This window comes from Grammomys surdaster, unplaced genomic scaffold, assembly GCF_004785775.1.
Source record: "Grammomys surdaster isolate TR1022 unplaced genomic scaffold, NIH_TR_1.0 364, whole genome shotgun sequence".
Classification (NCBI taxonomy): domain Eukaryota; kingdom Metazoa; phylum Chordata; class Mammalia; order Rodentia; family Muridae; genus Grammomys; species Grammomys surdaster.
In genome coordinates this window covers 2,488,039-2,558,148 of record NW_021604783.1, presented here as the reverse complement: position 1 = coordinate 2,558,148, position 70,110 = coordinate 2,488,039, and the positions used below count along the sequence as shown (strand labels likewise).

General features: G+C 45.8%; 4 protein-coding genes and 1 long non-coding RNA gene across 5 annotated transcripts in view; 2 read left to right on the top strand and 3 right to left on the bottom strand.

Moving 5' to 3' along the window:
- Positions 1-674, top strand: part of Arhgef15 (Rho guanine nucleotide exchange factor 15) — a 12,300-nt gene extending 11,626 nt beyond the window's left edge. The window contains exon 6 of the mRNA XM_028780084.1: positions 1-674. This exon is cut by the window's left edge and continues 1,046 nt beyond it. The gene's annotated coding sequence lies outside the window, so the exon portion shown is untranslated.
- Positions 675-17,369: 16,695 nt separating this feature from the next.
- Odf4 (outer dense fiber of sperm tails 4) lies at positions 17,370-22,789 on the top strand. The gene is made up of 5 exons (XM_028780151.1): positions 17,370-17,482; positions 17,587-17,885; positions 21,201-21,374; positions 21,646-21,780; positions 21,992-22,789. Exons 1-5 carry the CDS (start codon positions 17,436-17,438, stop codon positions 22,207-22,209), a joined length of 873 nt encoding a protein of 290 aa, XP_028635984.1. The 5' UTR covers positions 17,370-17,435; the 3' UTR covers positions 22,210-22,789.
- On the bottom strand, positions 20,553-22,551 carry LOC114631756. The gene is made up of 2 exons (XR_003712999.1): positions 21,665-22,551; positions 20,553-21,534 (listed from the first exon to the last, which is right to left on the bottom strand). It is a non-coding gene; the product is annotated as an uncharacterized LOC114631756 (long non-coding RNA).
- Positions 22,790-34,983: 12,194 nt separating the features above from the next.
- Positions 34,984-37,957, bottom strand: Rpl26 (ribosomal protein L26). The gene is made up of 4 exons (XM_028780131.1): positions 37,900-37,957; positions 37,111-37,283; positions 36,122-36,262; positions 34,984-35,140 (listed from the first exon to the last, which is right to left on the bottom strand). The coding sequence occupies exons 2-4, from the start codon at positions 37,276-37,278 to the stop codon at positions 35,012-35,014; spliced, it is 438 nt and encodes a 145-aa protein (XP_028635964.1). The 5' UTR covers positions 37,279-37,283; positions 37,900-37,957; the 3' UTR covers positions 34,984-35,011.
- Positions 37,958-42,067: 4,110 nt separating this feature from the next.
- Positions 42,068-48,434, bottom strand: Rnf222 (ring finger protein 222). The gene is made up of 3 exons (XM_028780197.1): positions 48,323-48,434; positions 45,013-45,160; positions 42,068-44,430 (listed from the first exon to the last, which is right to left on the bottom strand). Exon 3 carries the CDS (start codon positions 44,402-44,404, stop codon positions 43,769-43,771), a length of 636 nt encoding a protein of 211 aa, XP_028636030.1. The 5' UTR covers positions 44,405-44,430; positions 45,013-45,160; positions 48,323-48,434; the 3' UTR covers positions 42,068-43,768.
- Between the last annotated feature and the right edge of the window lie 21,676 nt (positions 48,435-70,110).

Sequence of the window (70,110 nt, the reverse complement as noted above, 5' to 3'; positions counted from 1 at the left end):
AATGCAAGCCATGGATTCTGGGTCTCTTGGGTCTCTCTGGGTTCTATGACAGTTGAAGGGTGGTATTATGAAGCACTTGGTGGCCTGCCAAGGAGGACACTGAGGACTAAGCAGCTGGGATTCGAGATCCTCTGCAGTCTGTGGACCTCTTCCTGTCCCAGGCAATTGACCTGTTTGATCCATGTCTGTTCTGCATCTTCTCCCAACTTGAATTGTCATCATGGTGTCAGCCAGCTCAGCCTCAGGCTGCAGAACAAGTTGGGTCCTGGGCCAGCCAACAACCATCCTCAGCTTCTTCTCTCCTGATCCTCTCAGAAGCAGAAGGCCGGACTCGGGAGGGAGTAGAGAGCTGGTGGTGGTGCTCAGACTCAGCCACGGTTTCTGCTTGAGAATCTGTCCCGTGTGATGCTGGAGAGGTGAAGGCAAAGACAGTAGAACAGACAATTCCTGGGTTGGGGTCCAGACCTGGGCAAAGGCTTTCTAAATCTTCATGACTGTGCAACACTGTTCCTTCATGTATGACAACCTGCGCAGGTGGAGAGTGCCTAGATGACTATGGGAGGGGGATGACTCTGGGGACTTGAAGGCAGAAGGGCACTTTGCGTGTCCACAGCTTTCATCCAACAAAGTGCCAGCCACATGGGAAACCCTCAATAAATGTCAGTGGCATCATACCGAGGCTCCTCAAAGCCGGGAAGAGCAGTGGTCTACACACACACAGCTTTATGTGGGGGCAGAGTGCTGGATGCACCAATGCCAAGATCAGGCGTCGGCTCCACTGGAACCAGAGCTTACAGAGCAGGTACGAGGCCTGCCTGCTGTGTGTTGGCTCCTACACAGCCTCTTAGGGGAGCCATGCTTGCAGTGGACTATAGCAGCTGTAGCTGGGGTTGTTGGAGGCTAGGGAAGAGGGCAGGGTGGGGTCGCCGTGGTTGGAACTTGGTTAGAGGGTACAGTACAAGGTCAAAGGAACAGAGAGTCAAAAACAAAGGCCTTTTACTGACCAGTCAAGTGTCTGATTCCGTTCTGTGCCTGCTCATTGACTGCCTCTTATGTGCCAGGCACAGCTCTGAGAGATGAAAAGACAGTGTAAGAAGCACCCTTCACCTTAGGGCACCTAAGGTGGTTTGAGTAGATTCTGAAATCAACACATTAGTAGGTAGGATGAAGTTAGGACAAAGTGTTACAAAGGCTATGACAGAATGGTGTGGGATGAGGGAGACAGGGAGACCCTGGAGGAGATGACATCTGACCCAGGTGACAAGAAAGAAGAAGCTGTAGGGGACAAGGGGACTGTGGGCCCAGGAGTTGTAGGTAGAAGCGGTGGAGACAGACCTGATGTATCTGCCATCTGCTTCTCAATGGGCATTCCTCTCCACCAAGCTCTCCCTTGTCTCTAAAAACATTGTTTTTGAGACATAGTCTTACTTCACAGCCCAGATTGGCCTCAGACTCTTTTTTTTGTTTTGTTTTGTTTTGGAGACAAGGTTTCTCTGTATAGCCCTGGCTGTCCTGGAACTCACTCTGTAGACCAGGCTGGCCTCGAACTCAGAAGTCCACCTGCCTCTGCCTCCCAAGTGCTGGGATTAAAGGCGTGTGCCACCACCGCCCGGTGGCCTCAGACTCTTTCAGTCCTCTTGTCTCAAACTCCCAACTGCTGAGGTTATAGGCATGAACAGCCATATCAGAAAGAACCCTTTCCCTCTTTAACATGAGAAACAAACTCAGGGCTGGCAAAATGACTCAGCAGGTAAAGATGCTTGCTACCAAGCTTGACAACCTTAGTTCAACCCCCAGGACCCACATGGCTTCCCACAGCTTAAGCTTCAGGCCTCCTGACTTGCACTGGAGGACCCTAATAGTGGATTCACATGGGCATATGTTTCTGCAAGATTTATAAAAGTCAGGCCAGGTTTGGTAGCTCATGCCTGTAATCTTAGGATGTGGGCGTGTGAGGCAGGAGGATTGCCATGAGTTTGAGATCAGGTTTAGATGCAGAGGGAGACCCTGTCTCAAAAACAAACGAACCACAACTACAAAACCCCCCAAAGCTGGGTATGGTTGTGTGTGCCTTTAATCCCAGCACTAGGGAGGCAGAGACAGGAGGATCTCTGTGAGTTTGAGGCCACCTTGGTTTATGTATAGAGAATATCAGGCCAGCCCACGGACATAGTGAGAGTTTGTCCCCCCTACCCCCAAAAAACCAAACCAAACAAAAAACAATTAGTTATTAAGGTCCAACTAAGGCCGGGCGGCGGTGGTGGCGCACGCCTTTAATCCCAGCACTTGGGAGGCAGAGGCAGGCGGATTTCTGAGTTCGAGGCCAGCCTGGTCTACAGAGTGAGTTCCAGGACAGCCAGGACTATACAGAGAAACCCTGTCTCAAAAAACCAAAAAAAAAAAAAAGAAAAAAAGAAAAAAAGGTCCAACTAAAGGAAGACAAGTTGAGGAAACTTAGTTTTTTAGTGAGTGTAAGTAGACTTCAGTGATTCCCAGCTCTTGCTATCCATGCCTTTATATAGCCATATTGCCTTTTGAATAGGCATTTGGTGATGGAAGTCTGTGTGGGCTTGTGTGTGTGCACTCAGCCCAGCTGGCCTCAAACTTTCTGTGAGGTTGGGCTTGACCTCTGGATCTTTTTGCTTCTCTCTCACAAGTGCTGGGTTCTGGACACACGCCACCACACCCAGCTTAGTGATTAGGTTCTCGTGAATGGCTAACGTGATAAGCAGCATGGCTGTTTCCGGTTAGCTGGAGAACAAATGGAAGTGGGAGCAGACTTCTCCTGTTGAGTCTTCACAGGAGAACCCAGATCCTGCTCTGTCTGCTTGACTCTGCTTGATATAACTATGGTGATTTAAAGCCGTGTAATGGTTCAGATCATATTTGTTTTGTGTATTTGAATCTTACCAGGAGCTCAGGATGGCACTGATCCCCCACTTTAGCCTTCAGAATACGGGATTCCATACCTGTGCTGCCGTATCCTACAGGTTTGGTTCTTAAATGTCCCCTGAATGGCATCTATTGACGGCTTAGTCAAGATTAGTTGGTGAGAGAAACCTTTAGAAAGTGGGACCTGGGCTGGAGAGATGGCTCAGCGGTTAAGAGCACGGACTGCTCTTCCAGAGGTCCTGAGTTCAATTCCCAGCAACCACATGGTGGCTCACAACCATCTGTAATGGGATCTGATGCCCTGACAGCTACGGTGTACTCATATACATTAAATAAATAAATAAATCTTAAAAAAAAAAAAGAAAGAAAGTGGGACCTAATAGAAGTTAGGGCACTGACAGCCTTTGAAGGGAAGAGTGGAACCTCCACCATTTTCTCTTTTGGTTCCTATCCAACGTGAGGTGAGCAGATTCCCTTTGTCATGCACCCCCTGCTCTGCCACAGCCCTAGAGCACCAGGGCAAGCAAGCATAGCCAGTGAGTTAAAATAAAGCTTCCCTTGCCAGGCATGGTGGTGCACACCTTTAATCCCAGCACTCAAGAGGCAGAAGCAGGTGGATCTTTGTGAATATGAGGTCAGCCTGGTCTACAGAATGAGTTCTAGGACAGCCAAGGCTACACAGAGAAACCTTGTCAAAAAAAAAAAAAAAAAAAAAAGCCGGGCAGTGGTGGCACATGCCTTTAATTTCTGAGTTTGAGGCCAGCCTGGTCTACAGAGTGAGTTCCAGGACAGCCAGGGATATATAGAGAAACCCTGTCTCGAAACAAACAAACAAACAAAACAAAACAAAAAAAAACCCCACCTAAGTAGCCAAGTAAGTAAGTAAGTAAGTAAATAAATAAATAAATAAGTAAAACTTTCCTTAGAAGTTGGTTTATAGCCGGGCAGTGGTGGCGCATGCCTTTAATCCCAGCACTTGGGAGGCAGAGGCAGGCGGATTTCTGAGTTCGAGGCCAGCCTGGTCTACAGAGTGAGTTCCAGGACTACATAAAGAAACCCTGTCTCGAAAAACCAAAAAAAAAAAAAAAAGAAGTTGGTTTATTTGGATGCTATGGTCACACCATGGGAAGCCAAGCAAAGCAAGTCAATCACAGAATTGCTCTAACGTAACCAAGTCTGCTTTCTTAGTAAACTATAAACAGTTATGTGCACACACACAAGCCCACACACACTTCAATGCCTATTCAAAAGTCTGTGGAGTTGTAATGACCTGCACCAGGTATGTGCTTAACTCTTCCTTTGGTTTAAGGTAAACCAAGTCCCTTTGATCTTGGATAAAAACACTTTGTCCTAATCAAAATACACACCCTTCCTTCCTCACAGTGATCAGCTTATCTTAGCTACTACTCAGAATCTGATTCTGTCAGCAAATCTTCCCTACCTCTCAATAAATTTCATTTCGTACAGACTTAAATCTGTTGAATTAAATATTATATAAATCCTGGCAGTGGGTTCGCTACCCCCCTTAATGCTTTATGTTCCTGAATGAAACACACAGCCTTTATATTTTGACATGCCTTAATCAGCTCCATTGCTGGGCCACTGCCTCACCTCCATGAGGTTAATACACCTCCTGTCAATAATCCCGATTTATTACTTACTAAACTCTCTCTCTTTTTTTTGGTTTTTCGAGACAGGGTTTCTCTGTATAGCCCGGGCTGTCTTGGAACTCACTCTATGGACCAGGCCAGTCTAGAACTCAGAAATCCGCCTGCCTCTGCCTCCCAAGTGCTGGGATTAAAGGCGTGCGCCACCACCGCCCAGCTAAACACTCTCTCTTGGCTGCTCTGGACCTAAAGGTATCTCCCGGCTCCTTTACAAGGCGGCCAAGCCTGTTTCCTGCACACTCTCAGGCCTGATGTCTCTCCTCTCTTCCACACTCTCCTGCTGTGGCAGATCTCCCCTTTTCTCTCTTCCGGATCCGAAGCCCGGGAATCCTAAAGTCCTGCCTCTGTCTGCCCTGCCCAGCCATTGGCTGCCGGCATCTTTATTTACCAATCAGAACGAACTGGGGGCAGGTTCCCAGACGATAAGTGCAGACCCCTGTGTAGCCAGTTTTTTTGTTGTTGTTGTTGTTTGTTTTGTTTTGGGGGGGCGGGGAGGGAATATAATTAACGTTAGAATACAAGCAGCAGTAGGGCAACTCTACTACGTAGGTCTGTCCTTTATTCGTTGGCCTCTTGCTACTTCTGTGGCTAGCCTGGATTATACACTATGAGAATGTGTCCGCAAACAAAACCAGTAAAATCACTTGATCCTGCCTCTCCTTCAGTCTGGTCCCATGATTCACTGAACCAAACTCAGATGTTATTCTGTTAATTTACCATCTACTTAAGTTGAGAACGTAGGGATTCTCTGAGCAGTTTTGTGGGTAGTTAGTCTGTTGCAGGGATGAATCTCTGAAGATACATATAAAGAATACCAAGTGGGAGAACTTAGCAAAGGTGGTTTAGGGCCATGCTAAGGCAGTAATGAGCCGACCTGTGCCCCAGAGCTGGCCGACCTGTGTTCCAGCACCCACTCTACAGTGTGTAAACTGTATCCCTTGACTTCTCAACTCAGTGCCTCAGTTCCTTTATTCACATAATAATGACGACAATATGTATATGTGACTTACAGGATTATTGAGAGGCTTAAAAAGAATATGCATAAAGTTCTGAGAGCAATGCTCAAACATAGTTGATGTTTAATAAATAGCCAAATATTAGTTATTTTTATTTGTTTCTTTGAAACAGAGTCTCACTATGTAGTCCTGGCTGGCCTGGAACTTGATATGTAGAACAAGCTGGCCTCAAACTCATAGAGATCACCTGTCCCTGTTTCCCTAGTGCTGGGATTAAAGGCATGCACCACCACACCAAGCCTTGTGTTTTGAAACAGTCTCAACCTTGTCTGAGGCTGGACTGGAACCCAGTATATGTAGTCTAGGCTTGCCTCAAACCTACAATCTTCCTGCCTTCGTTTCTGCCCCCGTGCTGGGGTTGCCTATGTCTACCATCATGCTCTGTTTACCTGCGATTCTTTTCTTCAGTTACCTTGGAAGTTATTCAAACTATGAAAAAATCGTGTTTCCATGTAATACATACTCTATTCTTTAAATAGCAATTATGACAAACACCAGATAGAACCAAAGAATGCTACATTTGCAATCTGTATAAAGCATCAACATCCTGTGTTGTACATAATTAAGGAAACATGCCATTTTAAAAAATACTATACTAGCCAATACATAGAGACATGGCTTCATGTGGGCATGGGAATGCAATTTACTTATTTATTTTAACATTTTATTATTTAAAAAATTGAAAATTAAATGCAATTTAGAAAAGAAACACACACACTCGAAAACTTAAATTTAAAATTTAAAGAAATTTTAAATTTCTTTAAAATCATTGAGCAAAAAAAGTAACATTGAACTCCCACACAGATTTTATGCAGCTTCTACTAAGACTTAAGACCAAGAGCAAAGTTAAGACTTTTCTCTGTGTTAGGTAAACTTAGATGACTTCTCCCTGGATTGTTCCCTGGAGTAACCTAACAGAGGGCAGGTTTGGCACTTTTATACCTATGTCATTAATGTTACTATTGCTTGGGATCTGGGGAAGATTTATATTATTCATATTCCTTACAGCTGGACCAGCATGGGCTGTAACTTCCACTAAGCTCGCCTCAGATGTCTCCACTTTGTTTTATGTACGCACCAATTTGTATAGAAGTCTCATTTGTGTTTGTCCCCAATGCCACTCTCCCATCACCATTTCTAAAAAAAGTATTGTGAACCTTGTCTACATGAAATGCTAAGTCCATTTTAAAAACACTTGCCTAATACTTCCACAACTTACTTGAATTGGATCTAAAACTGCCAAGTTCACTTTCTGAGGAGGCCACACAGAAGACAAATTACAGCATAATATAACGACTATAAGTCAGCTTATGGTCAGACCCTCCAATTACTAAGATTTAGCTCTGTGGGGATAGATACACAACTGAAGCCAGAACACTGGGATCCTCTTTCTAGGAAGTTATATTACCATCTTGTTTAAATAGCAGATGGACAATCTTCCTGAAGACTTGCTGCTGGCTGACGATGAGGATGGCCTTGATCATGGCTGGGCTGACCAACGAGGTGCTGGAGCCAGGGTGGAGAGGGCTCATAGACTTTGCCCCTGAAGCTTGCAAATGCTGCTTCCCCTGTCCGTGAATCCTTAAGCAAATAAGAACTGAAGGATAAATTGTATAGTACTCCACGTACAATGAGCCCATCCCCCAACTCGGGGGATCTAACTAAGGGTGGGGCATGCTGGGCGTGTTCCCTGCCACTGAGCTGCATCTGTAGTCCAGTCAGCTCCTTTGTGAAGAGTTTGAAGTCTTCAGATGGGAACCTGAATGTAATCTTAGTGTTGTGTAAGGTCATGGAAGAAGCTTCTGTCACTTGCTTGGCTCTCTTCCTACTCTGGGTGAGACTTTACCATTTCCTGGATCACCCTTAAATTATAAGCCACATCCCTCTATATCCAAAAGGTCCCAAGCCAGGAGTTCTACATTTGTGGGTTCAACCGATTGCAGGTGGAAAAGATTAAGGGAGGAAATTTTCCAACTATCCTAAACATATTGAAGCCTGTCATTACTCTCTAAGCAACAGAGTGTCACAACTATGTGCATAATGTTTCCTTTGTGCTAGGTTCCATAAGTAATCTAGATGTGGTATAGGTGTATGGGAAGAAGTGTGTAGGTTCTATGAAAACACTCTGCTGTGAAATTTTATAAAAGACTTGAGAACTTGGGAAGTTGTGGTATCTTAAGGGATTCTGGAAACCTTTGTAGATACCAAGGAATCACTATATTCAAAATCTGCAAGGTCGACTATTGATGTTGGGGCTCCTGTCTGATTGGCCATGTGAGGCTGATCTGGGGTTGCTGGGGAGGTCCCTGTGTGGAGGCAGAAGAGGTAAAATAAACCCACAGGGAAACCAGATCTTATTATCTTCTTTTGGGTTACAGGATCAGATCTCATGGGAAGCTTGAATCTCATGTGCTCAGTACTATAGACTACTAAATTGCTGGCTGGAATCGCCTGGCCTGGTGTTAGCCACGGAGTCCTGATTCACTCACTCCTCAATAAAGTTGCACCTCCCTCAGACATTAAGAATGCCATTTACCTCACTGGAAGCTCTTCCTCCCCTCATCCCTTCCTGTTCAGAATCTATGGTTCATTTGATGAACTTTTATATTGTAGAGAACCAATCTGGGACAGGCATATACACTAAAGTATGCTTGCTTCTTGCAACAGCTGTTGTTCAATTTGATCATGATTATGGCTTGTCCTTTTTTGGGGTGTATGTGTGTGTGTGTGTGTGTGTGTGGTTGTTGTTGTTGCTGCTGCTGCTGCTATTTTTAGACAAAATCTTACTATATGTATGTAGCTCAGGCTAGCCTGTAACTTGCTATGTAGTCAAGACTGGCTTCAAATCTCTTGCTTCATCCTTCCAAGTGCAGGGACGAGGTTTGTATCTCTGTGCTTGATGGCTTCTCTTTTTATTTAAGACTAGACTACACAGTTAGAATGCAAGGCACAAATGCACTGGTGTGCATTGGCTTCGTTCTCTCATCTCTGTAGTGATAGACAAAGGCTCATAGATTTTACTACCTACATTGTATTTGCCTTCAGTAAAACTTATGGCTGTGCCTCAGTTGGGGACAGCTTGGCTGTGACTCGTGAAGCCCTGGGTTGATCGTCCATATAACCCTGGGATCCAGCACAAGTGTCCTTTTGACTTGGGTGACAGGATTACTTGCTTAGCTCCCCACAACTAACACAGCTTGTAGGAGTCAGTGCATAGGACTCAAGCAGATACAAACATAACTAAAATGTTTGTTATTGATTTGTTTAAGGTGCTGAGCATTGAATTTATGCCCTTCATATGCTAGGCAAGCACCCTGCCACTGCACTATTCCCCTCTTCTGAAGATGTTTGTCATATGTGGCTCCTTTAAAAACATATATCTATCAAATGGGCTATTTTACTAAAAATATTATTTTATATGTATGTATATTTTGCCTGCATGTATGTCTGTATACTACAATCATGCCTGGTATCCACTGAGGCCAAAAGAGGACATCAGATTCCCTGGTACTAGAGTTACAGATGGTGTGACCCACCATGTGAGTGCTTAGAATTGAACGCTGATCCTCTGGAAGGATAGCCAGTGTTCCTAACTGATGAGCCAGCTCTCTAGCCCCTAAATGGTTTTTAATTAATTAATTAATTAGTTAATTTACATACTTACTTATGTACTTATGGTTTCTTGAGACAGAGTTTCTCTGTGTACCCCTGACTGTCCTGGAATGCACTCTGTAGACCAGGCTGGCCTCAAACTCACAGAAATCTGTCTGCTTCTATCTCCCTGGCACTAGTATTAAAGGTGTACACCACCACCTGGCCCTAAATGAGGCTTTTAAATAACTCATTCTGAAAGGCTAGAGAGATAGCTCAATGGTTCAGAGTACTGGCTGCTTTTCCAAAGAACCCAGGTTTGATTGATTCCCAGGACGCACATGATGGTTTCAGTTGTAGGGAATCCAGCACCCTCTTCTGGCCTCTGTAGGCATCAGGTACACATGTGGTACACAGACACACATGTGGGTAAAACACATACACATAAAATAAAACAAAAACAAAACAGTAAACAACTCGCATGACTTCTCCTGTCATGAGAGACTTCACTGTGTGGCACAGGACAGCAGTAACATGGACATTTTAACATCAGGTGAGCAAGCCATCAAAATGGGACCCAGAGCACTCTGAGCTACTATGTGTTCCTTCTCCCAAACCTACTATGCTAAGTATGCCACGGATGGTGTAGTTCCGGTTCCTCTTCTAGGAACATGGTGGATGCTCTCTTGGAGTCAAGAGCAGATACATGGTGTTGGATTCTAAGATCCAAACCAGGGGCCGCGCTCCCACAGAAACAACATGGACAGGACTCGCTGCAATTAACATGAGGTTTAATGAAACTAGTGCACTAGGGCTCTCTCGCATGCAGGCAAGAGAGCCCCGAACAAGAGCTGGGTACAGTACTTATACAGAGTTCACGAGGGCAAATCACAAAGTCTGACCTTTCTGGGTTTGGTCTCTAGGTCTCTCTTGCTCTCTTGCCTCTAGCTTCTCTCTGTCCCCTCACCCCTCGCCCCTTCCCCCCTCTCCACATGGTCATGGCCCGCCCAAACCCTACTGACTCTCTCTCTCTCACTCTCTCTCTCTCTCTCTCTCTCTCTCTCTCTCCTCCTCCTCCCTCCCTCCCTCCCTCCCTCCCTCCTTCCCTCCTAGCTCTATGCTATACCGGTGTGTGACTGGTCCCTCAGAGGAAAGAGATGCCTCGGCATGGGCCCGCTGAGACATCCCCTTCCCCCATACCTTTCCACACACCCACAGAACATACTCTTTATCTTTTTATAAACATATCACTAAGTACAACACTCAGGTCCTTTGCAAAAGCAGCACATCTCTTAACCACTGAGTTCTCTCTCGAGCCCTCATCATTAACATTCATAATTACTATGTGTGTGAGTGTGGGTGTGCACACACATGAGTGTGCCACATCATTTATGTGGAGGTTAGAGGACAACTTTTGGGATTTGCTTTTTTCTTCTACAATATCAGTCTCAGGTATTGAACTCGGTTTGTCAACTTCCTCAGGTTCCCTTTACCCACTGAGCCATCTCATTGGCCTGGCCTGAAATAGGGGTTTTCTTCCATGCCCCCAGAAGCATAAAGGAGGAGTAAGCGTTCCTTCTAAGCATACATTATTAGAATAGGGGGTGGGTGGGTGTATAATCCAGAAAGGAAGACTCAGTGCTATAGTTTGGATATGGAGTGTGTCCCATAGGTCTTCGTAGTTTGCTTCTCAGGGTAGCTCTGCTGGGCAGTGAGTGGTGGAACTTTAAAAGGTAGGGCCTGGTGGGAGATCTCCAGGCTATCATGGGCATGGGACCATGGTCTCTTATGTACTGACCCTGAGGTAGGTAGTATTAGGTGTTAGCTTGTCTTTATTTTTGTGTTTAGAATCTTGTTTCTTGACTAGAACTCTTAATAAGACATCTGTTGGGGCTGGAGAGATGGCTCAGTGGTTAAGAGCACTGATTGCTCTTCAAGAGGTTCTGAGTTCAATTCCCAGCAATAACATGGTGGCTCACAACCATCTGTAATGGGATCTGATGCCTTCTTCTGGTGTGTCTGAAGACAGCTACAGTGCACTCACATATATAAACTAAATAAATAATTCTTAAAAAGAAAAAAAGACATCTGTTAACAGGTTAGGTTGTCTAGATGTGCAAGAAGCCTTTAAAAAGGACAGACCTGCTTCTTAGAAGAGAAAGCAAACATCCGTAATAAAGTCACTTGACAGAACATGGGTCTGGATGTTTTGGAAATCATGGGACAATTGTAGGGACAGGACAACTCAGTGTCTGGGGTTAGGGACTTCTCATCCAGAATTTGTTAAACTCTTCTTGAATGCTGACTGTTCCTTCCACCCAAGGATGAGTCTCCAGAGGCCACATTTTGCTGCATGAGCCATATTCTTGCTCATGACAAATAGGCCTTGAAACGAACAACTGCTCCAAGCTGGGGTAATAATCAGTCTATCTTTCTCTGGAAATTTGGTATTGAACCTTGAAATGTTACCAGATGAGATGGTTCACTACAAGAAAGTGCTTGCTGCTGTGGATCAGGCCCGCAGACCTTAGCACTACTGACTCCATGATAAAAGTACCATTCAGGCCATGAAACTCAGCACATAGCCAGTATCCATCACCTGCCAAAACAAAAACAAAACCTTAATCTATCAAAGTCCATAGTTCTGGGAAAGTTTCTGTCTCTCTCTGTCTCTGCCCCCCTCTCCCCCTTTATGAGATAAAGTTTCTCCGTGTATCCTTGATGTCCTGGAATTTGCTCTGTAAACCTGGCTGGAATGTTTTATGTATGGAAACAGAAATCTGGCTTAGCGGCATGTACCTGTAGTCCCAACTTCCTAGGAGGCTGAGGTAGGAGGATCAGTTAAGCTTAGGTGTTTGAAGGAGGCAAAATGCCTCTTCTGGAACAGTCTAGATCTGTCTTTGTGCTATATAAGAGAAATTTCTTTATGTTTGCAAAAATTTTTAAAAATCTTTTCTTTTTAGAGTTACTTCTTTTATGTGTATTCTTCATGTATTTTGCCTGCATGTTTGTATGCACACCTCATGTGTGCATAGTGCTCATTCTCACAGCCCACCGCCCCACATCAGATCCTCTGAACTGAAGTTATGGGTGGGTATGAACCATGTGGGTGCTGGGATCTGAACCTGGGTCCTCTGCAAGAGCAACAAGTACTTTAAACAATGGAACTATCACTCCTGCCCATTTTGCAGATGAGCCTCAAATAACAAATTTACTTGTGTGAAAAATTACACAAGCCTCATTTCTTATAATTCATTGTTTGTTTGTTTGTTTGTTTTTCAAGGCAGGGTTTCTCTAACCCTGGTTGTCCTGGAACTCATTTTGTAAACCAGGTTGGCCTTGAACTCAGATATCCACCTGCCACTGCCTCACAAGGGCTGTGCCACCACTACCTGGCGTAATTCTTCCTTAAAAGTTGAATTTTGCTGCGCGGTGGTGGCACACGCCTTTAATCCCAGCACTTGGGAGGCAGAGGCAGACAGAGTTCTGAGTTCGAGGCCAGCCTGGTCTACAGAGTGAGTTCCAGGACAGCCAGGGCTACACAGAGAAACCTTGTCTCGAAAAAAAAAAAAAGTTGAATTTTATGTACTTATTATTGGAGGGGCACTGAGTGGAAGCTGTGGGTCAACTTTGTGGCGTCAGGTTCTCTGCCCTCACCTTTAAGTAGGTTCTGGGGTCAAACTCAGGCTGCCAGGCTTGCACCCCTAACGCCGTTCTCAACTTAACTGTCTTCCCAGCTTGGTTTTCATCTTAACTTTTGAATTAGAACCTTCATTCCACTATGATTACTGTGTAGAGCACAAAATAGCTTCCTATTCCCACTGGAACTCGGCTCCTCCCCAGGTGTCTTCTAAGTTAGACCGGCACATCCTCAGGTCCTTTAGGATCTGGCGGGCTTACACTGTGTCTCTGCTATGTTCAGGTCATGAGACTATTCTAGAAAACTGCCTCACTTCCTATCCACCTTCCTGTGCTGTAATCATTCTCACCAAGGCTGTCCAGTGGGCTACCCAACTTGGCTGGTTAGTAGTAGCCAGGACTATACTCCAGGATTTCTCTCATCCTTGGATGGAAGATCCTTACTCCTCTGACCTCTGTCTCCACTCCCACCACCCCACCACCATCTGTTGGTCATGCACTATGGCACTTTTGAATATAAATAGAGCTTTTAAATGGAATCTTCTGGATTCAAATATGGACTCCACCACTTGTGCCCTGAGTAAATTCCTCACCTCTTTATGTCTCTGTGTTTCTGCTTAAAACAAAACAAAACAAAACAAAACAACAAAACCAGTGCTAACAATAACAGTTCCCATCGATTATTATTTGGGTTCCCCCAGAAGAAGACCAGAAGTACTGGGAAGGTAAACCATGACAAACTTAGAAAGATGTAAGGAAGTGGGACAGGAAAGGGCTATCAAACCTGAGACAAGCAAGACAACTGGAGCCTAATCCCACTGGGTAGAACAAGAGACTGGGGAAGGACAAGGTATAGCTCCAGGCTATAAAACAAAGTTTTATGTATTGGAACAGCTGTGAGGACCTCCGGACTACACTAGCCAAGTTGAGAAGTTGTAGAGGCTGACATGAAAAAACCTAAGTGTGTGTGTGTGTGTAATATATAATCTTATAATATATACATGTATATATAATTATGTGTATGTCCCTGCCTGAGCCCATAGCTGTACATAGTCTGTGCACCAGCTGCAGATAGTAGCTGTGGACGGCAGAAGTCGGCATTTCCTGACAGACAATTGTGAGTCATTGTATGGGTGCTGGGAACTGAACCTGGATCCTCTACAACAGTAGTAAGAGCTGTAACCACGGAGCCATTTCTCCAGCCCATAAAAGGCCTGTGTATTTATTATCTGGACTTTTACAGAAAACGTTTCCAGGTCCTGTTATAGACTATGTTACTTATTCCAGTCAGGGGTTGAGAAATTTAGGGAGTTTATTTGCCAATCCTGAATGTGCCACCCTTCCTTTATGATCTCCTTGTTCACTCTTTCAGACGTTTTCCTTGGGTAAAGTGGAGGCTGCTGTGTTTCCTGCTACTGTGACGTCTTTAATTTGTCTTCCGAGTTTTGTCTGTCTGTTGATGATAAGAGTGGAAATCCATAGCCCAGTGTTTACCTTACGCATTGTGACAACATAAATTTTCCACTGTTGAGCTAGAAGCCACTAAGATTACACTTCCTTTCTTGAACTGTCCTCTTTCTTTCTCTCCCACCTTTCCCCACTACTTCACTATGTAGACCAGGCTGGCCTCCAATTCACAGAGGTCCACCCTCCTCTTCCTCCTGAGTGCTGGGATGAAAGATGTGTAGAAACACACCTGGGTTTTTCTTGGTGTTTGAGACAAGGTCTCCTGTAATTTTGGAAAGCTGAAAACTCGTTACATACTCTGGATCATCTTGAACTCTTGGTCACCTGGCTTTATCTCCCAAGTGTTGGGATGACAGGTGTATTCTTGGCTTAAACTAGTTTCAGTTATCTTCTGAAAAGCAATTCTAAAAAATTCCTCTCTCTCTCTCTCTCTCTCTCTCTCTCTCTCTCTCTCTCTCTCTCTGTGTGTGTGTGTGTGTGTGTGTGTGTGTGTGTTACACTAATTATTTTTCCAGCCTTCTTTATTTTTTAAAGATGGGCCATGCAGATCAAAGTCAGGTCTCTAGGCTTGACAGCAGATGCCTTTGCACACTGAGCTGTCTTGCTGGCCCACTGAACATCAATTAATTAAAAACATTTTTTTTAAATTATGGGCTGGAGAGATGGCTCAGCAGTTAAGACCAGCTGCTCTTCAGGATGACCTGGGCTCTATTCTCAACATACTTGTAGTGGCTCGCCATCTGTAATTCTAGTCCCAGGGGATCTGATGCCTTCTTCTGGCCTCTGAGAACACCAGGCAAGCACATGGCTTTATCATGAGCATGCAGAAGGGTGTCATTTGAAGCTCAAGGAGCCACATGTGGGTACCAGAGTCAATGGCAGGAACAGAAAAAGAAGAAAGAAGTCCAAGAGTGTAACTGCACACAGACAGGGAAAAAAATAACCACAGAAGCAAACACAGATACCTCTAATCTTTTTTGTTGTTGTTGTTGCTTTTCGAGACAGGGTTTCTCTGTATAGCCCTGGCTGTCCTGGAACTCACTCTGTAGAACAGGCTGTCCTCAAACTCAGAAATCCGCCTGCCTCTGCCTCCCAAGTGCTGGAATTAAAGGCGTGAACCACTACTGCCCGGCAGATACCTCTAATCTTAAGGAGATATACATTGTGTCATTTTCTAAACATCCAAGAGGAGCTTGCATATGCCTCAAAAGGCCTGTTTCTTGAACCTCTGCAGCTTCTCCATGAAGAACCAGTCAATGCTATGGAAACTTCAAGATCAAGGTGTAATACAGTGATGACACATCAGAGCTTCTCCCCCAAAAGATCAGTACATTAAATCTTTTAAAAAATACAAAGCAAGCCGGGCGGTGGTGGCGCACACCTTTAATCCCAGCACTTGGGAGGCAGAGGCAGGGGGATTTCTGAGTTCGAGGCCAGCCTGGTCTACAGAGTGAGTTCCAGGACAGCCAGGGCTACACAGAGAAACCCTGTCTCGAAAAACCAAACCCCAAACAACAACAACAACAACAACAACAAAAACACAAAACAAAACAAAGCAGAAGCCTGGTGGTAGTGGCACACCCCTTTGATCCTAGCATTTGGGAGCCAGAAGCAAGTGGATCTCTGTGAGTTTAAAGCCAGCCTAGTCTACATAGTGAGTTCCAGAGAGCCGGGGCTACACAACTGAGGCCTTGTCTTAAACAAACAAACAAACAAACAAACAGGGGCCAAGAGATAGATAGATAGCTCAGAAGGTAAAAGCTCTTGTTGAGCCTATCAACCTGAGTTTGATCATCAGAACCCCGCCCCCACCCTTTTTAAAGGAGGCTTCAAAAATCAGTCTGTGTGGCACCTCCAGGTCTGTCTTCATTCTATGTCTATCCTCTTAGGTACTGAGAGAAAAAGATGTGAAGAAAAGTTCAAAAGCCAAGGATGGTTTCTCCCCTGTAAAACCCTAGCACCTGGAGGGCAGAGGCAAGTGAATTGCTGAGGTCATATTAGGTCTCAGACCTGCAACAAAAGGCTGAGGTTCCTGTTTAACATATCAAAGCCGATGTGCCAACAGGTTCTCCCAGCATCCCTCAGTACCTACCAGTTACAGCCCTCCTGGGTGGCACACCCTGTCCCCTACCCTAAACTCCAACCCAGAGGCTAGAGCCAGCAGGAGGCATCTGATCCACGTCAGGGGCTGGAGCCAGAGGAATAGAATTTTGAGAAAGGGTTGGAGCTGAGTTCACGACCCATCCCCCATCTCTCTGTTCCGCAGCAATATCTGTTCCCCCCCCCCATGCCCTTCCCTATATAATCCAGCCATTTTGGTCATTCTTTCTCTTTCGGGGCTCCTGGCTGCTGCACCTGGTTTCTATCCTTCGTGCTCCCGTGTGCACACACACGTAAACACACACACACACACACACACACACACACACACTACTACCACCTCTCCCCACATGGCTCAGGGTTACGTTCCCTCTTGACTCTCTCAAGATGTCCCTGCCTCTGGCTATGCTCTTCCATTTACCTACAATAAACTTTCTCCTCCACCATACCTAGGAACAGTTCTATCCTTTCCTATTTATTTGTTTGTTGTTTGATTCAGTCATCCTGAACTACATAGTAGTTCAAGGCCAGCCTGAGCTACATAAGAAGTACCTGTGGAGAGAAAGGGGGCGTTAAGAGAAGGGAGTGAGGAGACTGACCATTGTTGACTGGAACTGAGGGGAGAGGAGAAGCTGGCGAAGCAGTAGTATGATGTTTGTATGTATGTCTGAACCAGTTGATGTATGTTTGGGGGAAGCATACTATAACAGAGATGGAGAAGGTATTTGGGTCTTTTCCTAGGGGTACATCTTTCTCCTTCTCTTCCCTGTCAGTGAGCATTTGGGATTAAGAGAAAGGGGGTCTCTCAGAGATCATCACCTTGGGTAAAGGGGGAGTAGCAGCCTGCAGGAGGCATCTGATCCACATTAGGGGCTGAAGCTAGGAACAGAATTTTGAGAAAGGGTTGGAGCTAAGTTCACGACCCATCCCCCATCTCTCTGTTAGCAATATTCCATGGCAGTTAGGGTCTGCTCGGCGGAATGGGGAGGGGCCTTCTCTTGGATCTGGAGCTCAGCTGTCTGGAAAGAGGTCCCCCCATTCTTGCTCAGACACTAGGCCTGTGATGGAACCTGACTTGACTGAGGAAGAATCTGAGAGGATAAGGACCAGGTGAGTGTGGAAGGGGAAGGGGACGAGGTGTGAACCAGGATGGAGGAAGGGTGAGCTGGCCAGAGCAGAGTACTCGGGAGGACTTCTGTCCCTTCTTCCATCAGGAACAGGCAGTCACGCACGGAGCATCGGCGCAGCTCCCTATTGCCCCTTCAATGGAAAATGACACATAGCTCCCGCTGGATGGCCCAGGTGGTGGCCTCAGAGTTTAGCCTGGTGGCCTTCCTCCTGCTACTGCTTATGGTCTTCTCCAAGAAATGGTTGTACCCCTCTAAGAGCCGTTTCCATCAGCGCTACCCCCAAAACATCACCAAGAGAGTCTACACCTCCATCCACAGTATGTCCACAGGACTCCTGTACATCTGCATAGCTAAAAGCTGCCCCAGCTCAGACAATGGGGAAGGTGAGTTCCTGGGTCCCATCCCAGATCTCCAGCCTGCCTTGACCTCTGTGGTGGCCCACACCATCTTGTTCCCTCCCACCAGCTGTCTTCATTTGGCTTGCAAGATGACATGGTGAGGTCCGGATTATTTTCGTCCTTTTGATTGGTCAAATCAGTTTGTCTGACCCAGTAGGAGATGTCACTGTTGTGGGCAAAGCCCACAGGTCTTCCCTTCAAGAGCGTTGAGCGGTCTGGATCAGTCCTGAATGACATTGTTTTTCAGCTGGGAGGTGCTGTTTCTCCTTCCAGCGTTGCATATCCAGAGCCCTGAGAGGACGCCTGGACGTTCTCTTGTGGTCATTCTCTAATCCTGCCATCTTCCTTTCCTCCTGCCTGAGTTCTTGCTTCTCTGAGCCAGCTCTAAGTTTCCCTTTTACTGTTTGACTTTCTTATTCCTTCCTTCCCTGAATTCTCACAACTGTTTAATTTCTGATGTAATGTCCAGTTCTGGATGTTCCTTTCCATCTGCCATTCTCCTTTTGGTAAGCAAAACTAGGTATATCTTATATCATCTCTCTCTCTCTCTCTCTCTCTCTCTCTCTCTCTCTCTCTCTCTCTCTCTGTGTGTGTGTGTGTGTGTATGTATGTGTGTGTGTGTATACAGGTATTATATCTTCATGACAAATCTGGGGAAACAAATATCATTTATGGTATGCTTACTCTATTTGTCCAAATGGATCTTGTGTTAGCCGTAAGAGTAGGAATAATTGACCTTATTTTACAAATGGGAAGATTGGAACTTCTTTAGAATTCACTATGTAGCCCAGGGTGACTTTGAACTCCCAGCCAGACCATCTTCAAACCCCTGAGGGCTAGTATTACAGAAATGAGTCAACACACTTGACTTATACTCTCATGGTTTTTTGTTTGTTTTGATTTTTGTTTTTTTCCCAGACATGGTTTCACTGTGTAGCCCTGGCTGTCCTGGAACTTGCTCTGTAGACCAGGCTGGCCTTGAACTCAGAGATCTGTCGGCCTCTGCCTCCTGAGTGTTGGGGGTTCTTAAAGGTGAGCACCACCACTGTCCAGGTCACAGAATCCAATTTCAAAAGGCTCTTGAAATTTTGGAGACCTCATTGGAGGAAGGAGGTTACTAGGGAGGGTAACTGTGGGGGTATCTTTCTTTTTGAAAAGATAAATGTTAAACTCTATTTTATGTGTATGAGCATTTTTGTGTACATGTATGTCTGTATGCCATGTCTATGTGCTGTATGCATGCCTCGTACCCATCGAATCCCCTGGAATTGGAGGTACAGACAGTTGTGAGTCACCATTTGGGTGTCAGGAAGTAAACATGGATCCTCTGATTAAAGCGGCAAGTGTTCTTAACTGATGAGCCTTTTCTCTAGCTCCTCTTGGGGGTATCTTGCCGTTGGCCCCTTCCTGTTTTCCTCTCTATGCTTTCTGTCTCCTAATAAGTGAAGAATCTTCGCTTTCCACAGCTTACGCCACACACTCCTGCCACTGTGATGGCCCAACTATCTGTGGAGCCAGGGGACCATGGACTAGATTCTCCTAAGCCAGGGACCAGAATAAGCTTTTCTCACTTTAAGTCATGTTGTCAGGTACTTAGCCACAGTGATGAATAGGTAACTAATACAGAAAACTGGTTACCAAAGCGTGGGGTTCATTCCTGAACCTATCTCTGGACTGGGAAGGAAGCCTTTGGAGCCAGTCTCTGGGAAGAATCTGGCTTCTTTTAATCAGAGTCTAGTGAGACCTGGGAGTGAAAACATTGGGTAGTGGATCTGAAATGCGTGCGGTCATGCCAGAAAAGGAGCAAACCGGAAGATGTGGGCAGTGGCGCCATGCCCATTAATGAAATTAGACTCATTCCAAAGGAGCTGACCGCTCTGCACTGGGATTGTTGGGGAGATGGGGGACGAGGTTTTGAGGTCAATCTCAGGGTCATTCCAGACCCCTGGGTCTAAAATTATAAGCTCATTTGCAAGATTTCTTTTGAAAAGAAATAGCCACTAGAGCTTTCATAGGTCCATTGACAATTTGCATATTTTTCTTTTGGTTTTGTTTGTTTTATTTTATTTATTTATTTTTGTTGTTGTTTGAGACAGGGTTTCTCTGTATAGCCCTGGCTGTCCTGGAACTCACTCTGTAGACCAGGCTGGCCTCTGCCTCCCAAGTGCTGGGATTAAAGGCGTGCGCCACCACTGCCTGGCATATTTTTCTTTTGAGAATTGCTGTTTATGGTTTGATTTTTTCCCCCTTTCCTTCTATTTACTCTTGCTGATTTTGTTTTTTTATTTAAATTTGTCTATGCAGCCCTGGCTGTCCTGGAACTTGCTATATAGACCAGGGCTGGCTTTGAACTTAAAAGAGATCTTCCTACCTCTGCCTCTGAAATGATGGGATTTAAGGTGTGAGCCACCGTACCTGGCTATTTTTATTTATTTATTTTTTGAAACACTACATTGTAGTCCCGATTGGCTTGTAAGTCACCATATACCTTGAACCCATGGCTAACCTCTTACCTCAGCCGTTGCTGAGCTCAGAAGTGTGAGCTAGCACACTGGCTTTTTTTTTTTTTTTAAATCCATATATTCAAGTGGGATTGTCAAGCAGTCTTGTAAGGGTCCATGATTCGCACAAGATTGACACCCTGGACTCAAATAGTATGTAAATGTAAAGAAAGTTTTATTCTGTAGAAGTCCAACATGCTGGGGTCTCCCCATTCCCAAGATAGACACCCAAGTGAGCCTGCAGGCCTGATTTAAAGCACATTAGGGAATTTTGGAGTAGGCGAGCTCTAGGTTAATCTGTTGGGTCCAAGTCTACCGACAGACATTCTGTTGCTGGGGTGTGGGGGCTGGAAACTCGCTGGGGAGATCTGGAGACTGTTACTGAGGAAGTAGCTGAGGAAGTCTAGAAACTGCTGCTGACCCATTGTCCTTGCTTCAGGCCAGGTGGCTGGGGACATTCCATTAGCTGGGTGTGAAGGCTGGAGCCTGGTTTTTTTGTTTTGTTTTGTTGTTGTTTTCCCTGTTAGTAATTGAATTACCTGGGCTTGCCAGCTGGACTTGCCCAGTGTTTAGGCCTAGTCCCCTTAGCTGCCAATCTGAAGTCTGTCATGGAGTCTGCCTAGCCTTCTCAGTCTTCAGATCAGGACTCTTACTTGAGGGAAAGTATTGTTCCCTAATTTCAACTGTGCAGGGTTTCTTTGATTCCAGACAACCTGAGTGTTCCCATATTTGTTCACTTGACTGTATTTCATTTTTGTGAATCCTGAGTTCCTCCCTATTTTTGTCATTTTCCCCCTAGACAATTTTAAGATGTGGACAGTCCATCCAGTTTTTGGGGTGGCTAAGATAAGTTTCACCCTGGCCGTAGGGCTGGGTTTTATCCTCACCACCTGGCTGCACCTGCCGTACCTGCCCTGCCTGCAGAAAATGCCTTTCTTTGGCTTGATTGGGATCATCCTGAGCTTCTGTGAAGGTGCCCCTCAGCTCTGAAAAAGGTTCTTAATTCCCTAGCCCACATGGTCCTGGGCACATCTCCCTCTTCTCTGGGAGATGGGGGTAGGGGTGGAGCGAGCGTTGGGAGCGGCGAGGGGAGCAGAGGGAAGTGAGAGCGGAAGTACGATGTTTTCTGAATGCTGGAGACAGGAGGGGTTGATTTCCTTAGTGTGAGTGATTTGTGGCAGATGAGGCAGACCCCCTGTGCGATTCTTAGGTGAGAATAAGATCTCTCCACTCCTGCCTCCCAGTCACCTTAATTTTCCTCACCCTCCTGTTGTTCCCTGTTAACCTCTGGATCTACGAGCTGAAGAAGAATATATCAGTTCCCATCGGCTGGAGCTATTTCGTTGGTTGGCTGGTGCTCATCCTGTATTTCACTTGTGGTAAGTGGTTAAGAGACCCTGGGGGAGGAAGGGAGTTGGGTGGATCAGGGCAGAGACTTTGTGACTGGAAGAGGCGGGTAACTCCTCTCAGCCACCCCCGGAAGTCCGCAAGGTCTTAACCTTCCCTTCAGCATACCTCACCTGTCACCTTCCATGCGGATCTCAGCTTCTCCTTCTTTTTCTTGTCCCTCACCCCCACCACCGCCGCCAGGGACCCTTTGCTACCTCAACCATAAAAACTTCTGGAGCCTAATCATGAGCAGCTCCTCCATCAACACGCCTTGCGGCAGCTCAGACCCGGAGTCTCTGACGAGTACTTCACAGATCTCCAGCAACCAGGAGAACAGCCTGGAGCCTGCTAAGGATAACAAAAAACCATTAAGTTCAGATACAGCCGCTTTACCACCCCTCCCAGCCACCGCTGACTAGGACTGTCCTCATCATGGCAAAGGATGAGCAAAGGAGGATTTGGGAACCAGCTTTACATTCCTCCTTCTCAACTTGGCCTTGTCTGTGGCTCAGGTGATGTGGAATAAATTGCCCATGTCTTCATCCTGTCTGACGGTTGTCAAGGAGAACTAGAGGAGGGAGAGAAAGGGAGAAAAACAAAACCCGCTGTGTTTGGTTCCCAGCTCTTCCTGCCTGTGAACTTTTTGGAGCCCGACCGTCCCAGCAGCCTCTGCCGTAGTGCACCTGTGCATATGTAGGAAGGACTCCATGGTACAGACACTTAACCTGTCACTCACGAGATTCTGTGTTTTTGATGTAACAGCACTGAAAACCAAAAAAAAAAAAAAAAAAGTAAATTTAGCCGGGCTTTGGTGGCACATACTTATAATGCCAGGAGGCTGAGGCAGGAGGATGCCAGCCTGGGCTATGTGAGACTATGTCCTCAGAAACAAAAATAAAATACCAGCCAAACTACACAGATGTATCTGGCTGGAAAATGACTGTAGGTTTTGCAGGATCACAAACATATTTCTCTAGAGGGCTGGACAGACAACATAGGTACAAGGGACACCAAGTCTCTATATAATCTCTCTCTTCTAGTAAGATCTAGTATATGAGCTACTCATTGCTGGGTAAAAATTTATCCCTGACTTACTTCCTTGGAGTAATAAAGGTTAATTTACATAGAGTGTGAGGGACAGGAATGTGGATTTTTTAGTTGACAAATCAAACTTGTGTATGTATGTATCCTATACCATATTTTAAAGCATGTTTATAATATGGACTGGCTCAGAGAGCTCATTAGCATCTGTGTTACCTCAAATACTTAATGTTTTTTTTTTGTTTTTTGTTTTTTTTTAATGTGGAAAGAACACCTAAAAGCTACAGTTAAGAATTTTTTTTCCGCTGGGCAGTGGTGGCACACCCCTTTAATCCCAGCACTTGGGAGACAGAGGCAGGAGGATTTCTGAGTTGGAGGCCAGCCTGGTCTACAGAGTGAGTTTCAGGACAGCCAGGGCTATACAGAGAAACCCTGTCTCGAAAAAGCCAAAAAAAAAAAAATAATAATTTTTATTCAAAATACAATACATTGAGTCGGATGTGGTCGCACTACCACCTGCAGTCCTAGCATTCCATAGGCTGAGGCAGGAGGATTGTCCAAGTTCAAAGATAGCACGCGCATGCGCGGGCATACACACACACACACACACACACACACACACACACACACACACACACAGAGCCAATAATAGTCATGTACTACAACTGTGTTGATCCCCTGAATTTATTCCTTCTTTCTGATGAAAAGCTATACTTCTTGGGCCCACGTAGATGGCTCAGTGGGTCTTGCTGTCAAGCCTCAGTTTGGTCATGAAGTCCTGAGTTTGGTCATGAAGTCCTGAGTTTGATGTTGTAAATGTCAGGACTTCTTCCTCTTCCTTTTCTTGAGACACGGTGGATCTATGTAGATCTTGAGCTCTCTGTGTAGACCAGGCTGACCTTGAACTCAGAGATCCACATTGATGGGGGTTGGTCTGGTGATGCTATGTATTTAATCATTAAATACTGGCCCCCAAGATGTGTTTTCAGTCAAGGTAGCAGATTCGAATTACACCAAATGATGTATAAACATTGCTGCCAATCTCTGACTGGTTAAAAGTAGCAAGAGCCAATTACTGGGGAGAGTAGAGGTAGGTGGAGATTTCAGTTACCAGGCTGGGGGGTCAAAGCTAGGGACCACTAAGAGAGAGGAATGGGAGGAGGATGAAGGAGAGAGGAGGAGAAAGCAGACAGAACAGGAGGTCTCCATTAGACAGGATGGACCAGAAGCATGTGGCTGAAAGAAGTGCCCCCTGAGGACAGGCTGATGGGGAAAAAAACAGCCTGGGAGAATCTCAAACAGCAAGGAACGTGGGGCACACAGCTAGGATATAGCCAGTCTAGTGTAGAAAAACAGATTAAGGGTAATCACCCAGTAATTGTGATAAAGCTGGTTAAATAAACCACTAGGATTAAGTCTCAATTATTGGAGGACTGGCCAGGTCCTACTAAGAACTAATAGAATTAATTCATAGGTGACCATGGACTCAGAAATCCATCTGCCTTTACCTCCCAAGTGCTGGGATTAAAGGAATTCCTTCTTTTTAAAGGCTGATAAGCCCCTTCACCCCTCCCCCCTTTTTATTTATAAAAGATTTGTTTTTTTTGTTGTTGTTGTTTTTGGGGGGGCCTCAAACTCAGAGATCTGCCTGTCTCTGCCTCCCAAGTGCTGGGATTAAAGGTGTGTGCCACCACTGCCCGGCTTATTTGTTATGTTTATGAGCACACTGTAGCTGTCTTCAGACACACCAGAAGAGGGCATGGGATCCAATTACAGATGGATTTTTTTTTTTTTTTTGAGCTATCATGTGGTTGGTGGGAATTGAACTCAGAACCTCTAGAAGAGCAGTTAAGAATATTAGCTGCTCTGCCAGAGGACCTGAGTTCAACTTCCAGCATGCACATGGTGGTTCACAGTTACCTGAGGGTAACTCCAGTTCCAAGGGAATCCAGTGCCTTTATTTCTGGCCTTTGAAGCCACCAGGCACACAGACATACAGAAAGGCAAAACACCCATACATATAAAATGAACATAAAAAGTAACGTCGAGGACAACTATTTCATTCTAGACACGCACCAGGTTTTCTTTCTATTAGCTCCCCTTAATAGGGATTTAAGGTAGACTTTGTGTCTTGGTTGCTGTGAGTGATGCCTTTATCAGGGAATGCAGACACCTCCTTGGCTCATTAAGTCCATCTCCTTGGAATGAATATCCACTCAAGGAATGGAGTTGCCGTAGCTGCACAGCCCTTTCCCAGGGTCTCTCATGGGGCTACAAGTCAAGATGTTGGCTGGGGGACGGGCGGTGGTGGCACACGCCTTTAGTCCCAGCACTTGGGAGGCAGAGGCAGGTGGATTTCTGAGTTCGAGGCCAGCCTGGTCTACAGAGTGAGTTCCAGGACAGCCAGGGCTACACAGAGAAACCCTGTCTCGAAAAACAAACAAACAAACAAACAAAAAACCAAAAAAGATGTTGGCTGGGAAGCAAGGTATGATGGCCAACACTTTTAATCCCAACACTTGGGAAGCAAAGAGGGCTGAATTTGAGGCCAGCCTGATCTACAAAGCAAGCTCCAGGCCAGCAAGGGCTACATAGAGAAACTCTGTTTCCAAAAAAAAAGTAGCCTGGGACTCCATTCACAGCTGGAGCTGGAGGGCCAGCTTCCACGAGGGTCATACACATTTGCAGAAAGCCTCAGTTCTTTGCTACAGGATTCTGTTTGTCCATGGTTACTGTGCCCAGAGTAAACAGTCTAGTAGAGAGGAAGGAGGAAATCCTGGTGCCTTTTATGATCTAGTTTTGAAAATAAACAAAAAAAGCCAGGCAGTGGTGGCACATGCCTTTAATCCCAGCACTTGGGAGGCAGAGGCAGGCTGATTTCTGAGTTCGAGGCCAGCCTGGTCTACAGAGTGAGTTCCAGGACAGCCAGGGCTGCACAGAGAAACCCTGTCTCGAAAAAAACAAACAAACAAACCAAAAAAAAAAAAAAAAAAAAGAAGAAGAAGAAGGAAGAGGAGGAAGAAGAAAAGAAAAGAAGAAAGAAGAAATGCCTCAGTGATCAACAGCACCTGATGGTCTTGTGAAGGACCCAGCCAATTTGGGTTCCCAGCACCCACATCAGACCGCACACAGCCATCTGTAACTCCAGTTCCAAAGGATCTGTACCTTCTTCTGGCCTCAGTGGGCACTGTACACACATGATACACATACATACACGTGTGCACACACATATACTCAGATACACAGGAATGTGTGGTCCTACTGTGCACATACACATGTGGTGCACACACACAAAATACATCTTCAAAGTAGGCAGAGTGGAGAATGTTCATTGGTGAACTACAATTCTTCAAAACTCAGCTTAAGTGAAATTTGTGGAGAGCCCTCCCTAGGTACCTCTTTACAGACAGGAGTCTTTGCTTTGTGCCTGTTTCTTCAGTCTTTTTGTTTGTAACATGGCACATGATTGGTGATTATTAGTGTTGAGTTCATGAAACTGACAGGCTAGAGAGGAATGGGTACAAGAGGAGTTGGCAGAAGAAAAGTCTATTAGCTGAAATTTCTTCTTCCTTCCTTCCTTCCTTCCTTCCTTCCTTCCTTCCTTCCTTCCTTCCTTCCTTCCTTCCTTCCTTTTCCTTCTTGTAGACTGGCTGGCCCTAAACTAGCTATGTAGCTAAAGACGACCTTGAATTTCTGAAACTCCCGCCTCTACCTTCTGAGTGCTAGGGCTACAGATTTATGCGCTTCCAGGATTAGATTTAGGGCTTTGTCTGTGGTAAGCATGCACTCCGCCCACTGAGTCCCATCTCCATCCTTGGATGGATTTCGGGGTCCCTCCAGGAAGCAGAACTCTTGTGTATATGGAGAGAAAGAGGGGTGGTAATCTCTAGTCATCCAGACTGGTCCTCCTCACTGAAGGGACTAAAAGGTGGTTGTGTCATTTCAGATGATGTGGGTTTGTGCAGACCAAGATCCTTGTGGTCTTTATAGTTAAGGCAGTCATTTCTCAGGAGAAAGACAGTGCTAGTGTGAATTCAAGATGGGGTGGGAGACTACTAGGTGACTCAGTCAGCAACCGACCAAAGATACAACGCAGGCCATTTGTACAAGCCTAGAGGAAAGGCTGAGTATTGGTAAAGCACATACCCTCTAAAAAGGCAGGAAGCGCCTAACAGTGAAAAGGCTATCTTAGGCTAAAGGTTCCAGTGTGGAGAAGTTGTTCTGAGGAACAGAGGGTCAGTCGAAGGAACACAGGCATTCTAATGAAACAGAAAAGTAGCGATTTGCAAAGGCAACCCAAGAAAGCAAAATATCAGCATCAAGTTTTAAAAGGAAAGGTTGAACTGTGCCCAACTCTTCCCTCGAATCATAAATCAGCTGTGAAAAAGGAGAGCCGCTGCAGACAAACAGGTTCCAAGGCAAAGCCCCTCTCAGACTCAGACCTACCCCGGAGAAAGCTGCTGCCCCTCTCAGACTCCGACCTACCCCGGAGAAAGCTGCTGCCCCTCTCAGACTACGACCTAACGGAGAAAGCTGCTTTTCTCAGGAAGCTTTTATTTCCTGCCTGCTTTGTTTGCTTGGAAAACTCCTAGGAGTCAGGCATCTGGGTTAATTAATTGTAGAGTTGAAAAAAAAAAAGCTAGAACCTGGGTAAACAAAGATTAGCAGGAAGATAATAAAAAGGAACAAGAAACAAAAAAGGAAGAGGAAGACCTAAGTTCAGTGGGATGAGACTCTGAACAGGATCTCAGGCAAAACTCGTTCTGTTGTCAGTCAGCTTTTTGAGTGCGAGTCCTAAGTAGGCGCTTGCTTTTTTTTTTTTTTTTAATATTTATTTTTATTCTCTGGATGTTTTGCCTGCATGTATGCATGTGTGCATATGCACTGGGTGTGTACCGGGTGCCTTCAAAGATCAGAAGAGAGCAACAGAGCCCTTGGAACTAGAGTCATAGATGCTGTGAGCCACCATGTGAGTGGTAAGAATTGAATCCACATCCTCTGTCTGGAAGAACAGCCAGTGTCTCACCTCCTATTTCCTGTTCAGCTCATTGGCCATCAGCTTTTTTATTGACAGGTGATGTTTATAAAAGATTTTCTCTACAACAAACAAACACACAAACAAACAAAAAATAGAGCCAGACAAGGTCTTTAAAAATCTCAGTACTCAAGAAGCAGATTTTTGTGAGTTTGAGGCCAACCTAGTCTATATAGCAAGTTCTAGGACAGCCAGGATTACACAGAGAGACCTTGCTTCAAAACTAACTAACTAACCAACCAACCAACTAACTAACTAAAATGGGGGGAGGGATAGAGAGTTATCACATCTATATCTGTTAAGTAAGCTTGCTCAACAGTTGAACTCAGCTCTTGGCATGCTCTGCTCTGATTAGTTGCTGCTCTAGCTGCACTGGTGTGCAGAAACCATTCCAGACCCTTTGGAAGCCAGGCGGGGTCTGAGCTCCTTGGTTGGCTCCTCTGCTCTCTTTCCTCAGTGCTAGCTAAGCACATCCCAGTTATTTTGTTTGTTTGTTTGTTTGTTTTTTGGGTTTTTTTCAAGACAGGGTTTCTCTGTGTAGCCCTGGCTGTCCTGGAACTCACTCTGTAGACCAGGCTGGCCTCGAACTCAGAAATCTGCCTGCCTCTGCCTCCCAAGTGCTAGGATTAAAGGCGTGCGCCACCACCGCCCGGCACACATCCCAGTTCTTAAGTCTCAAGAAAACACTGACAGTCGACCTTGAGACAAGGCAAGATGAAAATATTCTTTCTTTCCCCTCAAGCTACAGAAAAGTGTATTCTATTCATGATATAAAGTGACATAGACTGCTCTGGAGAGATGGGTCAGTGGTTAAGGCTGCCTTATGGAAGACGATGACCTAGGTTCAATTTCCAGCACCCACAAGGCAACTATAATCATCTGTAACCATTTACAAGCGGAAGGAGGGCCTGGGCTGTGGTGGCACATGCCTTGAATCCCCAGCAAAACTTCAAAACCCCAGTTAAAACTTCAAAAAGAATGAGAAAGGAACTATTGTATTTAACAATGGGAATGCACTGCTCATCTTTGAGAGCAATAAGTACAACATACCATCTAGTATTGGTGTAGCTCTTTACAGTTCCTTTAAAAATTTAATAAAAAACCATTGTTATTATTGTGGGGTCAGCAAGGGGAGCGTGCATGACACCACATATGTGTGGAGGTCAGAGGACAATTTTGCAGCATCTCCTCCCCCACCCCTTTTTATTTATTTATATATTTATTTATTTTTCTTTGGTTTCTTCAGACAGGATTTCTCTGTATATCCACGTAGCTCTCCCTGGCTGTCCTGAAACTCATTCTAGGCTGGTCTTGAACTCAGAGACCCACCACCTGCACTCTGCCTCCCAAGTGCTGAGGATTGAAGGCATGTGCCACCGAAGCCCGGGCCGTCTTTCCGCTTGTAAATGGTTCCTTGGCCTTGAGCTTACACTGCCAGGTTTGCAGCAAGCACCTTTACCTGCTGAGCACTCTTGCCTGCCCTCTTTATAGTACATGAAGCATTTTAACACAAGGACCAGGACACTCTGCTGGAGAATAACACACATCCCTGGCCCTATGCATAGCAGAAGTTCACTGAAAGGCAAGCTTAGTTCTTTTCCACGGCACCCTTAACTCTGGGGACAGTGGATCCCTGTGCAGTTCTCTTAGGAGCTAGAAGGCAGTGTGCTCAAACATGAAGGGTCACCCTGTGACCTAGTAAGTGGCTGTGCATGTGAGCAGGCAGGACTGTGGCGTAAGGACACTGGATGCCACCCCAGTGGGCCCAGACAAGACTGAGCAGACTGACATTTGCTGTCCTGCCTCCATTGCTTCGTTTCCTGTTGAGAGCTGAGAATTTACCAAGGGTTTGCTAGTCATGAGGAAGAAGTGACCTCTCCCAGCCCCTTTCCAAACTTACTACCCTCTCAAAAGCCCCGTTATATCCCTGAGACTTGGAGAGACTTGGAGCGATTATCATGCCTTTTACAAAAGAGACAGGACTTGATTATAGGCCAGGATTTTGATTGAGCCAGAGTGTAAGCCCTGTGTGAGAAAATATGCCGCAGGCTCCTTACTCCACCAGCGAAAACCAAAAATCTCTAGCCCACTTTCCATTTTTATCATAGCCAATTTGAGTTCTATAAAGATTAAGCAAGAAAATCTTCATAATGAGCAAATAGTTCCAGAAAGATAGTGTGATCCTCCCTCCACTTCCATACACGTGAAGAGCCTCTGACTTCCACTGTAAAACTAGTCTGAAGAGTCTGCTTAGTCGGGTATATAGGAGCTATGCTTCTCAAGACAAGCCCCTTACTTCCCTTGTACAGAACAGAGGCTCCCCTGACTGCATGTAACTGGTGTCGACCCATCCTGGTTTCTGTTAGGACAAAAGGTCCTGCCTTTGTAAGTGTTATTTGGGCTGAGAGGGGTTGCTGAGTCATTACTTTGAAACAACTGTTGCCTTCTAACCGGAATCAACATGGCCCTCCCCCAGCATTCTCTGTGTTTCTGCTAAGAGCTGAGCTATTCCTCCAAAAGATGCTCAAGTCCTAACTTTCTAGTACCCAGGAATCCAACCTTTTGAAGTTTCGAAAGCCCAAACCGTTCCAGTTGGCTTTCTCTCTGCCTTATGCCTGTGCATAAGATGTAAGCTCTCAGCTGCTGCTCCAGCACCATGCCTGCCCACGGTCATGCTTCATGCTACAGTGCTCCTGGACTCACCCCCTGAAACTATAAGCAAGCCTTGGCCATGTGTCTCCTCAAGGCAATAGAAAAGTAAAGAACAGAAGGAGGGAACCAACATCCACAACTGTCTTCTACCTCCACGTACACATTTGTGTGTGTGCCTCAAATAAATGTAAAAAAAAAAAAAAAACCAACCAACCCAAAAACCCAAACATTAGAAAAGATCTTCGAAGATGATTATTACAAAATGACGTCCTTTTGGCTAGGTCCTCATCCCACTGACATAAAAGAAGGACCATTCATAGGGATGAATGGGAGCTGCATAGGTGACTGTAGTTGAGAGCAGTAGCTGCTCTGGCAAGACTGGGGTTCAAGTCCCAGCACCCACGTGACAGCTCACAACCATTAGCTCCAGTTCCAGATCTTCTGGCCTCCTTGGGCGCTCATGGTACACATATATACAAATAGACAAAACACTCATATTCATAAAATTAGTCTTAAAAGATTAATAGACTGCTTCATGATTTTGCGTGTCATCCTTGCACAAGGGCCACACTCAACTTTTCTGTGACCTTCCAATGTTGTTAGTAATGTAATGTGTGCTGCTGAAGCAGGCACTCTTACAGTCTTCTGAAACTTTCAAGTGATTTGAATGCATTTGATCCTCACACCCCCTAAATGCCGGGATCATAGGCATTCACAACCATGCCTAGCACAACAGTAAAGTTTTTGAAAAGCAAACAAACCATACTGTGAGGAGAAAATGTATTCTCAGCTGAGAGGAGCCTATGGTGGATCAGTGGGTGATCTTGATTCCTGAGCCTGAGAACCGAGATGATAATAAACGGTGAAGGCCATTTTGGGGGTGTATGTGGGGGGATATACTTCCCACTCTGCACAGCCAACATGAAGTCAAGAAAAGAGATGGCCACATCTGCCAAGCTCCTGGAGAAGAAAGTGATACTGGGGCTCACTGTACCCCCTCACCCAGCAGCTCAGATGGTGACTGTATCTCCAGGGTTGGGAAGCAATCAGGAGGTAGAAGGTCAGCTCGAGGGAGGGGTATAACTGTCCTGGTAACGTGGGCCTCCTGCACCCTGCTAGACTATTACAAAGGACAATGTCTTGGAAGGAGAAAGGAATGTGAGCTATTGGCCAGGGACAGAACAAGACTTTGGACCCTAAAAACAAGCTGGGAAGTAATGTCCTTTCCTAGGGAAAAATAACGCAGCTTCCCTTGACATGTCAGTCACATTGGCTCATCAAAAAAGTAACACCCAGGGCTGGATATCTGTAACTCCAGTTCTAAAGGATCTGCTAACCTCTTTTGGCCTCCGTGGGCACCAGGTATGTTTGGTGCACCTACACACATACAGACAAAACATCCCTACATATAAAATAAATCTTTTAGGAAGTAACAAACAAAAGTCCCCAACTCAGATGGGCGGTGGTGGAGCACACCTTTAATCCCAGCACTTGGGAGGCAGAGGCAGGCGGGTTTCTGAGTTCGAGACCAGCCTGGTCTACAGAGTGAGTTCCAGGACAGCCAGGGCTACACAGAGAAACCCTGTGTCAAAAAAACAAAAAACAAAAAAATCCCCAACTCTTCATTGAAGGTAAAATCTGCTGGCAGCAGGCAGGTCATGAGAACCCACTATTGGTGGGTAAAATCCCTTCACATGTTTGAACTTGTTTCTCATGACAACTTTTTGAGGTAGGTAACATTGGGGGTGTTAGTGTCCCCGAAACAGGAGAGGCCCAGCATGAAGGATGATCAGTTTTTAGTTAGTTCTGGGACATGGAGGAAGACAGATGTGGAGAGTAAAAGGCTGTAAACCCTCCCTTTGTACATCTCTTCCAAACAATTTAATTAATCGATTAATTGATTGACACAGGGTTTTTTTTTTTTTGGTTTTTCGAGACAAGGTTTCTCTGTGTAGCCCTGGCTGTCCTGGAACTCACTCTGTAGACCAGGCTGGCCTCGAACTCAGAAACCCACCTGCCTCTGCCTCCCAAGTGCTGGGATTAAAGGCGTGCACCACCACCGCCCGGTGACACAGGGTTTTTCTGTGTCACCCTGGCTGTACTAGAACTCACTCTGTAGACCAGGCTGGCCTCAAACTCCTGAGTGCTGGGATTAAGGCGTGTGCCACCATGCCTGGCTGGAGAATCATTTATTAATCCATGGGCGGTGTTTCCAAAGCTACTTTCTTCAAGGCCTAGAGAACAAAACAGTTATGGATCCTTTGCCTGGACTGGGTTCTGAACTGTAACCCACAGTTTGCCCTTCTCCTCGCTAGCTAGCAGTGACCTCAAGCCAACTTTTTTGTTTTGCTTCAGAGACCTGTTGTTTCCATGGCGATTAGTCACTTCCTAGAATGCACTGACCTGTGCCAAGAATACATAATTTTATATTCTTGAGGTATGAGAGGCAGTCTCAGACCAAGATCCAGCCAATTCTGACCTACATTTAAAATACTTAGATTAGAGCAGACCACACAATTCTTCCTGCATGTCATTGTAAGAGCACATACTTTCTGTTAACGAGGTTAGGAGCTGCTGGATACAGGTCTGGGAACTCAACTCTGGTCCTCTGCAAAAGCAGTGTACAGTCTAAGTGCTGAGTCAATGCTCTGGCTTCCAATGTAGATTTCTATTTAAACAGCTTTTTCATTTATATATATTTTGCCTGCATGCACTTGAGCACTGCATACATACCCAGAGGCCAGATGGCATCAGGATCCCTAGAAACTGTTGTGCCATCATGAGATGCTGCAAACTGAACCTGGTCCCTCTGAAAGCCGCAACAGATGCTTCTGGGTACTGAACTCTCCGGTCCCCATGCTTAACGGTGCTGAGGACTTGAAGTCAGGTCCAAATGCTTACATTGCAAACACTGGGTTTTTCAGTGATCTGTGCTGGTGAGGTGCACGGTCAGTTCTGGTAATGAACTAGTTCTTAAGTCATGCTCACTCTCCTGTTCTCAGTTTTGGCTTTTTCTGACCATAGCTTTCAAATCAGCCACCTTCTCCATGTGCTAGTTAAGTCCAGCTCACTATACTTCTTCACTGAATCTGCATCACTCACTGAAGCTATCAACTTTGTTTTCTCAGGATTGGGATGTGTTAACAGCCTACAGGCTGAGGTTTTCTCTTCATCTGTACCCTTGGATGGAGCAGAGTTCAAAAACTGCTTAAGCACAGAGCAGTGGTGGCACATGGCTTTAGTCCCAGCACTTGGGAGGCAGAGTCAGGTGGATTTCTGAGTTCGAGGCCAGCCTGGTCTACAGAGCGAGTTCCAGGACAGCCAGGACTACATAAACTGTCTCAAAAAAACCCAAAAACCTGCTCAAGCTGTTAAGTCATGATCAAAAGGCATAGCCTACAAGAACATGGTGGTGTGGCAGTGCAGCCATGTCTACACTTGAGAATTCCTTTCCTGACTCTGCCATTCACTGCTTACTAGGGCAAGGCTGTTGGAGCTCCACTGTGTTTTCCATAGTGAGACCTTATCTCAAAACAAGCAAAAAGAAATTAAAAAATCACATCAGCAAAGTCCTGCCTGGAGCGCACTGTTCCAGTTACTAGTAGATACCTAAACCTTCTCAACTAACAGCTGCCAACTGCAGGACACTCCAGACTGTTTTCTGAGAATCCATCATTTCTTTTTCTTGGAAATTATGTTGCCAGTATGAGCCGAGCCAGGCCAGGCTCAAAATGCTTCTGCCTCCACCTCAGCTGGGATTTCTCATGTACCCACTGCTGCTTGCAACTTAGTTATTTCACAGCACTGATCCAACATTAGCACAGGGAAATAAAATTTTACCACCAGTGATAAAAGTCTCACTGTAGTGAAATCACAGCAGCCAAGAGGGCCAGCTGATCCTTCAGAGGAACTAAGCTCAAGTCTGGACACCCATAATTTGATTCAAGGGGATCTTGTGCCCTCTTCTGGCTTCTTTAGACTCTGCAGGAATTTGGTTCACAGATACACACAAATGTAGCTACATTATCAGGGTTTTTCCAATGCATTTCAAATAGTTTAGGTCCTATGAGATGGTACCAGCCTGTAAGACTGAACAACCTCTACAACTAACAAGGTGGGATAACTGACTCCTAAGGGCCCTTTCTAGGTATCAGTCCATTAGGAGTACTTTCAACTGGCCATTCCTATAATCCTACTCAGTAAAAACCCTCAGGATAAGGGCTGTTGTTAAGACTCTGAGGCTGCCAAGGCTAACTATTAAGTATAAAATTCACTATAGTTCCTGATTCCACAAAATTATTAGGAAACAAACAAACAAACAAAAACCCCCACTTAATTCCACATAACTTGTCATAGTGGTCTCGGGACATGTGAGGGCGGCTGTCCTTTCTAGACTCAAAAGAGTAAGCCACAGAAAACAGGGTACTTTAAAAACACCACACAAGACCAGACTACTCAAGCAGTCTTTAATGAAAGCCGTGCATGAGATGTCTCTACTCCTGCATCTTCTCAATTGTTTCTTCTTTGTATTTGCCCTTCTCCTTTCCTACTTGCCGGGACTTGGCTTTCCTCTCCAGGATCTTCTTGCGGTCCTTGTCCAGCTTTAGCCTGGTGATAACTACCTGCAGGAAAAGAGCCAAGGGTAGTGGATACCTAAATGTTACTTCCTAGAAGCCCATACCAATGAGGCTTCTAGGAGCAGAGGGTCAGAGTTTGCCCATTTAATCCAACCTCATCACATGCTGCCGAAGGACCAAGAACTGACCACTGCATTTACCTCAAAAACTGAGCTAGTGGTAGAAAGCAAAACCCAAGCCAACAAGCCAAACCATTAGAATATGTATGTTACAGAATGAAATGGTCTTGTTAAAGAGACACCTCACTTGGGGCGTCTTCTGTGTGGCACACACCTTTAATCCTAGCATCCAGGAAGCAGAGATATGCAGACCTCTGAGATTCAGAAAAACAAAAACTCACTAAGAGCTCACTAAGGTGATGTGCTGGGCTGGAGGGGCAACAAGACCTACATGCCTTCGCTTTCCACAGGCACCACACACACAGAAGCAAACACTTGATGTGTTGTGATATGTACTATGTAGTGGGGAAGGGAAAATAAATCATGGCACAATTTTGACACTGATATGAAGGTTATTTTGGCTTTTCTGTAGCTTGAAAATGACATTTTTAGCACTAATAAGTCTGAAAACCCGGAAGCAGTTGCTGTGCACATCACTCACACATTAAACAGTCCAACCACAAATCTTGGATAAATGACTTGAAAAGTCAGTCTAGGACAGGTATGTATCATGGGATGTTCTAAACGGCCTCCGGGATTACTTAATTACACTGAAATAAACAAGCCTGAAGTTCTGTTCATCACATAAGCACCCTGTTTCCCAGACTTTAGAATACTAATCATTAAGCCAAGTGTTCGAGGAAAAGCACACAGTGATGTTCAGGACACTGATTTCAGTTAAACCCCAAATGTAAACGCCATGCTGCTTTAAGAAACATTTCTAGCACAGGGGCCACTCGCAGGTGCCCTGTAAATATGAAATCACATATGTACAAGCAAGCAGTTTCCTTCCCTCAAAACCACCTACCTTGCTGGGGTGGATGCCCACATGCACGGTTGTGCCGTTAGCCTTCTCCCGCTGGACTCGCTCAATGTAGATGACGTATTTCTTCCTGTACACTTGGACCACTTTGCCAATCTGCTGGCCTTTGTAGTGTCCTCGGACAACCTGAATGCAAAACAAGGAGACCGTGAGCAGGAGTGTGTAACACAGTAAACCGGAACTTCTGAGCCGTTTACACACTGTGCACTTTTCTGGTTTTTCCAGACAGGGTTTCTCTGTGTGGCCCTGGCTGTCCTGGAACTCAGAAATCCACCTGCCTCTGCTTCCCAAGTGCTGGGAAGGCGTGTGCCACCACCATCCGGCACAGACCCACACTTTCCCTTTTTGGGATGAGGTTACTAAGACCCAAATCCAGGACCTATACATACAAGGTAACCACTACCAACAGTGGACTAAATCTCCAACCCTAATCTTTTACTCTTTAAAGAATAAAAATCGCCGGGCAGTGGTGGTGCACACCTTTAATCCCAGCCTGGTCTACAGAGTTCCAGGACAGCCAGGGCTACACAGAGAAACCCTGTCTCAGTGTACACCTTATATCCAAGCACTGTATCTTTATTGTAAGTTCAAGGTCACCCTATCTACAGAGTTCCAGGACAGCCAAGGGCTATACAAAAAACCGTGCCCCGAGAAGCAAAGTATTGTTTTGGGGACTTTTAGAACTTACCAATCACTAGTTATAAATTATAACTACAGAAAAGTCTCACCCCAATAGAACTAATAGAATCCCACACAAATACATTAACCAAAAGAAAACACTGCTTTCCAGTTCTTTCATTTGATGCAAAGCAACCGTTTCAAACATCAAATGCAGGTCCGATTAAAGGCGGCAGGGAATCTACTTGAGAAGTCTTGTAGCCTTGTATTTGGTGGAGGACTAGTCAACAGAATTGCTGAAGTCCCCTCCCTCACCCCAATAATCGCAAATCGACTCACCAAGCAAAGAAACATACCTGAACTTCATCATCCTTTCGAATGGGCATAGACCGAACATTATACTTCTGTCTCAGTTCTTTGGAAAGAGGGGAAGACATGATCTTCCTCCGAATGTGAGAAGGTGCATTGAAATGCCGTTTGCGGTTCTTGCTTCGGTCAGAAGTCACGAAGGGATTGAATTTCATTTTGGCTAAAAACAACAACAAAAGACCCTTTAACGCTCCAACTATCAACCAGTTCTCCAAATAGCATCAATTCCACTTCGAAAGCTCACAACGTTCACTGGAAGATGTCATGCTCAGTTACTCCATCAGACCTTCCTATCTCTGAAAAGTTTTTTGCGGTTTTTCAAGGTGGAGACTCTGCCATTAGTAACAGCCGTCTTACTTTTAAGCTTGACTTTACAACTTAAGCACCCCATGATGGTCCTATATAGCGTCGGGTTTTACCTTCTCATTTACAAACTCCGGTGTTCTGCATTTTGCTCCTTACTTGAGCATGGAAACTAAGGCGGGATCTCCAAACCCTTCCAACTGGCGAGAGGGCTAACCACACAAACGATTCGAGGCTATTAATTACATCTGCAGAGGCCCCCGCCGGCCTTCGAATCCACAAATCTGTTCCCTACACCTCTCCAGTCCCGCGGTCCCTGGCTAGGAAAGACACGGATCTAGCCCATCCCAGCACGGCTCCCTGGCTGATGCCGAGCCATCAAGACTGTTTCGGGGCCTCGGGACAGAAAGTCTCATTGCCTCGCCGCGGATGGCTGCGGATTCCCCGAGACAACCTGCCTTTCGAAAACTCACCGGCTGCGATCCACCGATGGCCGCAAAAGGAAAGAGATCTACACACGACTTCCGGTTCTGTAAGTTGCCGCGAGATCTCGCGAGAGTCTCGGAGCGAAAGGGGAGAGGAGGTTGAGCGAGAAGAAACTAGGCATGGAAGGTTAGCGACATCTAGCGGCTCGGAGGGGAACTGTGAAGGGGTCCTGACGTCATCCCTTGGAAGTGTGAGTGCTTGGCTTAATCCTTTGGGAAAGGCAGTGCTGCTCTGGGGATGAAGAGCGTTGCTTAGGGACCGTAGGCCGGCATGATGGAGAAGTGAGAGGACCTGGGGGACTTCACCCTTCCATTCCCGGGCTCCAGGCGTAGCGCCTTTAAAACTATAAACCCCTCGGTTCCAGATCTGATGGAGGCAGAACAAGGGGGTCCGCTTCCCTGCAAATGAGTTCTGACGTATCGGTTTCTGTCGAATGAATAATACAGACGTCATGCTAACAGGAGACACGTATTTCGTAAGACACAGGGAACCTCCTGAGTCCTCGGCACAGCACACTCTTCTACACCCTTTTACATGGCTAACGTCTTTAGGCTGATGCAGGTGAACTGTCCGCCGTGGATAACTGAGCCACGAAGCAGTGACAGGAAGGTGCAAGGGAACACAGGACTTATGACTTTTAGTGGAGTCTAGAACCCATGAGGCTGGCTCTCTAGGCATCCGTGGAAACGATATGGCTCGGTTTGTAGGACCTACTGTCAAGTTGAAGAGCGAGAAACCATACCTTTGAGGGTTCAAAATCGAGTCATCTGTATTCATGATTTTAAAATAGTGTGCTGTCAAATATTAAAAGAAAGCGCCCCAATTTTATATGTCATTGAAAATTTGAAAGCTGGGCATGCCGGTACACACCTTTAATTCCAACACTTGGGAGGCAGAGGAAGGGGGATCTCTGAGTTTGAGACCAATCTGGTCTACAGAATGAGTTTCGGGACAGTCAGGAATATACAGAGAAACCCTGTCTTGAAAAACAAGAACAAAAACAAAACAAAAAAAATGAAAGAAAAGAAAAAATGAACAAAATCTGCAGTAATTCTATTCAACAAATGCTTATGGTACATCCTTCATGGGCTAGCTTAGAGCACTGGAGGGACAAAATAATTCCAGGTTTGTGCTTGCAGGAAGTCATGGTCTAAGAGGGGGCATAGGCATAGGAAACAGCAAGTTTCAGGTCACAGGAAACTTGAGCCAGCTGCCTTTAGCTTTGGGATCAGGGAGCTTTGTGCGGTGAGGTCACCCTTGACTAAGTTTTGAAGAATTTTGTTTTTTGTTGTTTTTTGTTTTTGTTTTGTTTTTTGTTTGGTTTTTCGAGACAGGTTTTCTCTGTGTAGCTCTGGCTGTCCTGAACTCACTCTGTAGACCAGGCTGGCCTCGAACTCAGAAATCCACCTGCCTCTGCCTCCCAAGTGCTGGGATTAAAGGTTTGCACCACCACTGCCCCGCTTGAAGAATGTTAAAATTAGCTCCCGGAGGCAGCAGGGTAACTTGAGGGAGGACTGGAGGTGAGAGGCAAATGTCATTTTCCAGGAACTAGGCTCTGTGCCATTCAGAGGGAAGCCCAGAGGTCACAGGGCTGTAGCGAGCTGCCCACAGCTCCTACCTCCCACGATCCCGCCTTCCTCGCCTTCTTCCCTCTTTTCTGACCCAGAGGTCACAGGTTCATAGCGAGCTGCCCACAGCTCCTGCCTTCCTCCCTCCTTTCCAACTCACCAGCTTGTTTTCAGGAAAAACGTTTTGTAGTTTCCTTAACAATCTCTCCTCTCCCAGGACTCCCCACCTTCTCTGGGGACACCCTGCCCTGGCTTGTGCCTCCTTGGTTGCCCCAGTCTGGAGATTCTGAATCATCAGAATGAAACCTGTAGGTCAGGGTTTGGACAACACCGCCACTTCATACAGCGATAAGATTACACAGCGATACAAATTGCCCGTAGTCTAGTTAAGGTCTGCTTATCTCTCCAGTGTCTGTTGGGTGTCTGTCTCATGTCCTTCTTCTCTACCTTCTAACTTGACTGAAAAAGATTCTTTATTTATTTTAGTTTTCCAAGACAGGGTTTCTATGTGTAGCTCTGTCTGTCCTGGAACTCACTCTATAGACCAGGCTGGCCACAGAGACCTGCCTGCCTCTACCTCCCAAGAGTTGGTTTTGGCCGGGCGGTGGTGGTGCACGCCTTTAGTTCCAGCACTTGGGAAGGAGGCAGAGGCAGGCAGATTTCTGAGTTCGAGGCCAGCCTGATCTACAGAGTGAGTTCCAGGACAGCCATGGCTACACAGAGAAACCCTGTCTCAAAAACAAAAATTATGTGAATAGGTGTTTTGCCTGTACACTTATGTGTCTATGTAACACATACATTCCTGGTGCCTGAGGAGAACAGAAGAGGGTGTTAGATACCCTGGGACTGGAGTTCCAGATAGTTGTGCGTCACCTCATGGGTGCTGGAAGTTGAACCTGGGTTTTCTAGTAGAGTCGTCAGTGCTCTTAACCACTGTGTCCTCTCTAGCTCCATTTTAAAATCTCATTATTTTATGTGTATGAATGTTTTGCCCGGATACATTCGGTGTATACCACACTGCATGCCTAGTGCCCCTAGAGGCCAGAAGAGGGCATCACACCTTAGAGATGATTGTGAGCCACCTTGTGGGTGCAGGCTAGTCTTATGTCAACTTCATACACAACCTAGAGCTATCTGAAAGGAGGGAGCCTTAATTGAGAAAAATACCTTTCTTAACTAGTGATCAATGCCCAGCCCATTGCAGGCTGTGCCATCCCTGGGCTGGTGGTCCTGGGCTTATAAAAAAGCAGGCTGAGCAAGCCAGGGGAAGCAAACCAGTGAGCAGTGCCCCTCCATGGTCTCTGCATCAATTCCTGCCTCCAGGTTCCTTCCCTGCTTGAGTTCCTGTCCTGACTTCCTCTGATGCTGAACAGCAAGGTGGAAGCTGAATAAACCTTTCTCCCCCACTTGCTTGTTGGTCATGCTGTTTCATTGAAGCAATAGAAACCCTAACAAGGATAAATATTAAGCTCCATCTCTCCAGCCGTAAGTCTTCTCCAGGTGGATTCCCATCTGGGCAAGAATTGTATACACTAAAACTTTTTCCTTTTTACACAGCAATACAACAAATTGCCAGTGGTCTAGCTATAGTCCGCTTACCTCACCAGTGTCTGTTGGGTGTGAGCCCAGGGTCTGTCCTGCTAAGCACTTTCTCTACCACTGAGCTATCCTCCCAGCCCTCTATTTAGGTTTTGAATAAACATTTGCTTGACTTAAAAGTTCAAAAACATAAAAGACAAAGTGAAGTCTTCCATCCCATCAATTTCTCTGTCCTTTCCACGGTCAAATCTGTTAGTAGGGTGTTTTGTTGTTGTTGTTATTTTTTTCTATTTTCCCCAGCTAATGCACATATAAGCAAATAGGAAAATACTTATTCCTCTTTCCACAGAAATCATAGTGTCCAGAACCCGGTGTTCTGTGCCTGGCTCATTCCATTTGTTGCTACATCGTTTAGTCCTCTTTGGGACCGAAGGCCCTGGATCTCAAGGTTAATAGCCAGTTGTTTGTTGATTACCACTTAGGGGCTTTCTTATCCTTTGTTATTACAAATAGGGCCACAATTATATAATATTGTGTGTATGTCACCAGCCATCTAGACAGCTGTACCAAGGAGACACATTTCTAGAACACAAACTGCTGGGCCAACATGGGAACATTGAGAGATAATGTGTCCAGCTTCATTGGACAGCTTTTACAAATATGCATTTCTAGCCAGGCGGAGGGGGCACACATTTTTAATCCCAGCACTTGGGAGGGAGAGACGGGTGGATCTTTGAAAATTCAAGGTCGGCCTGGTTTAGAGTGAGTTCCAGGACAGCCAGCTACATGGAGAAATCCTGTCTCAAAAAAACCCAAAAACCAAACCAACCAAACAACAATAACAAAATAAAAAAAATATGCATTTCACTAACAATTCACCTGCCACCCCAGCCTCACAAGTAGAACAGGATTTAATAAGCTAACAGGTAATCGATGCCAGTGGTTTTGATTTATAGTTCTTTTACAAATGCGCCTCAGGGTCTTAAGGACTTTGGGATTTTTAGGAGTCTACATTGCCAAGGTCTCTGGACTCTGAGAAAATATCTACTTTTATTTTAAAAATGGCTTCCCACCTTTATTTGAAAACGAAAGAAGTAGCCTCTACAAGTTGCAGCCGAACAACATGAAAACGTCACAGGTATTTTGGAAGAGCCTCGGCAAACACTGCAGGATTTGGAAGGCTTTGAATCAGTTCCCTAGAATCTCGTGGCCAAGGTGGACACAGACTCACAAGTCTGCAAGGTTCCTTTTGTTTCTATAATAAATATCGCCCCACCCTCCGGCCCAGTACCTGTGTTCTCTAGTCTTAAAAGAAGTATAAACCACTGGTGGACACCTGAAAGCAACAGCTACTTTGTCACAAACATCCCTTGTTGAGTGAGGCTCTTTCTGATGGTCCCCAGATGTCAACCACGGCAGACATCGGAGAAGTAGCTAAGAGGGATAGCATTATTTCCTTCTACACAGGTAGTGAACTCCTGTGGATGTTGTGGATGGGCTCAACTAGTGGCACACCCTGGATGCCAAACCTCTCCTCTCTGAGACAGTAGCTGGAAGTCGCTGTTGTTTTCAGTGACAAGGGATTAGCTTCCTTGAGGACTTCCTCAAGAGAGACCCACTCGGAGGCTTTCCTTATAGGCGTCATCAGTGAGGTACCCAACCACTCCAGGGTGCAGTGCCCAGCTCTCAGCATCTGTTGAGACAGCTGACAAGCTCAGCTGCTTTCTTCCCCACCCTTCCTCACCCAGCTCAGCCCTAGAGCATCCACCTGGGAAACTGGCCCAGCTGGTGTGGCGTCTAATGAATGGTTGGCTCATGAGGGGGTGGACTGGCAGGGAGGAAGGTGGGAGCCCCCAGGGGTTAACTTGCTCACCCAGCTCTCAGCTGACTCAAGTCTCACCTGGAGGGCGTCCCCTCCACCCCTTGTCTTCTAGTTCACCCTTGAGAACTCTAAGACTGGAAGTCAGGTCTGCTCCTTGGGCCTGGCAGTTTACAGAACCCTCTGAGGCTGTGCCTAGTCTGTCAACAGCAGCCTCTTTCACGGAGTGTTTCCTATTGACCACCACCTGGAAAACCTTTTCTCGGTTGCCCCACTTCCCACCCCCTATCCTGGGCTACAGCTTCTGAGATCATCATCTTCCTCTTTCAAGATGATGGGTTGGAGACAGGACCACTTAGCAGTGGGCGGCTTGAGGTTCTTATGTGAGGCTAAGATGCTGGAGAACTGGAGCTAGGACCCTAGCTGGGCCTGTAGACGATCCTCTGTGGGAGGGAATTCTGATCTGGAACAGGCCTTCCACTGGGCTCTCACCTGGTAGGACACCGGCCAGCAAAACTACCTAGGTCTACCTGGCTTCAGGTTTGTTACTTGGCTGGTAAGGTTTATGACCCTGTAGGAGAGCAGTGGCCACCCAGCTTCTAGCTTGCTAAGTTCCAGCCTAGAGAAGGGGTGTTTGTTGGGGATACTTATGGGGCCACAAATGGGGAGTTGGCCATTCAGTGTTAGCCTCAGGGTATCTCTGTCCCAAGCCTCTCCTCATGCCAAAGCCCTCACTGACAAGGCATGAAAGGTGGAGACAAAGCCCTTATCCTTCCAATATGCCCCCACCTGTGTCCTCTCTGAGTCCGGGACCTCCCTCTGCAACTTGATTGTACCAGGTCTACACTAGGACCCTCTGCCCTCTCCCAAGCCGTGGCCAGCACAGCTTAGATACTGGGCCTTGCTCCCCTGTCCTCTGCCTGCCGCCACTCAGGCCTGCTTCCTCACCAGCAGCACCCAGGGCAGGATGGCAGCTACCACAGCCACCACAGCAATGAGGGTGATGAGCAGGAGGGCCCGAGACCGGCAGCAGAAAGAACGGGTGGCGCTGGGAGCCGGGGATGCCTCAGATATCTCTGCCAGGCTACGTCGGGGCAGCACACTGTCCTGTTCCCCCAACGGCATCCCGTGGCGACTGATGATGAAAATCTGTGACTCTCGGGGCAGGGTGGGCAGGAGGTCCAAGGGGAGCTGAGGCCCCTGGCTTGGCGATTGTCTCCAGACCTGGTGGGACATAACCAGGGGGTTTGTGTGGCCTCCACGGTCTGGTGAGGGCACGGAGGGCAGGCCCACAGGCACAGCCAGGGTCTGCGAGCTCTTGTCCAGCATGGAGGGCCAGCGGGAGCTCTTCTTGCTGAGGAAGGTGACATAGCGGCAGATGGGGCAGACGATAGTCCTCTGCACCTGTCCATCCACGCGGGTAGAGAGCAGGTACTTGACCAAGCAGTCATGGCAGAACACATGGCCGCAGCTCAGTGTCCGGCTGGCGCCCTCCAGATCCCGGAACTTCTCGTAGCACACAGGGCACTCGCTGCCCGAGCTGTCCTTGCTTCCCCCTTCTGACATGGCCCCTCAGAGATAACAGGCCTCAGCTGGGGGATGTAAGAGTGAAGGGTTGTGAGCATCTGGGAATTTTTCCACTTTTTCCTCCCGCTTCCTGACCCCCACTCGCATCCTGTCTCCACCTCTTCCCCTTTGTTTCTGCTTCTCCTCAGAGGCCTACCTGGATCAAACTAAGATGTAGCGCCTAGGAGACACAGAGGAGTTTTACAGGCTCTCCTGGGGCCGGCACCAGGAAACAGGTAGGAAGTGCGTGGAGTAGGATGGATACCTGAAATACCCGATGTCTCACCACAACTATGACAAGCACTGTTGATGTCACCAGCTCACCTCTTCCTGCTTCAGTGCTGGACCTGGCTCCCAGGGCAAATGGGGCCTATGGAGCTCCATGGCCAGGTGCATAGGCTGTTCTAGTCAGTTTGGCTCTACACTATGAACTACATGTACTATTCTTCAGACTTCCCTGTCAGCCGGGCTTCGCTGATCTGTGGATCCCATGTCTCTTATCACCACTTCCAAGACTGGCAGTCATAACTATAAAGCAATTGAAAAAAAAAACCCAAAGCTCAAAACATACACACGCAAGTACGGCTGGGCTTCGAGGAGTCACATACCAGCCATGTTCAGTCATTCGTCAGAGGCTCCCTCTGTGGAGGCTCGAGGCTGTCAGAAGGTTCTGATTAACCTTGATAAAAGTAGATTTTCATTCTTGGAGGATGTGTCTGGTATTTTGGAAATGGGCAAAGTCACCGAGATCCGAGCCTGGTGAGAAGGCAAACGAGGGGTCAGAGTCATTGTATTGTTTGAAGTCTAAGCTACTGAGTCTCTGAAGCATGCGCGGTGGGTTTCAAACTGATCTGAGAGGAAATGGGAGAGCCGATGGTTCTCTCAGCAGGACTGTGAGTGACTTGGAAGAGGAGCAGCTGCTTGCATGGGTGGTGGGTCCAAGTACTTGCGTATACATGTCTCCAGAATCACAACTCTGGAGCCTAAACTTATCCCGAGACTCCTATAATTGATATATGGTGCCCTCAGTGACAGAGAGCAATGACCCCAAGATCCACTGAGGACAGACGGTATGGCTGCCCTGAGTGCTAACAGGTGCACAGTAGGAACGGGATTAGCTAGCTGGAGGAAGATTCTATAAAGATCATGAATCTTCTGGAACCACTCCCATCCCCCTCCATTTGCTTAGTTGAAAATCCCTGTTGTTGGGTTGAAAATGTCCTAATTCTTACAAAAAAAAAAAAAAAGAGTGGGTGCGGTGGGGGTGGGTGGGATGGTGTTGGGACCATAGAAGCAGTCCAAAATTGTTGTGGAGGTTTCTCTGGTCTCTGAGGTGACTAATGTGGCCTCTGAGCTGGGAAATAGAGTCAAGTACTCAGATGGTAGAACTGGGTTGAATTCCTTATCTATCTGTGACTATCGATTATGACCCTTGCCACCTGTTAACCTTGGTGAAGTCGGCTAGCCTTCTGAGGTTGAGAGCTGGGCACGGTGGTCTAGCCTGTGACACAATGAGTTTAAGGACAGTCAGGGTTACATAGTGAGACCCTGTCTCAAGAAAACAAGGCAAAGCAAAAAGATGCAGCTGACAACAGCACCACCTTCCTCCCAGAATGGGTGGTGGCGTTAGTGAGTGAAGAGTATGTCAGGCAGGAGGTGCTCAGTAACAAAGGAAAGAGTCACTGTTAAGACAGGCTAAGCCCTCTCTTTTCTCCTGGAGGAGACCTGGAGATCCCTGTTGGGCATCTTGTCTATAGAGTCACAGCCCTTAACAAAGGGCAGTTCTCCTCAAATTAGAATAAACCAACAGAACTACAGTAGACTAGGTAAGTGGTGGCACTAGATAAAGCAGGACAGCTGCCAAGTTCTCAGATTTGTTTCCTAATAGACATCCAAAGAGGCCTGAATGAGTGGGTTGCTATCAGGATGATTTTTCTGAAGAAGAAAAAAAAAGATAACAAACAACCAAACTGTTCTTCTGCATTGTGTAACTCTCCAAGAAATACAGGAGCAATCCCCACCATCCATCTGCCCACCCATTGGATTTAACAGCTATTTGCCATGTTCCTGGTATTTGCCAAATACTGAGGTTGTACTCTAGGGATAAAAAGTAGTCATGAAGTCCTTCATGAAGCCTAAAGGACACTTGTGACTTGTTTTTCCTATTTCTTGGAGACAGGTCCTCATGTAACCCAGGTTGGTCCAGAACTGGGCTATATAGCTAAGATAGACTTGAACACTTAGCCTTCCTGCCTCTATTCACCACATGCTGTGGTTACAGGCGTGAACCACCGTGTTTGGCTATAAGGTTTTGTTTGTTTATTTTTTGTTTTAATAGATTTTTTTTTTTTAAAAAAAGGACTGGTTGATGGTCAGTGCCGTAAGTTGTTTGGATAACTGAGAAGCGAGGTTCCAGACAGGGAAGAGAGCAAATGTGAATCAAAGAGGAAGACAGGATTTCAGTATCAGTCAGAATGTCTAGTTTTATAAACTAATATACTCAGCATTGGAGATGGGCGAGGGGTGTGTGTGTGTGACTCAAGGTCACCTGGTGGTGATGAAAAGAGAGGAGACAGAGTCCATGGGTGATGCAGAGAACATTAGACCTGTTGATAACTGGCTGAGTAGATGCAAGTCAGAAGTCATGCTAAGGCTGACCAGAGGAGGAGCAGCTTTTTTTTTTTTTTCCTTCTTTGCGTTCTAGGAAAAGTCAAAAGGCAGTTCAGGGAGTGTCAGAGACATCCTGGGTTACTCACCAGGACCTTTCAGTTTCATGCACCCCAGGAGAGCCACACAATTCATGCTTGGGCAATGCACACACCACACACACACATACACCCCAGACACACACCTTCTCAACTTCATTTCCCAGTGTGTTTTTGACCCCTCCTTTCTCTCCCTGGGGAACCTAACCTGACTCTGTCTTGGGATCTGGGGTGTGGGAGCATAGCACACAAAATACTAGGGGTGTGCTGTAGTTAGGGCACAGTCTGGGTGAGTGACACTGTAAGGCATTCTGTACCAAAGACATCCACGTTGGTGCTTTTAGGAAACTGGGGAAGAGGAGGACTGGGAAGTCTTCCTAGCTCAAGTGAGACCAGTGTTGAGCTAATAATAAATAATTATAACAGCGGCCATTTATTGAACACTAATTACGTGTTTGGCACTTGGAATCCCTTCCTCACCTAATCCTGACAACAAGTTTGGGGAGGTAGGTATTATCGCCATTTTACAGCCGAGGGACCCAAGACTTCAAGTAAAGAACTTCATCAAAGTCACAATGCTAGTATAGGGAAGACCTGGGACTTGAATTCAGGACAGCCTCCCTTGACAGCCCATATGATGTATTGTCATCTCTACTGGGGTTCAGAAGGGCCCCCACGGAGGACGGTTCAGACTTTAGGGAGAGGAGTGAATGATACATCCCCAGCAGAAAGGGGATACACCAGTTTCTGGAGTGCCCCTAAACAGGATTCTCCCTCTGGCCACTTGTGAAGTGAGAAGGCAGTGGTTAGCTGAATGGAGCCAGTCTCACGAAGCCCCTTTACCCAGGATTCTCTACAGGAGCATCCTATCTCCAGGACAGAGATGAGGAACAGGTGTCACCCACCCAAAGGACCCCACATCCCATGAGACAGAATGCTACGTCTAGACACCTCGAGTTTCCTCCCAGAGACCTAGTGCAAGCCTGGAGTTCCCTCCCAGAGACCTAGTGCAAGCCTGGAGTTCCCTCCCAGAGACCTAGTGCAAGCCAGGCGGTTTCAGCCACGGCTGCTTCCCCACCCATCAGCAACACGAACATTTGCTGTCTTTCTCCTTCTGCTCACACATTATTCCAGCTCCAGTTCACAGCATTCTCAGAAGCCATCCTCCACCCCAGCCAGCACCCCTCCCCCAACACGCACACTTTGGCTGTACCTGAGAGAGTAGTGTCGGTCTTTCTACCCAAGTCCTTCACAGATGGGAGCCACCCACCTGGGCTGACAGCTGCTGTCACTGTGCCGGCTGTGGAGGCATTTCTTAATGACTGAGCAGGTCGGGAGGACAGCGCAGGGAAGTGAATGCTGCCCAACCCGTTTTAGGCCAGGAGGCTCTCCGGTGCTGCCCAGGGGTTGGGCAGCTGCTGGAGTCAGGTGATCCCAGTGAGGATGCTAGCTGAGGAGCCCGGGGCTGAATCAGAGGGTCTCACTATAGAAGCAGTAACTCAGGGTTCCTTTGGCCAAGAAGGCTTCCCTGGTCATGGATTTCCCATCCAACCATGGGAAAACTATACATAGGGATCCCTCTCTTTGACCACATGAAGAGTAAACGGGTCAATAGGTCAGAGCCTAAGTGGGCTGTGACACTCCAAGTCCCACATTAAGTTTGGTGTGATGTACCAATGTGCAACTGTTTTTCATTAAACAGAGGGGCTTAGTGCGCCAATAGACCAACCGCTACCAGTACAAACATGCATAAGTTGGTTTGGGGAATAACTTTGAATGATCTGAAGTACATTTGGACAACTATGATCGACAAGATTAATTATATATTTCAAAATAGTTTGTACAGTACAGGATTTTGAATATTCTCAACACAGAGAAATGTTTTATCAGTTATATCTGAGTTTATGGATATGCCAGTCACTCTGATCCAATCATTAAAGACTGTATACATGTGTTGAAATGCCATGCTCCGTATTCTACCCCTTACATATGTACAATTGGAAATTTAAAAATTATTAAAATAATATTGAGGGGCCCGGGATGTAAATCAGTAGGTTAAGTGCTTGCTCAGCACGCATAAAGCCCCGGGTTTATTCCCAGCTCTGTATAAACCAGGTGTGGTAGCATCTGCCTGTAATCCCTGCACTCAGAAGGTAGAGACAGAAGGATCAGAAGCTCAGGATCAGCCAGGGAGAGGTGTGCACACCTTTAATCCCAGCACACCAGAGGCAGAGGCAGGCTGGTCCCAGGACAGTCAGGGGTACACCAGAGAAATCCTGTCTGGGGGTGACGGGACAAGTTCAAGACCATCCCCAGTTACACAAGGCCAGTCTGAGCTACATGAGACTCTGTCTCAAAAAAAAAAAAGTTGGTTTTTTGGGTTTTTTTGTTTGTTTGTTTGTTTTTTGTAAAGTTGAGGCAGAGACTCAAGCCTCAGAGCACTGGTTGCTCTTGCAGAGGACCTGGTTTGATTCTCAGCACCGCATGGTGGCTCACAACTATCCATCCTGGATACTATCTAGTTCCAGGAAATGTGATGCCTTCTTCTGACCTTGGTCGACACCAAACATGTACATGGTGCACATATGTACATATAGGCCAAACATACATATGTAAAATAAAATGACTAAAGACAGAAAAAAAATCAAAAATAGCGATATATACGTACCCAGAAGTCACTGACTGTGGGACAGAGGTTCAAGTGTCAGAGCTGTCTGAGGAATGGTGTTAATACATGACAAGGTTTATGGGAAGAGACCTGAAGGGAGACACATCAAACCACTATTAGGAGTCAGTTTTCAAGGGAATTAAAAAAAAAAAAAAACCCGAGAATGTCTGTCTGTCTTTCTTTCTCTCTCTTTCTCTCTTTCTCTCTCTCTCTTTCTTTCTTTCTTTCTTTCTTTCTTTCTTTCTTTCTTTCTTTCTTTCCTTCTTTCTTTCTGATTTTGGGAGGGCAGTTAAGTGCCACAGAGCACTCTTGTGTGCTCTGACGCCTGGAGCCCAGAGGACACAGGTCATCAGGCTCGGTGGGTGGCCTGATGTGCTTTTATCTGCTGAGCCAGTTCACTGGTTCTCTCTTTTAAAATTATTATTATTATTATTAGCTGGTGTCTGTGTGTGTTGTGACTGGAGTAGGGGCATGTGCGGCACGGCTTGTGTGTGGTGGTCAGAGGAGAGCTTTATGGGGCCCGGGGATGGAATGCAGGTGTGCGCTTGTGTGGCAAACATCTTTCCTCACAAACCCAGCTTGCCAGCACATGAACACATTTCTTTTGTGATTATAAACAACCAAGAATAAGGGAGAATCCAAGGTGAGGGAACTGGAAAATGTTTTGGGGTACATTCCTTCTCAGTTTTCAGGAGGTTCCCCCAAAGCCATTTTTTTTTTCCTGGAAGAAAAAGAGAAAAGGTTACTAGTTACAAAGCATACTATGTGTGGCTCGTAGTGTGACCATTCTGCCCTGTCAACCATGGTCCTGTCTCCAGGGACATTTTGCACTCAGAGGATGACATTCCAGGGATGTCATCCAGCCACTTCAGCCAGGGATACATGTCTAGACAGGTAAACTGTCAAGGCAGTCTCTCATGCTCTTTTTCTGGGAGTTCCAGGTGCCCCAGATTTAGTAAAATAAAATCACAATATAACTAGATAAATCTGGCTTTCAGATAGACACCAAATGATTTTTGTCATTATCTGTCTGCCTGGGACACACCTATATTCGAAAAAAAGTATATCCATCCATCCATCCATCCATCCATCCATCCATCCATAATCTGGAACCCAAATTTAGGCACTTACTTGAGAAGCTGATGCAGAAGGGTCATAAATTCCAGGCCAACCTAAGCAATTTAAGTGAGAACTTGTTTCAAGGTAAAAGGTTTATTTAACATGTGTGAAGTTCTCCGTTCAAAGCCTGGTGCCACCATAAAAAACTAGTATGATAAAATTGCCAAGTTCTCAGATCCTTCTTCAGTGTGGCTTTTAACTCTCCCTAGGGATTTCTGGGCGTTCCTAAAAAGTATCAGTCCCCACTGTGTCTCTCAGGGAGGGGACTGAGTCAAGACTAGGTGATCCCTGGATTTTGATTTTTAGAATGATTAGAAGTTCCTAAATATGTTTTATATCTTCCCACATGGCCTTCTATGAAGCTTGATTTTAAAGATGACCCTTCAGAGATAGCTATTACCATACTTCATCATAGCGTCCTTCATGTGTCCTTACTAGTAGTGACTAAAGGGAAAAAGGCCATTGTTCTTTTGGGGAACAGACTTAATCTGTCAGTGCCTTGGTGCTTCACTCATAAAAAAAATAGAGATAATGGTGCCTACTCTATAGGACTGTTGGAGCTATAAGGCGGATGATGCATGTCATCTGCCTGAAACAGGTTTGTGTGAGGGTCCCCGTTGGTGTCACCGACATCCTCATCACATGACAAAAAGGGAATCGAGGAGGACGTGAATACTTCCCAGCTCCAGCATCTGGGTCTGCTCTTGATTGGTTCAAACACTAACATTATCCTCAGCAGCCTGAATTTCTAGCTCCAGAGGGATGGAACAGGCATTCCTGCTCTGGACAGCCATGCTGGAGAGTTGTCTTCCTTTCTGGAGCCACATTGGCTGTGTTATTCCAGGGTCTCTGAGGCACTGATCTGTTCTGGAGAAGAGGTTGCCTACCAGTGGGTGGGTCTGGAGCCTTCATTCCCTCCTTGGAGATAAGACCTTCCTTAGAAGCAGGGTGTGAAGCTACCTGTAGCCCTAGGACTCAGGTGGGTACAGGAGGATCACAAGTTTGGGGCCAGACTAGGCTACATAAGACCCTGACAGAAGCAAACAACAAACACCTTTCTTTGGGAGACATGTTTGTGAAGGTAAAAGACTTCCAGGCTGAGGAAGAATCCTAGACAAACTGGCTGGCCACTTGCTAACTACAGGTACAATGTCTGCATGAGATGAACATCTAGACAAGGGACAGAAGTTCCCAAGTGTCAAAATCCCCTGGAAATCTGATTAAGAAAACAAAGCTTCAGGCCCTGGTGAAGGACTTAGCAGATATTAGGAAAAGCCCAAGAAGCTATATTCTATATTTATCTTTAAATATTGGAAGGATTGGTGGACAGATTTGTGATATGTAAAAAAAAAAAAAAAAAAAAAAAAAAAAATAGTGTGTGGGGGCTGGAGAGATGGCTCAGCGGTTAAGAGCACTGACTGCTCTTCCAGAGGTCATGAGTTCAAATCCCAGCAACCACATGGTGGCTCACAACCATCCGTAATGAGACTGGATACCCTCTTCTGGTGTGTCTGAAGACAGCTACAGTATATTCATAAATAAAATAAATAAATAAATCTTTAAAAAAAAAAAAAAAGTGTGTACTAATGGTCAAGTCCAGGCCTGGCTTATCTGAGAATTTCAAACTCGATGTACTAAGGTTTTCAAAATAGATATTGACAAAAGAACACATCAGAGGATTCAAAGTGAGGAATATAAGATGGTAGCTAGCTGGGCGGTGGTGGCGCACACCTTTAATCCCAGCACTTGGGAGGCAGAGGCAGGCGGATTTCTGAGTTTGAGAGTTCGAGGCTAGCCTGGTCTACAGAGTGAGTTCCAGGACAGCCAGGGCTACACAGAGAAATCCTGTCTTGAAAAAAACAAAACAAACAAACAAAAAAATATGGTAGCTAGAGGGTCCTTTCCCAGTCCCCCGTGTAGCTACTGCCTTGCCATCCCTTCATACACATTCGTAGGTTTGCATATAAACCTTAGAAAATAACAAGTGTTAGCGAGCTGTGTGTGTCCTCCCAGAGGCAATGTAAAATTATGTGGTGTCTGTGGAAAGCCATGTAGTGATTCCTCAAACACTAAAACATAGAATTATCTAGCAAGTCCACTCCTGGGGATACAGTCAAAAGGTTGATGGTGCTGGAGTGGTAGCTTAGTTGGTTAGGAGTGAGTGCCTGCTGTGCAAGAGGCCCTGGGTTCAGTCCTTGACAGTGCTTGAAACCAGGTATGTTGGCACACGTCTGTAACCCCAGCCCTCGGTGGTGGGAGCAAAAGGTCATGGTCACCTGAGCTCCTCCAAGCACAGTGGCCCAGTGGCAGAACAAGGAATGGTTTTTATCCTCTATTTACCTCTCCTGGGTCCTGAGCCCACTTAGCCCAACCTGACAGCAAAATACAGTAACCAAAACAATTCTGTTCTCCTCGGAGTGGCTTCTGTCAGGCACTCTGTCTGAAGTTTCAGTTGTTGGGGTTTTAATAATTGAGGCCCGCTGGTGACACATGTCTTGATCTGTGAGTTCACGGCCAGCCTGGTCTACAGAGTAAGCTCCAGGACAGCCAGGGCTAAATAAGAGAAACCCTGTCTCAAAAAACAAACAAACAAAAAAAATTGAGCCTGTTTTTTTCTTTGTTTTTTGTTTTGCTTTCTTCGAGACAGGGCTTCTCTGTGTAGCCCTGGCTGTCCTGGAACTCACTCTGTAGACCAGGCTGGCCTCAAACTCAGAAATCCGCCTGCCTCTGCCTCCCAAGTGCTGGGATTAAAGGCGTGCGCCACCACTGCCCAGCCGTTTTTTTCTTAAATTCCTATTGCAGCCTCATCCTTAGCACCCACTCCTTATGAATATACATATTTTCCAAATAGTCCCAAACACAAACATGCATCCATGCCTTACAAATGCCTTGGGTTGGAGGAAGCAGACTTTATGGATGCCATTACAAATCCAAGCCTCTGAGTTCAGGTTTGCAGTTCTAATTTTCAATAAATGGTAAAATTAACACATACTTCTAGGTTGAAAACAAACTCACGTGGCTACCACTTAAAATCATTGTGTTTACAGATCTGGGCATGGGCTGAATCCAGCATGTGACTCAAGGCTGACTGCATGAGACCTCTGAGATTAAGAGGAAATTTGGCAGGGCCCTGGTGACTCACGTCTGTAATCCCAGCATTTGGGAGGCAGAGACAGGAGGGGCTTCAAGGTCAGCCTGTGCTACAAGGTAAGACCCTGTCTTGAAGAGCAAACACAGACAGACAAAAACCAAAGCAAAACAACAACAACAACCCAACCCAAACAAACTAAACCAAAAACCAACAACACTTCTGTGGCAGAGCCCAAGGTCAGGTTTACATACTTGACCTGAGAGTCCTTAGAAGACAAAAACCAGCTTGGACACCAAGAGAAACTAACAAGGAAGGCTTGTGTCCTGGGAAGAGGCTGACGCAAAGGGTGGGACACAGGGGAGCAAGATAATGGCTCAGGCCTTCCCTCAGCCCACCTGCGTGGGGCCGCCTGCCTGCGCTCCCAGCCCTCGGATTCTCTGTCGCTTCCAGCAAAATGTCCAAGTGCAGGTGCAGGTGCAGAGACCAGTGGGGGACAGGTGCAGGAGCCAGCGCAGTGAGGTTCCTTCTCAGGGCAGGAGAAGCAGGACAGGAGGTAAGCCGCCTCTGGGGCAGGATTTCGATAGTTATCGCTCTTCACCGCAGAACCCGAATGCTCTCTGGCAGCCCACAGGCCGCAGCTTCTGAAGCAGGTCCGGCCGAGTCAAGGACAGTGTCAAGAGCTTAAAAAACAACTTTTTTTTTTAAATGATAAAAATATCGCAACATTGAAAATAAATGTGGGAAATTCATAAAGAGACAGGCACAGAATGCAAACACAGGATGTGTGCCCCTTCTACAGATAGCTAGTCTTACTATTTTGTTGTTTATTTTTCCAAGAGAAAATACTACCACACATAAAATATTGTTATGCTATGTAGTAATGCCCACAGGTAATGTATAATTACATCTAAGATAAGTGGGGTCATAGTGTATAAATTCTTTTAAGACCTAATTTTTTTAAACTGTTGTCATATGATCCCAATAAACATTCCTTTGTCTCCTCATTTTAGGTTTTATTGTTTATTTATTTTTGTGGTCCTGGGGAGCTGAGAGCCTCCTGGGTGTCTGCCATTGTGTTAGCCAAACCCTTCTTCCAATTATTTTTCTAATAAGAAATATTTTATGTGTATGGGTGTTTGCCTGGATGTGTGTCTAGGCACCACGTGTGTGCCTGGTGCCCAGAAGAGGGCATCAGATCCCTGGGATTTAAATCTGGGTCCTCTAAAAGACCAACCAGTGCTCTTAACCACTGAGCCATCTCTTCCCATTCTTTTCTCTTAAAAGACTTTTTACATTGTGTGTGTGTGTGTGCACGCGTGCATGTGAAGCCATGTACATGTCCCAGTATACAACTGAAGAACATGAAGTTGGTTTTCTCCTTCCATGTGGATCCTGGGGATCGAACTCAGGTCCTCAGGCTTGTCAGCAAGCACCTTTGCTTGCTGAACCATGTCCCTAGCCCTACTTTTATTTTAAAAGTTTTATGGTAACCAGGAGTGGTACTGTATGCCTTTAATCCCAAGCACTCTGGAGGCAAAGGTAGAGGATCTTTGTAAGTTCAAGGCTAGCCTGGTCTATGTGAGGATCTGAAAAAACAAAAACAAAAACAAAAAACAAAAAAACAAAACCCCGAAAACTTTTATTTATTTATTTATTTTGTTTTTTTTCGAGACAGGGTCTCTTTGTGTAGCCCTGGCTGTCCTGGAACTCACTCTGTAGACCAGGCTAGCCTCAAACTCAGAAATCTGCCTGCCTCTGCCTCCCAAGTGCTGGGATTAAAGGCGTGCGCCACCACCGCCTGGCTGAAACCTTTTAAAAAACAGCTGAGAATAGAATTCAGAATCTGCTGAAAGTCAGGAAAGGTTCTATCTCTGGGCTACCCTCTCAACCACGATTTTTATTTTGTTTATTGTTTTATGATTTGTTTTTCTTATCTATATGTTCATATTTCTGTGTGATTTGTGTGTGTGTATGTATGTATGTATGTATGTATGTATGTATGTATGTATGAGTGGTGGTGGTGTGTGTGTGTGGGGGTGGGGTGGGTGGTGTGCCTTCTGAGGCCAGAAGAGGGTATTGGATTCTTCGGAGCTGGAGTTACAAGTGTATGTGAGTCATTTGAGGTGGGTGCTGAAATCTGAATTCATTGTCTCACGAGAGAGCAGCAAGCACACTTCACTGCTGAGCCATCTCTCCAGCCCCTCAGCCGTGATTCTTAATGGACAGTAGTAATTAGTTAATCTGATGTTAACTGATGTTCAGGTTGTTTCCTATTAGTCCCTATTACAACACTTGTCTGCAGTAAATGTTTGTATTAACCGTCTCAGTATTATGGTGGTGTGTACGTACATGAAGCATGCACAAGATCTTTCGAAACCTTGCTTGTGATTGTAGGTCTTGTATGTGTTATCAGCATCAATAGTCTTGCTCAAGGCACCACAGGCTGCTTGTATGGAATTCCAGATATTGTCTATTTTCTTTTCTGGCTTCATTATTCTCTATGGTCAGTCTCTCATAAAGTAGTCAGAAATACAATTTTAAGAAGTGTATGTTTGCCAGGCAGTGGTGGCGCACGCCTTTAATCCCGGCACTTGTGAGGCAGAGACAGGCGGATTTCTGAGTTCAAGGCCAGCCTGGTCTACAGAGTGAGTTCCAGGACAGCCAGGGCTACACAGAGAAACCCTGTCTCAAAAACACTTGAAAAAGAAAAAAAAGGAAAAAAGAAAGAAAAAAGAAAAAAACCAACCAACCATACAAACAAACAAAAAACCCAAAACCCAACCAACCAAAGAAAAAAGGAAGTGCAGATTTTATGACCTTTGCTTCTGTTATGATAGAGTAGATTGTATTATCAGGTGTGGACGCCTTTTGAGAACAGTGTAAAAGATCTTCAGCAACACATAAGTATACGTGCACATGCAGATGCACACAGCTGCTTTAATGCGTCAGAAAGCAGTCAGTGTGGATAGTACTGTAGTAAACAGTCGTGAAGAGAAAGAAACACTTTGAAGTAAGGGGGACCACTTCTATTACTTTTACTTTCAAGGAATTTGCCCACTTGCTTAGGAGACATTGAGGCAAAGCAGAAAATGGCCTAAATCCTTGGCAATACAGCAGGACTCGAAAACTGGAGTCCATTGGCTGACAAGATGGGTCAGTGAGTAAAAGGTGCTTGCCACCTAGCTGAACTTGAGTTTTATCCCTTGAGCAGACAGCTGACGGCAAGATATCCTCTGACCTCTGCATGCAGGCCATTCAAATACATTTTTAAAAATGTAGTTTAAAATTTGGAATCCAAAAGCCAGCCATGGTGATGCACACCTTTAACCCCAGCACTCAGGTGGCAGAGACATCCAGATCTCTGAGTTCCTGAGTTCGAGGCCAGCCTGGCCTATAGAGTGAATTGTTTTAGGTCAGCCAGGACTACACAGAGACACACTGTCTTGGGAGCATAAAAGGACTCTAAGCTGGATGTAGAGTTGCATCCTGGCAGGAGCATCTTTGTGAGTTTGAGGCCAGTCTGTTCTATTCGGTGAGTTCTAGGACAGCCAGAGCTACAGAGTCCCTGTCTCAAAACAAACAAACAAAATAAATGAAACCAACCAACCAAACAAAAAAGTTGAATCCAAATCAACCAGAATTTAAGGAACAAAGGTTAGGTAAAGGGCACAAGAGAAGTGTGCTCCTCCACATCCCAAGTAGCCTTTTACTTCACATAATTTGCTAAATCATATTCAATACACATGGGGGAGGGGCAATGATGAGAAACAAGGCAGAAAGCTATTGTTAAGTGAAGTATAGCTTTCAGCCTCAGAGTTGTAGGTTCGACAGCTGGAATCCAGCACTGGATGAGATGGCAGGGACCAGTAGCTGATGTGGTGGCATGCTCCTGTGATCCCAGGACTCAGGGTATAGAAACAAGAGGGCCTGAGTTGGAAGTACCAGTCTGGGCTGTATATGAAGAGCCGGGGAATGCCTGGGGCAGGAGTAGGAATGGGAGAAGCAGTTCCAAAGGAGAACAGGGTATTTATATTATCAAGCAGATGCTGATGCATTTAAGGAGGGAGATAGACTGCCCGGTGGTGGTGGTGCATGCTTTTAATCCCAGCACTCAGAGGCAGAGGCAGAGGCAGGTGGATCTCTGTGAGTTTGAGGCCACTAGAATGAGTTTCAGGACAGTCAGGGGTACACAGAGAAACCCTGTCTTAAAAACAAACAAACAAACAAACAAACAAACAACAACAACAAAAACACTGAGATTGGAGAGATGGCTTAGAGGATAAGAGCACTGGCTGTTTTTCTAGAGGTTTTGAGTTCAATTCCCAGCAACCACATGGTGGTTCACAACCATCCACAATAAGGTGTGGTGCCCTCATTATAATAAATAATAAATAAACCTTAAAATAAATAAAACTACCACTGACACAAAAAAGGGAGATAAAACACTAGAAACTTACTTTAAAAAAAAGAATCAAGCCAGAGCAGTGGTGGGGCACGCCTTTAATCCCAGCACTTGGGAGGCAGAGGCAGGGGGATTTCTGAGTTCGAGGCCAGCCTGATCTACAGAGTAAGTTCCAGGACAGCCAGAGCTACACAGAGAAACCCTGTCTTGAAAAAAAAAAAGTAGGTGTCATTTGGACTTTTTTTTTAGAGACATAGTCTCAAGTATCCCAGGCTACCCTCAGACTCACTGCTTAGTTAAGGAAGACCTTGAACTCCTGAGTCTCCTGCCTCTAGTACTGGGGTGACAGGCCTGAGCCACCACCATCCAGCTCAGCAGGATTAAGCCAGGCAAGCACTCTTAACCAGCCATTTCCCAGTCCCGAAGGGAGCTCTCCAGGCAGAAAAATGACTCCCAGGAAAGCACAGAAATACAGAAACAAATAACTTAGAAGAAGTAAATACAGAGGTCACATGGGGGATTGCCATGAACTTTAATAAGTTTAAAAATATATGAGGAGTCCCATCTTACCTGTCAATCAGGATGGTTTCCTTCTTCTTGATGACTACATCATGTATTCTCTAGGCTTAGGAAAGTTTACAATTTAGTGCTTCTGATATTTTCAAGCTCTCTAAAAGTAGCATTAGTGAGTAATACAGCTATTATTGAGGATATTATTCATTACCATTTTTACTTTTTTTCATTTATTTATTCACTTAATGCCCTGATCGCTGCCTCCCATCCCCTTCATATAGTTCCCTCCTCCCATCCCTCCTCTCCTTCTCCTCTGTAAATGTAGTGGCTTCCCTTGGGTATCATCCTACCCTGGCACATCTTTTTGGAGACAGGGATGATTTCTCTATGTAGCCCTGGTGGTCCAGGAACTCGATATGTAGACCAGGCTAGATGGAGATCTGCCTATCTCTGTTTGTCCGAACACTGGGATTAAGAGAGTATACCACCATGCCAGGCTTAAAACTTGTTAGAAGATTTATTTTATGTGTCTGAATGTTCTACCTGCATGCACGTATGTGCCCCACCTGTGTGCCTGGTGCCCTGGGAGGTAAGAAGACAGAAGGCGTTGGATTTGCTAGAACAGGAATTACAGTGGTTGTGAGTCACTTGATGGGTGGTGAGAATCAAATCTAGCTCCTTTGCAAGAATAACAAATGCTTTAAAACATTGGGCCATCTTTCCAGATTCAAAACTAAATAAAAAGTTTAAATGTCAGCTGGGCAGTGGTGGTGCATGCCTCTTATCCTAGCACTTGGAAGGCAGAGGCAGCTAGATCTCTGAGTTCAAGGCCAGCCTGGTTTACAGACAGTTCCAGGACAGCAAGGGCTACACAAAGAGACTATGTCTCGAAAAAACAAAAATAAATAAAAATTTAAAAATTGAGATGTCTTTTCCTATTTGCATTCTTTCTGCTATGAGTTTGTGCCTGGCATCCAGTTTTCTTTTGGGATGATTTTCTTACTGATTTCACTTTTTGAGACAGGACCTTATTATGTAACCCTGGTTAGCCTGAAATTCACTATGTAGACCAGGCTGGCCTGGAACTCTTAGAGATCCTCTGGTCTCGGCCTTTCAAGTGCTGGGATTGGAGGCATGAGCCGCCTTGACATAAGGCAACTAGGGACGTGTCCATGTAACTACTAAAGAGTGGTTGCTGGGACCAATTTGACATCTTTATGTCTTTATTCTTAGTTAGACACCGAGGTCGAGGTGTGTTACTACTTTGAAGGTTTTCTGAGCTAAGTCTTAAAGCTTTTTGCGCTAGTACAAAGGCCCGATGAACTGGACCGAATTGAAGATGTAGAGGTGCTAAGCAAATGTGGAGTGATCCACTGTTGTTATTTAGAGAGTAAGTAAGGACTTGTCTGAACCAGTCACGGGAAAGAGGAATGGAGAATCTTGAAGGAGCATAAATAAACCCCGTGAGGAAGAGCCTATATGGCTCAGAGGCAGAGCTGCTGGGTTAACTTAGCAGAAATGCGTAACTAGAACCAGCAGGTGGCGCTCTAAAGACAGCTCTTTCCTAGTCCAAGGTCTTGTTCACTTTCCCAGAATGTTGGCTTTGAACAGAGTATGGAGAGCTTCCTAGTTCTAGCTTTTGACTCTGCTACATCCAGGGTGAAATTCTCAAAATCAAGAGCCCTGTGTGGTTTGGGGTTTTGTTTTTCTATGCTTTCTTTGCTTTTGAACGCCTCTACAGTTCCACCCTTCAGTTCAGTGCGTACCTGTGGTAGCCTCTAACTATGAAGAACATGCCCACCCAGTCCCTGGCTTTCCTATGAAAATGTAAATTCTGATTCTGTAGCTGTCGAGTGGGGCCCGATTCTGCCTTTTAAACAAATTCCCTTTTTTTGTGATGACTCATGCTCAGAATTGAATTTAGTGTCTGCTGGTTGTGCAAGGTCCTGTCTCTGCACCGCAGGAAGTGGAAGGGCCTCACACCCAGGCTTCCTTCGAAAACTTTATAGCATCCAGGAGCAAACCTAATTCCATTTGTGTGCGTGTTTGTTTGTTTTTGAGACAGGGTTTCTTTGTTTAGCCTTGGCTATCCTGGAACTAGTTCTGTAAATCAGGCTGGCCTCAAACTCACAGAGATATGCTCCGGTGCTGGGATTAAAGCCAGGCACCACCACCACCTCTTGGTTTCCTTTTGTTGTTGTTGTTATTATTAGTGTGTGTGTGTGTGTGTGTGTGTGTGTGTGTGTGTATGTGTTGTGTGTGCCTTCAGAGGCCACAGAGGGCTGAGCTGAAGATGCAGGGGTTATGAGCCACCATGTGGGGGCTGGAAACTGAGCCTCAGTCCTCTGGAAGAACAGCAAGTACTCTTAACTGCCGAACCATCTCTCCAGCCCTAACACAATTTCACAGATGCATGCAAATGGTTACTTTGAATCCATCAACTGTGTGTCCTTGGGCAATTTTTGTGAACATGTTGGGTCTCAGTTTTCAGATCTGTAAATGAGAACACCTCGGCATTACAGAGTGTCTTGACATTAAATCAGAATGGGTAAAACCCTGCACAGTGGCTGGCACACAGTAAAGCTCAATGAAGCTCGGAGAATGGAGCCAGGTGAACCGTTCTGGTGGAGAGGTCCATTGCAGGAAGCAAGGAGTGGGTCTTCATCAAGTAGAGCCCGTCTCAGCTGTAGGGATGTAGCCGTCATCTGAGAAGAAGGGGGTCAGGGAGATGAGGGCAGAGAGCCAGGGGCAAGGCCTCTTGGTTGGCAGGTGAGCATGATTTGAGGGGGAGTTGGGTTTGGCAGGCTAAGCAGGTTTCATCTGGAGGTGGAGACAATGCATAGCTGGAGGCCTTCAGGCAACTCCCTTTCTCTCTCTCTCTCTCTTTCTCTCTCTCTCTCTTTCTTTCTCTGTCTGTCTGTCTGTCTCGTTTTGAAACAGGGTTTCTTTGTGAAACCCTACCTATCCTGGAACTCACCCTGTAGACCAGGCTAGCCAACTCAGATGCACTTGCCTTTGCCTTCCAAGTGCTGAGATTAAATGCATGGCATCACCACCACCTGACTAGGCACATACCCCTTTCCCATCTTTCAGAGCTTTTGGGGATTCTGAGAACAGCTTTTAACAAATGCCAGGGTGGCCTTGTCTTGCTTTCATGCAAAACTTTGCCCCAACCTACAAAACCCTGGTCCTATTGCTATGGATCCCTTATCTCAGGTACAGCTTGTCTATGTGCTTTTCTATGGATTTGTTTGACATGTCCACAGCCATCTTGAGTCATAGCCACCATGACTGACCTTGAGTAACCCAGGCTGGTTTTTCCTGTATGGTCTCCCAGCAAACCACAACTAGATAAAACCATTAAAGTCAAATATGGGGCTTTGAACAACCAGACCCTGGCCCCAGGAATGCACCTGACTCTTTGATATTTTGTTATGATATACCAGGTACATTCTAGCCAGGATGAAGTCACTTTTGTCCCAGCCCATAAGTACACTCCTCTTTCTGACCCAGATTGCTAACTATAGTTTGTTTCACCAACACTCAAGACTATACTTCCTTAGTAAGTCCTACAGTAATCCCCCCTCTCTGTAACCCTACATGTCGCCTATCTGTCTTCGGTATCCTGTCCCCTTGAGGTCAGTTCTCAGTCTAATGACAGATAAGGCATTGTTATTTTGTTTTCCAGCAGATGTTTGTAGACTGAACATGAGCTGGCAGTAACTTTAACGTGTTATCAGTGCCCACTCTTATCGATGGTTCCTGTTCTATTTGGTAAGACTAATGAGCATGGGAGAACTGTGGTCACTGTGGAGGCAAGAGATGTGGATGGCTCACGTGATCTGATAAAGACTTAGGGAATGGACCGGCCTTGGAAAGGCAGAAAGGGGACAATACTGATAGCTCAAGGGACTTACTGGATCTCAGGACTTATATGGAGCTGGTTATACACATTATCCCATCTGAGGCACAAACAATGCCAGGAGTCAGTACTGGTGTTAGCTCCAAGCGGGAAAACAAAGCTCAACGATGAGAAGTCTAAGCTATCTGACTTTAAGATTGTGTTCTTTTCTCTCTCTGTGGTTTGTTTTGATTTTTAGCATTGGGCACAGAACCCAGGGCCTTGCCCAGGCTAGGCAAGTAGTGTACCATTGAGCCACACCCATCTACCCCTAATCTGTGGGCTGAGAAGCTATGACTGGCATTTCTTACTCCCTTCTTCAAGCTCACCGGTCTTGCTCAACTCCCCTGAGTAACAAGGCTGGCGGGGTTGCCTTACTTCTTGACAGCAGGCCCCAGTCTTCCTGGTTCAAACCCACTTCCTGTCCCCAAGTCTCTTTTGTCAGATATGACTGAGCCTCGTTCTTCCAGTTGACCTCTGCTCTGTCCCAGCTGGCCCCGGGTGTCCCCACGTGCTGCTGTGAACCAGATCAGCTGAGGACCCAGGACCAGGTGCCTTGTGACTTGGGGGAATTGGAGTGAGGGGAAGGGATGGGTGGGGGGCTGGACCTGGCCTGAGATATACCAGAGTGGAGGCTTCTGGTGTCTGAGGACCCTTTCTGCCCATGTGGTGGGCAGTTAGGACAAATGTCATTATGTCCCTGTGATAGGTGAAACTAGGCATTTGCTATGGTGTCCTTTTCTGGAAGACACAGTATCTTCCCTCATCTGGATTCGGATCACCTTGATTTGGTTTTTATTCCCTTGCTGCCTGCTAGTATTTCTTGGAGGGGCGGGGAGCTCTTTGGGTTCACACAAGTTTATCTGGGGCTGATGAAGAGACAATCAGGATGAGGGAATGATGTCTTGCTGGACTGAACAAGTGAGGGGCTTGTTTTGAAGTCTTGGCTGCTTCTAAATCACACAGCTCCTGAGGGGTCAGCAGCTTTCTTCATTCTGTCTTCTTGTCTACGGATGGTGCAGTATTTTTACTTTATATGAACTCGTATAGAGCTTGTAGCACAATGTTTGTGAAAGTGTTTCCTAGATTGTCAGGAGGTTGTCTCTCTCTGTCTCTCTCTGTCTCTGTCTCTCTCTCTTTGGTTTTTTGAGACAGAGTTTCTCTATGTAGTCCTGACTGTCCTGGAACTCACTCTGTAGACCAGGCTGGCCTTGAATCCACCTGCCTCTGCCTCCCAAGTGCTGGGACTAAAGGCATGTGCCACCACCGCCTGGCTCGGAGGTCGTGTTTCTCAAGGCTTGGGCTTTCTATTTGATTTTCTAAATGGAATTCTATATAGTTTTTCATGATAACATCGTACTTGATAAAATACAAGCTATACGTGCAGAGTCACTGAAAATCTTTGTATAAGTATATCCCCAAATATGAACATGTCTACATATAAACTTAGACATTTTGTCAATTTGTATATGTATGTCTGTGGACATGTATGTGCACACATCCGGGGGTTCCCTTAGAGACCAGACACTCGAATCCCCGGAACTGGAGTTACAGATGGTTGTGAGCCTCTATGTGGGTGCTAGAAACCAAACTCAGCCCTCTGCAAGAGCAGCACGCTCTCTTAACCATTGAGTCCCCTCTCCAGGCCCCCTCCCCCCCAACCCCCTCTGAGATAGGGTCTCACATCTATAAGTCTTGGCTGGTCTAGAATTTGCTATGCAGACCAGGTTGGCCTTGGGTCTGTGTTGATTTCCCTGCCTGCCTTCTGGATGCTAGACTCACAGGTGTGCACCACCTCAGCCACTCCCAACAACCTCACCTGGCCTCAAAATGCGAGTTCTTTTGGGAACAGGGTACGATGTTGACCTTGACCCCCCTGCTCTTCCTGTGCACACCCACCCAGTGTGAGGATTATAGGTGTGAGCCATCGCTCTCAGCTGACACACACACTTGCAATAAATTTTTTAATGTTGAATTTTATTTACTATCCTGTAACTTCTTTGCATTTAATGTCTTCTGAGTCACTGTATGCATATTCACATATGATATTCAGGGTGATTCACATATCCACCCTGTCCTTCCGGACTGCTGCACCGTATCCCATATGGTATCCTATATGTGGATGTTCCGTGGCTTGTTAAAGTAGACTCTGATTAGTGAGTAGTGATAGGCTTTCAGTTTGGGTCTATAGAAGTAAGCTGCACTGCAGAAAACACCATTAAACACACAGTCTTCACATACCAGTCCTGGCATTTCCTTAGAATGAACTCATAGGAGATAGATTGTTGGGTGGAAAATATATTATATAATCATATATAATACACACACACACACACACACACACACATATATTGTACAGTCTTATTGGTTTGGGGTTGGAGAGATGAGAGATGGCCCAGTGGTTAAGTACTTGCTGTTCTTTCAGAGGTTTGGGCTTAGTTCCTAGCACGTACATGGAGGTTAACGACATCTCTCTCTCTAGCTCCATTTCTAGGGAATACAATGTCCTCTTCTGGCTTCTGTGGGCACCAGGCATACTAGTGGAGCACAGATGTATATAGAGGCAAAACTTCCATACACATAAAATACTAAAACTTAAAAACCAAAAAGTCATACTATTTAATTTAAATTTAACATCTAGTTTTATTAAAAGCTGCACGAAGCTTACACCAAAAGATAACACCACCTTGTTTTCTTCTCCCTTCCAACTTTTTTTTTTTTTTTTTTCCGAGACAGGGTTTCTCTGTGTAGCCCTGGCTGTCCTGGAACTCACTTTGTAGACCATTCTGGCCTCGAACTCAGAAATCCGCCTGCCTCTGCCTCCCAAGTGCTGGGATTAAAGGCGTGTGCCACCACCACCCTGCCCAACTTTTCTTTACCAGAGACAATAGTTGAAATTATTTTCTTTGTAGTTCCAAATAAAGTGTCTATGTGACCTGTGTAGTTTGATCACTCTGTCCTTCCCTCCTTCCTTCCTTTCTTAGACACAGCTTCACTGTGTAGTCCTGGCTGGTGTGGAACTTGCTACGTAGACCAGGCTGGCCTCAAACTCACAGAGATGTCTCTGCGCTGGGATTAAGGGCATGTGCCACTGTGCCTGGCCTATGTGGCTATATTTTAGTGTTTTGTTAATAAAAGGGAAAGACACAGTACTCATCTGTCAGCTACTCATATTATTGTTCCACCTTCCCTGTAGGATGACATATTAATGTTTGTGTTGATGCCGAGTATAGCATGCTGCGACTGTCACTGCTGTTCTCTGAACTGTACAGAGGGTGAAGAGGTTGATAATGGTGGTAGTGTTCCTTTTTTTTTTTTTCAATTTTTGCTCCTGGAGTTGATAGTTGCCTCAAGGTGTTGTTTTGTTTTTGTAATTAGCCCATTCCATACGGTTGCTGGAGCAGCTAGAACCTCTGCCTCATGAGCCTTTCTGGAGTTCAGAGGCACAGCATGCTTGCTCTGGTTAGCATCTCGTTTTCAGCTTCCTCTGACCGTTGCATGGCTACCACTCTTGCACATACTTTCAGGCTTGTAGGAGTATGTGTGTGGGGGCATCTCTTTTTGTTTTTGTTTGTTTGTCTGTTTGTGAGACAAACTTTCTCTACGAAGCCCTGGCTATCTGCCCTGGAATTCTCTGTGTAGACCAGGTTATCCTTGAACTCACAGAGATCTGCCTGCCTCTGTGTGTGCCGCCACCACGTGGGAGGCCAGTGCTCTCTGCTTTGTTGTGCTGCACTCTTTGTAATGTGTGTTTTGTCGGGAGGAAGTGATGGTGTGTGCACTCATCCTAGGATGGTAGCCAGGGTGGTTACAGCATGTTTTCACTTGGATTTGAGTTGGAGGGGACAGTCTCTTCTTACAATGAGTGTTAGTACTTGTTTTAAAATTTGGGACTCTGATAAAAAAGTGAGCCTATAATTCCTATTTTAATTCAAGATTGATGGATTGATTGTGCTAGGGAAGGAAACAGCCTTCTTCTTCTCCTTTTCCTTCTCCTCCTTCTTCTTCTTTTTTTTTTTGTTTTTTTCGAGACAGGGTTTCTCTGTATAGCCCTGGCTGTCCTGGAACTCACTCTGTAGACCAGGCTGGCCTCGAACTCAGAAGTCCGCCTGCCTCTGCCTCCCAAGTACTGGGATTAAAGGCGTGCGCCACCACTGCCTGGCTCTGTTTCTTGAGTGCTGGGATTAAAGGTGTTTGCTACCAGGTCCAGCAAAACCCAGAGCCTTGCTCAGGCTAGGCAAATAGTATACCAGTAAGCTATGGCCCAGGAGTTATTCATCTCTCTATTTATGGGACAGGGTCTGTCTTCGTATTGAGGCTTGGTTGGAACTGACTCTTGAGCTTACAGAAATCCTCTTGTCTCAGACTCCCAAAAGCTGAGATTCTAGAGGTGAGGTAGCAGTCAGGTAGCATTTGTTTTCATGCTGTGGATGGAGTGCAGAGGGCTTCATGGGTGTGTGCACTCTACCACTGCGCTACAGTACCACTGAGTTACAGTACCACTGCGCTACAGTGCCACTGCGCTACAGTACCACTGAGCTACAGTACCACTGAGCTACAGTACCACTGCGCTACAGTACCACTGCGCTACAGTACCACTGCGCTACAGTACCACTGAGCTACAGTCCTAGCCCTGTTTTCTTACACTTTATAACTTAAGCCATAAGCATAATGACATAAACAGCAATTATACTCCGTACAACATTTAAAAACGTTATTAATAGCATAGTGGAGGACCTTGTTAGGTCTTTATTGACCCTTTATATTGCTTAAGATTTATTTTTCTTTTATTTATATGAGTACGCTGCAGGTGTCTTCAGACACACACTAGAAAAGTGCATCAGATCCCATTACAGATGGTTGTGAGCCACCATGTGGTTGCTGGGAATTGAACTCAGGACCTCTGGAAGAGCAGTCAGTGCTCTTAACCACTGAGCCATCTCTCTAGCCCTATATTTCTTTTGTGATCATGTATTTACTTATATCCACTAGGTTAGGATAATTGTTAAATTGCATAGCCTGCTCTGTAAAGAGCCTATGGTTGATCTATTCTTCTATCTCTTTCTTTCTCCATCTCTCCCTCCCTTCCTTTCTTCCTCCCTCCCCCCCTCCCCCCCCCCCCCCCCCCTCCCTTCCTTCCTTTCTTATCTCTTCTTTCCCTTCCCCCTCTCTTCCTCCCCTTCTCTGATGGGTCTCATTATGAAGCGACAGCTGGCCTGAAATTAACTATACAGATCAGACTCAAACTCAGAGCCACAGTCCTCTGTCTCCTGAGTGGGTCACATGGCTTCTTTCCTTCCTTCCTTCCTTCCTTCCTTCCTTCCTTCCTTCCTTCCTTCCTTCCATCCTTCCTTTTTTTCTCTTATGGGGGTGCAAGAGGGTGGACAGGGCTTCTCTGTGCAGTACTGGCTGTCTTCCAGGCAGGCCTCTAGCTTAGAGATCTGCCTGCCTCTGCTTCTTAAATGCTGGAATTAAAGGTGTGCCCCACCACTGCTCCCCCCTTCTCTTTTTCTTTCTTGGAATTGCACCTAGAACCTCCCAAATGCTAGGCAAGGTCTCCAGCACTTAGCTGTATACCCATCCTTTTTTGTATGTTCAGAACTCAGGCACCAGGCTTCAGAAACCAGCAATTCCATTCCTCAGACTATGAAAGTAATATGGATTCATTGTCAAGAACAGAAAGAATAGACACACACACACACACACACACACACACACACACAAATAGCTCACGCTGAGCTTCTCCCCATAGGCCTATATTGATAAAAACAGAAGTAGAGACATTCTCTTGATAAATCTATCATCATCCACAGTCTGTAGCATAATTTCTAGTGACTGTACAGTTCCTATTTATGTAAATATGATCATTAATCTAGCCTAGCAGATTCCATATTGATGGATAGATACTTACCCTCTTTTAAAAAGATGTATTTCTTTTTTCTTTTTTTCTTTTTCAGTTTTTCGAGACAGGGTTTCTCTGTGTAGCCCTGGCTGTCCTGGAACTCACTCTGTAAACTAGGCCGGCCTCAAACTCAGAACTCTGCCTGCCTCTGCCTCCCAAGTGCTGGGATTAAAGCCGTGCACCACCACTGCCCGGCTATTTTTTCTTATTAATCATGTATGTGTTGAGAGGCAGAGACAGGCGGATTTCTGGGTTCGAGGCCAGCCTGGTCTACAGAGTGAGTTCCAGGACAGCCAGAACTACACAGAGAAACCCTGTCTTGAAACCCCCCCCCCCAAAAAAAAAATCATATATGTGTGTGTCTGAGCCTGAGTGTGCCAGTGTCCATAGAGGACAGAAGAAGATGTTGGATCCCCTGGTGCTAGAGTTAGTGGTAGCTGTGAGCCACTAATGTGGGTGCTGGGAGGGTCCTCTGCAAGGGCAGTATGTGCTTTTAACCACCGAGCCTTCTTTTCAGCTCTATTTTTTATTTTTAATCATGTGTGTATGTATGCCTGTATGTGGATTTGTGGCCATCAGAGTGCAGGTGCCTGTGGAGTCCAGCAGAGAGTTTTAGATCAGCTGGAGCTAGAGGAGTGAACTGCTTGACTTGGGTGCAGAGAATTGAGTTTGGGTCCTCCACAAGAGCCATGTTGTACTCTCCCAACTGCTGATCCATCCTTCCACCCCAAGACTCTCAGTCTCTGCTGAGTTTTCCATTAACAAGTGTCTTTCCTCATGACCCCACCTAATCATGTTTCCATTAAGAAACTGCTTAGTCTGGTTTTTGGAGGTAAACTTCAATCCTTTTCTGTTAAATTACTACTAACTCCAGGGTCTGGAGAGATAGCTTAGCAGTTAAGAGCACTTGTCGTTCTGATAAAGCACCTAGGTTTGATTCCCACCACTTACATGATGGCTCACAGACACCTGTATTTCCAGTTTCAGGAGATCTGACGCCATATTCTTACCTCCTCAGGCATGGAGCATGCATGTGCACATACATACATACATGCAGGCAAAGTCCTCACGCGCAAAGTGAATACATCTAAAAATATTTTTAAACAAATTCCAAATTAACGGATGTAGATTCATGGAGATTTTCTAGCGTTTCTGAGTTCTTTCCTCTGCCAGAGGGAAGCCTAGAGAAGGGTCAGCCTGGGGACTCCTTTGCTGCCTGCACAGATTCCCTTTGGCAAAGGCACCAGGCAACAGGGGATGTATACAGGGAAGAAAGTGCCGAGTAGGCAGCTGAAGAAAGCATAGCTTTGAGCACATGTAGTGGTGAATGCTTGTAACCCCAGCACTTGGGAGGCAGAATTTGGAGTATTTCTGTGAGTTGGAGGCCAGCCTGGTCTAAATAATG

Excerpts from the sequence above, each read along its gene's own strand:
- Odf4 (XM_028780151.1), top strand. The coding sequence starts at position 17,436 with ATGGAACCTGACTTGACTGAGGAAGAATCTGAGAGGATAAGGACCAG. Across the intron at positions 17,483-17,586 it reads TCTGAGAGGATAAGGACCAG|GAACAGGCAGTCACGCACGG; the intron begins GTGAGTGTGGAA and ends TTCTTCCATCAG. Across the intron at positions 21,781-21,991 it reads CATCCTGTATTTCACTTGTG|GGACCCTTTGCTACCTCAAC; the intron begins GTAAGTGGTTAA and ends CACCGCCGCCAG.
- Rpl26 (XM_028780131.1), bottom strand. The coding sequence starts at position 37,278 with ATGAAATTCAATCCCTTCGTGACTTCTGACCGAAGCAAGAACCGCAAA. Across the intron at positions 36,263-37,110 it reads GAAAGGATGATGAAGTTCAG|GTTGTCCGAGGACACTACAA; the intron begins GTATGTTTCTTT and ends TTTTGCATTCAG. Across the intron at positions 35,141-36,121 it reads TGGGCATCCACCCCAGCAAG|GTAGTTATCACCAGGCTAAA; the intron begins GTAGGTGGTTTT and ends CTTTTCCTGCAG.
- Rnf222 (XM_028780197.1), bottom strand. The coding sequence starts at position 44,404 with ATGTCAGAAGGGGGAAGCAAGGACAGCTCGGGCAGCGAGTGCCCTGTG.